The 62549-nt window shown below is 43.6% G+C and overlaps 1 protein-coding gene and 1 long non-coding RNA gene across 12 annotated transcripts; one reads left to right on the forward strand and one right to left on the reverse strand.

The window, feature by feature from the left end:
* Positions 1-16362: 16362 nt before the first annotated feature.
* MGAT1 (mannosyl (alpha-1,3-)-glycoprotein beta-1,2-N-acetylglucosaminyltransferase) lies at positions 16363-34677 on the reverse strand. Of its 5 annotated transcripts, XM_029941722.1 has the most exons (4): positions 34580-34677; positions 33333-33759; positions 17727-18974; positions 16363-16877 (listed from the first exon to the last, which is right to left on the reverse strand). In XM_029941722.1, the coding sequence occupies exons 3-4, from the start codon at positions 18846-18848 to the stop codon at positions 16863-16865; spliced, it is 1137 nt and encodes a 378-aa protein (XP_029797582.1). In that variant the 5' UTR covers positions 18849-18974; positions 33333-33759; positions 34580-34677; the 3' UTR covers positions 16363-16862. The 5 variants fall into 5 exon arrangements, with proteins under 5 accessions (XP_029797582.1, XP_029797578.1, XP_029797579.1 ...); XM_029941718.1 differs by having other exon boundaries at positions 16363-18974; XM_029941719.1 differs by having other exon boundaries at positions 16363-18974; positions 34532-34627.
* Positions 34678-34769: 92 nt separating this feature from the next.
* Positions 34770-44695, forward strand: LOC115294017. 7 transcript variants are annotated; one of them, XR_003909707.1, is made up of 4 exons: positions 34770-35048; positions 41361-41817; positions 43226-43283; positions 43894-44695. It is a non-coding gene; the product is annotated as an uncharacterized LOC115294017 (long non-coding RNA). The 7 variants fall into 7 exon arrangements; XR_003909703.1 differs by lacking the exon at positions 43894-44695 and adding an exon at positions 43582-43622; XR_003909704.1 differs by lacking the exon at positions 43894-44695 and adding an exon at positions 35381-35419 and having other exon boundaries at positions 43226-43445.
* Positions 44696-62549: the final 17854 nt, after the last annotated feature.

Genomic DNA, 62549 nt, shown 5'->3' on the forward strand with positions numbered 1-62549 from the left:
CACCTATTCTTCTCTCTGCCTCATCATTCCTTGAGGTGGCTGCCTCCAGTTTGTTATTCACCTCACCTATAGCCTTTTTTAACTCATTATATTGGCTAGTCATTGTCTCAGTTGATTCTTCTATGCTTTTCTCAACCCTAGCGATTAATTTTATGATAATTTTTTTTAAATTCTTGATCCGGTATGTTGTCTAGATCTGTCTTGAGCAGTTCTGTGGCTGTGACTTCCTCTTGGAGGTTCTTCAGGGGAGAGTTCCTTCGTTTTGTCATTTTTGCTAGTTTTCTGTCTCTTGTCACCTTTAGAAAGCTCATTGTGCACTGTGCACCTATTAATATTTCTCTGTTAAAGGAGGCTTATTCACTGTCCAGGGCCTGTCATTTCAGGAAATATTCTTTTAATGGTGTCTCTCAGTTTCTCTTGTTGTGCCTTTGAATATTTTATTTCCCTACTCAGCAATATTTGGCTTGTTTCTTGGTGTAGCCCTAAGAAGGAAAACAGACAGACACACACAGAGGGAACAGTAACACACAAACGCACAGACAAATCAAACAAACAAACACATAAACAGGGGGAAAGAAAATAAAGAGAATGGAGAGGAAAGAGATGAAAAGAGGAGAAGCAGAAAAGAAAAAAGAAAAAGAAAGAAAAAAAGGAAAAAAAAGAAATAAAGGGGATCAGAGACAACAAAGGACAGTGGACAGTCTAAAAGTGTATGACCAGTTGAGCGGAGAGGTAGGGATGAGATATAGGAGAATATATCTGGATTGCACGAAGGTAAAGGAGAAAAAAAGAAAAAAAACAGAGAAAAGAGAAAGGAAAATGAGGAGTAAAAATTTTAAAAAGTTTAAGTAAAAAAAAAGTAATAATAATAAAAAATTTGTACAGAAAAAGGCGAAAAGAAAATAAATGAAAAAAAATAAAAAAAGTTATAGAAAAAGCAAACAACAACAACAACAACAAAAACAACCAAAAAAACCCCAAAAAACCAGTAGCTCCCCCTCGTGGATAGGCATGGTTTGATGTGATAAGTCTAGGAGGCTGCTCTCAGCGGCTCCGCCTTGGTGTCTGCAGAGATTAGTTAGGTGGCAAGCCAAGCTCTGCTGAACTAGGAACTGTAGGCCACTCTAATGAGTCCAATCTCTTTTGCCGCGGTTGAGCGCTGTTGAGTTGTATTTTCCAGGCCCTCCTCGTTTCAAAGTTCCAGTCCATGCACTTTTTATGCTACCACAGATGAGATGTTTTTGTTTTGGTTGCTGGCTTCTTAGCGGGAGGAATCGGTTTGTCTTGGCTCAGGCTGGGATTTCGGCTGCCCCTGCCTCAGGCGAGATGTGCAGCAGAAGGTTAAGTAGGTGCGCACTGTCACAGACCCAACCCCCAGGGAGGACCCCGTTAGTGTTGGGGGAGGAGTGAAGGCGTAGCTGTTGCCAGAGGCAGTGTTGGGAGCTGCTGGAAATGAGCTGGGAGCTCCTGCAGCCTGTGCGTGCACCCACGTCTCCACCACCACCAACTCTCTGCCGGGATCACTCAGAGGTGGGGGCTATTTTTTCCCTGTTGGCACCCGGGATTCAGGGTTCATGTGGCCAATGCTGGGGGCAAGATGCACCGTGGAAATGAGGTGCGTGCTCCCACTCCCAAAACCGAGGTCGAAGTGAGCACCCCTGACACTGCCGCTGCAGCGGTCGCCGACTCCTTGCCAAGATGGCGCTGGGCTGGAAGATGTTCCTTCCCTTGCGCCACCTGGGTTCAGGATTTAGGCTACCCAGCAGCTATCTATGGAGAGAGCTTCTCTCTCCAAGCGTGGTTAAGTGTTCTTTACCTCTTCCCCAGAGACAGTACTATGATCGTGTTCAGTCTCTCTGTCTCTTCCCTTTGTCTCTCAGGCTCTGCACACTTGCCCTGCATTGGGCTGGGGCTGCCACCTCCCCTGCCCGTCTCGGGCTGGCCTGTTTTCCAATCTCCCCAGTTCACACTCACTCACTCATTCAGGTATCCTTCAGGTTCTCTTCTTTCTGGAGTCTGTATTTTCTCCTTCCGCTCTTGCAGATGAGAGTAATATCCTTCTCAGGTTGATCAAACTAAATTTAAAACATTAAAAAAAATCTTAAAAAAAATAGGCAGTCTTTTTTCCATCGGATACTCTTTACTGTGTTGTCAAAAATTAATTGGCAGTACATTTGTAGGCCCAGTTCTGGGTTCTCTATTCTATTCCATTGGTCTATGTGTCTGTGTTTGTGCCAATACCATACTGTCTTGATGATGACAGCTTTGTAGTAGAGGCTAAAGTCTGGGATTGTGATGCCTCCCGTTTTGGTTTTCTTCTTCAATATGACTTTGGCTATTCAGGGTCTTTTGTGGTTCCATATGAATTTTAAGATAGTTTGTTCTAGCTTTGAGAAGAATGCTGGTGCAACTTTGATGGAGATTGCATTGAACGTGTAAATTGCTTTAGGTAATAATGACATTTTCACAATGTTTAGTCTTCCAATCCATGAGCACGGAATTTTTCCATTTCTTTGTGTCTTCTTCAATTTCCTTCATAAGTCTTCTATAGTTTTCAGCATACAGGTCTTTTACGTCTTTGGTTGGGTTTATTCCTAGGTATTTTATGGTTTTTTTGTGCAATTGTGAATGGGATCTGTTTTTTGCTTTCTCTTGCAGTTGCTTCATTTTTGGTGTATAAGAATGAAACTGATTTCTGTACATTGACTTTGTACCCTGCACCATTACTGAATTCATGGATCAGTTCTAGAAGGCTTCTGGTGGAGTTGATTGGGTTTTTCATGTAGAGTATCATGTCATCTGCAAAAAGGGAAAGTTTGACTTCTTCTTTGCCAATTCTGATGCCTTTTATTTCCTTTTGTTGCCTTATTGCTGATGCTAGGACTTCCAACACTATGCTAAACAACAGTGGTGAGAGTGGGCATCTTTGTTGTCTCCCTGATTTCAGGGAGAAAGTTCTCAGTTTTTCCCCATTGAGGATAACATTAGCTGTGGGCTTTTCATAAATGGCTTTTATAATGTTTATGTAAATTCCTTATATCCCGACTTTCTCAAGGGTTTTTATTAAGAAGCAATGTTGTATTTTATCAAGTGCTTTTTCTGCATCTATCAACAGGATCATATGGTTTTTATCTTTTCTTTTGTTAATGTGATGTATCACATTGATGGATTTGTGAGTATTGAACCAGTCTTGTAACCCAGGAATGAATCCCACTTGATCCTAATGGGTAATTCTTTTAATATGCTGTTGGATTCGAATTGCTAGTATCTTGTTGAGTATTTTTGCATCCGTATTCATTAAAGATATTGGCCTGTGGTTCTGTTTTTTCGTTGGGTCTCTGTCTGGCTTTGGAATCAAAGTGATTTGTGCTTCGTTGAATGAGTCCGGAAGTCTTCCTTCCATTTCTATTTGTTGGAATAACTTGAGAAGAATCAGTGTTAACTCTGCTTTAACTGTGTTTAGAATTCCCCTGGGAATCCATGCGGCCCTGAGCTTTTATTTTTTGAGATATTTTTAATAACGGATTTTATTTCTTCACTGGTTATGGGTCTGTTCAGATTTTCTATCTCTTCCCATTTGAATTTTGGTAGTGCATGTGCATTTAGGAATTTGTCCATTTCTTCTAGACTGTCCAGTTTGTTGGCATATAATTTTTCACAGTAACCTCTGAATCTCCAAGGGATCTAATGTAATAGATCCATTTTCCTTCATGATTTTGTCTATTTGAGTGTTCTCTCTTTCCTTTCTGAGGAGCCTAGCTAGAGGTTTATCAAGTTTGTTCATTTTTTCAAAAAACCAACTCTTAGATTCATTGATGTCTTCAATTGTTTTTGTGGACTCTATCTTGTTTATTTCTTCCCTGATTTTTATTATTTCTCTTCTTTTGCTGGGTATAGGGTGCTCTTGCTACTCCCTTTCTAGTTTCCTTAGGTGCTCTGTTAGATTTTGAATTTGCGCTTTTTATAGTTTGTTGAAATAGGCCTGGATTGCAATGAACTTTCCTCTTAGGACTGCCTTTTCTGTGTCCCAGAGAGTTTGGATTATTGTACTTCCATTTTCATTTGTTTCCATATATTTTTTAATTTCCTCTCTAATTGCCTGATTCACCCAATCATTCTTCTGTAGGGTAGTTTCTAACCTCCACATTTTTGGTGGTTTTCCAGACTTCTTTCTGTGGTTGATTTCAAGTTTCATAGCATTGTGATCTGAATGTGTGTATTGTATGATCTCAATTCTTTTGCATTTATGGAGGGCTGTTTTAACACTCAGTATGTGATCAGTCTTGGAGAATGTGCCATGTGCACTCGAGAAGAACGTGAATTCCCTAGCTTCAGGATACAGATTAATATATCTATTAATTCCGTCTGTTTCAGTGTGCCATTCAGGTCCATTTTTTCTTTAGTGACTTTTTTGTCTGGTTGACCTATCCATTGCTGTAAGTGAGGTATTAAAGTCCCCTGCAATTAGCGCATTCTTATCAATAAGATTGCTTCTGTTTGTGATTAGTTGTTTTATGTATTTGGGAGCTCCCATATTCAGTGCATAGATGTTTATAATTGTTAGCTCTTTCTGATGGAGAAACCCTATAATTATTATATAATGTCCTTCTTCATCTTTTGTTACTGCCTTTACGTTAAAGTCCAGTTTGTCTGATATAAGTGTGGCTACTCCAGCTTTCCTTTGGTGTCCAGTCGCATGGTACATATTTCTCCATCCCCTTACTTTAAATCTGAAGGTGTCTTCAGGTCTCAGATGAGTCTCTTGTAGACAGCAAATAGATAGATTTTGGTTTTTGATCCATTTTGCTACCCTGTGTCATTTGATTGGAGCATTTAGCCCATTTACATTCAGTGTTAGTATTGAAAAATATGGGTTTAGACTCATGGTGTTCTCTATAGGGTTCATGTTTGTATTGATGTTTCTAGTGTCTTATATTCCTTGTTACCCTTCTCTCATAGAGTCTCTCTTAGGATTTCTTGTAGGGCTGGTTTGGTGGTGATGAATTCTCTCAACTTTTGTTTATTTGGGAAAACCTTTATCTCTCCTATTTTGAATGACAGGCTCGCTGGATAAAGAATTCTTGGTTGCATATTTTTCCTGTTCATGACATTGAAGATTTCCTGCCATTCCTTTCTGGCCTGCCACATTTCAGTAGATAGGTCTGTATCCAGTCTGATAGGTTTCCCTTTGAATGTTAAGGCCCTTTTATCCCTAGCTGCTCTCAGAAGTCTCTCTTTATCTTTATATTTTGCCAGTTTCACTATCATATGTTGTGCTGAAGGTCGGTTTATGTTACATCTTAGGGGAATCGGTGTGTCTCTTGAATTTTAATGTCTTTCTCTTTCCCCACATTGGGGAAATTTTCATGTATAATTTAGTCCAGCACCCCTTCAGGACCTTTCTCTTTTTATTCCTCTTTAGGAACTCGTATGATATGAATATTGTTTCATTTGATTATATCACTCAGGTCTCTGATTCTCCTTTCCTGCTCCTGTATCAATTTCTCTCTTTTTCTTGGCTTCATCCTTTGCTAGAACTGTGTCTTCTAATTCACCTATTCTCCTCTCTGCTACTTCAATCTGTGCATTGGCAGCCTCCATCTTATTATTCACCTCATTTATAGCCTTTCTTAACTCATCACAGCTATTTGGAAGGTTCCTAGTCTTTGTATCAATATCTTCTCTGACAGATTCTATGCTGTTTTCAAGCCCAGCATTAATTTTATGATAATCCTTCTAAATTCTTGTTCAGTTGTGTTGCTTGTGTCTGTTTTGAGCAGTTCTGTCACTGTGATTTCTTCCTGGAATTTCTTTAGAGGAGAGTTCCTTCGTCTCATCATTTTGGCTAGTTTTCTGTCTCTTGTCAGTTTTAAAAGCTCTTTCTGCTCTGTGCACTTGTTAGTATTGCTCTATTAAAGGAGGCTCTTTGTCCAAGTCCTGTCATTTTAGAAGATATTCTTTTAATGGTGTCTCTCAGTATCTCTTGGTGTGCTGTAATTAATATATTTTGTTACTCAGGCAATTTGAGACTTTCCACTATGTGTGCTTTGGCCTGTTTCTTGAGGTATCCCTGAAAAGGAAAACAGACAAACACACAGGGAACACAAACATGCAAACGCACTGACAGTTCCAGTAAACAAGCAAGCCAAATGGGAAAGGGAAAAAAAGGGAGCAGGAAAGAAAAGGGAGGACAAAAAAGGAGGGGGAAAAAAGCTGGGGGCACAGAGACAGCCAGAGATAAAGGACAGTCTGAGAGCCTAAAACCTGAGGAGGAGGGAGATAAGAATGAGAAGAGGGAAAAATATCTGGATGGTAAGGGTTGATCTAATCACATGAGTCTTAAATTTTGGTCTTTCCCAGACTCCAGGGGGAAAAGGGAGAAAAGGAGGAAATAGGAAAATAGAAAAGAGAAAACAGGGGGAAAAATTATAAAAAATTAAAAATAATTAGGAAAGAAAAAATTGGGAAAAAAGCAAGAAAAAATAGCAGGAAAAAGAATCCAGCTCTCCAGTGCAGATGGGCGTGGTTCAATGTAGGTAGGTCGGGTCTCAGGGCCTGGTCTCTAAGACCCAGCCTTAGTGGATGCAGGGAGAAGAATGGTGGCACCCCAAGCCCCCCTCAGACCATGCGTTGCCAGCCACTCTCCTGAGTACAACCTCCCCAGGCCATGGGCGGGTCAAATTGTTTCGGTTTTCTAAGGTCCCCTAGGCTTTTAAATCCTAGTCGACCCACTTTAATATTTCTGCCACCGCTAAAGTAACCTCTGACAGCCAGGCTGTTTTCTGGTCAGGAATGCACAGGGGAATTGGAGAGCCACCATCTGCGGGCTGCCGGGCCCACGCAATAACAAGCCTTTCTCTCCCTGCGCCCAGTGACTGCAAATGGAAAGTTTGTCTCTCTGCCACATCATGGGCTGAGGTCTTCTTTCAGTCTCTCCTCTTCCCCTTGGCTCTGTACCTCCCTGGAGGCCAGTTCGCGCCCAGCATCTTGCACTGCTGTCTCTTGCGCAGCAGGGCCGTCTCACGTGCAGTGCTGCCAGCTGGAGCGCAGCTCTCAAAATTCTGTGCCAACCTGCACGGGTGTCCTGCATGCTCCCGGCCCTGCACTGTGCTGTGCAGCCTCTGGACCCGCACTCCCTGCAGCCCAGGGCTAAGTCTCTGGGCACTCTCTTTCCCAGCTCCACTTTGAGCCAGTGTTCCCTCCCTCAGAGTGTCCTTTCCAGGTTCTCAATCACTCAGGCATCCGTGAGGCTGATATCAATAAGGGGTCAGTGTGCACACCTCTGCTCCTGGAGATCAGAAAGTTGTGGCTTTTAATTCCTTTCAGTTTGATGGTTGCGGAGGTAACAGTGTTCCCTCTTCTCCGCCATCTTGCCGCCTCCAAAACCTAACATTCACTATTGTTAAACTCAGCAAAGTTGATACCAATAACTGTGGGTAACTTCCTTTCATTGGTCTGCACCATATGGCTATAGCCATAATTTATGCTACCTGCTCTCACAAATTGGCATTTTAGTGTTTTCAATTTTTTTGTTACAATGAACAGTATTGACATGGACATTCCTGCACACACCTCCTGAGGCTCATGTGCAAGAATTTTCCAGTCTTTCTATTCCTAGTTGTTAAAGTATGCAAATATTCAACTATCCAAAATCATCTTAAATTATTTTCCAAGTAGTTACACTAAATCACATTCCATTGACTCTCAACAGTGGGTCAATCCACTTCTGTAATATTCGGTAATGTCAAATACCAATTTTTATCAATGAAATGTCTATCAAAATTATCTTAAAGTGGTTTTGGTTTTCATTTCCCTGATTAATAAAGAAATTAGGGATAACTTCATATATTTACAGGCTAAAAGCTTTTCTTCTTTTCAGAATTACATGTCATGTCTTTTGCCCTTTTTCTGCTGGAAAATATGCTTAAATACTTCTGAATCAGTAAAAGTTCTTTATCCGTTGTTTTAATCCCTGTCAATAATATATATTATTTTGCATATATCCCTGTCAATAATATATATTATAATGATTATTTTGCAGCTTGTGACTTGTTTTTTTTTTTCATTTCTTAAAGGCATATTCAGATGACTACATTTAATATTAATGAGGGATCTGAAACCTGTCTAGAAAGGGTTCATATTTTACTTCCACATGTTTGGAATTCAAAGCACTCTGTGTGGCCTAGGTCAGGGCAGTTGTTTGGGACCCACTGAAAACTGGTCTGACATTGTGGGCAGTGGCAGAGGTCAGATATTTAAGAGGGAAGGTATTTAGTGGAGGGAAGATGGCAGCAGGTCCTGGTCAGCTTAAATGGAGAGCACTGTGAGAGACATGTCTTCAAAAAATCACATCTTGGTTCTCTGGATGGCCAAGAGAGCAGAGGGTTCAGGACTGTTACATATTCCATAGCATGAGGTTCTGGAGCCCTTTGGGAAGGAGCTGTCTGAAGTAGAAAATATGAGGCAATGAAAAGACTATTGGCCAAAAAAATCTGAGAGTGATGTAGTCGTAGTCCTATCTCTTTGTTGGACTTCAGCCCAATCTGAATTGATGCTTCCAGTTTTTGAGATCTTCAAATGCCTCCCTCCCTCTTTCACTCCACTCATCACACTCTTATAAGCTACAAAGCCAAACTATCCCTTGATAATTTCCCTGCTAAAAAGAGTACGATAGTAAACCTTGAAATTTTTAAATTACTTTATTCATTTACCTGTAAAATCACTTCAGTTCCCGTCTAACATGAGATGGAGGCAGACAACAAGGTAATTAAATGTGAGCTCAATGTGATGACTATTTGAAACTTGAAAAGAAACAGGCTGAATACTGAGTTGGGAAGGAGATGGAGAGAAGTAATTTTTTTATATAAATCTTATAGAGACCATGTTATATAAATGTGAGTACTCAAATATGCTAATATTCCATGTGACATAAGTTAGTAGATAAAACAACAAAAAAGTGAAATGAATTTTTACCAGAGGCCCCAGGAGGTGTGAAGTGTAAACTAGACCTGATTGGAGACACCTGGATGGCTCAATCAGTTAAGTATCCAACTTCTGTGCAGAGTATGATCTTACAGTTCAGTTTGTGAGTTCAAGCCCCATATGGGGCTCTGCACTGACAGCTCAGAGCCTGGAGCCTGCTTTGGATTCTGTGTCTCCCTCTCTGCCCCTCCTCCACTTGTTCTCTCTCTCTCTCTCTCTCTCTCTCTCTCTCTCTCTCTCTCAAAAATAAATAGACCTTTTTAAAAAGGCATTAATGGAGAAAAAGAGATAAAAGGGATGAACCACAGAAACAGAAAAATCTAAGAAAAAGAATCTAAGAAAATTGTTAGTTTGGTCTGGGAAGACAGGTGTTCAGAACGACACATATGTATCATCCTGGGGTGGAAAACTGCCAGAGCCTGGATTGGAGCATGTGTCCATCATTTGGGGCCTCAAGTCAAGAGAGTAATATAGCCAGAACAGGCAAGTCAGACTAGGTTTTCAAGGTGAGGCCTCTCCCTAGATCTTGATAAAACTCTCAGGTATGGGGCCATGAGGCTCTGTTCTGCGGTTTCAGAAACTCAATTTTCTTGATTCACCCACAAGTAAGGAGTCTGAGTAGTCAACAACCCAACCCAGAAGAGACTATGTAAATGAAAACCCCACTACCTGACAATTCATCCAGCTGTCAGTAGAGGGAAACCCTGCCCAAGAGGACCAAATTCAGAGAAGAAACTTGTTCAACAAACCAAGAATCAAGTCAGTTGGGTTATGGGTATACTTTTATTTTTTTTCCCTTGTCTTGTCTTTTCTGATCTAGAAGTGTTAATTTTGGAGGAGTGTTTTATTTTCTATTTATTTTTCTATATTTTATATGATCAGAAAAAAAGGTTATTTGGAAATAAAAATCATTCATGAACTTTCTGTCAAATGGTACAGAAAATTATATGTACTTGTCATATGACAAAATATTAATTGTCCTATCATCTATATGAGTCTTTGTGGTACTCGTCTTTCAACTTCTCTATGGGTCTAAGAATTTTCATAATAAAACTTTGGGGAATATCTTGAATATAAAATTGAGAAAAGTTTTGGGAGGAAAAAAGATTCACATCTGTTCATTCAAAAACCACGTCTACCTAAATAGTAGAACCAGTCTCTTAGATAATGATACTCTCACTCTTAGATTGATGAGTAAATGCTTTAAAAATCTTATTCTCAAAGTATTTGTTTAAACATTCCCTTCTGGTTATATAAAATCTTCTGACATTTCAATGACAGAACATAGTACCTAAGAATACTGGGTAATACTGTCACTTAACAAATTACCCCAAAATTTAGTATCATGAAACAACCATTTGATTTTGCTATTTGTGGTCATAAATTCAGTAAGGGCTTGGCTGGGTAGTTGTCAATTTGGGTTTCCCATGCTGTTACACTCAGATGTTGGCCAGGGCTGCAAACATCTAAAGGCTTCAAGCCGGGTATGTAAGATAGTTCACTCACATGGCTATGCCTCTGCGGCAAGGCAGTTTCAGGGTCATTAGATTTCTTACATGGCAGATCTATATAGCTCAAGGCTCCAAGCTTGAACAGTCCAGCAAACCAGGCAGAAGCTGGGTCTTTTCTCATGATTTGACCTCACTCCTGCTGCATGGCTTCATGGACTGAGCTGACCGGTCCAACAGTGTGCTGCTCCTATTATTTCCCTTTGGGAAGGCATTGAGGGCTCGAGTGAGGCCTGCTCACCACTCATCTACTCTGTTTGGGCCTGAGGGTCTTCTCCTTTTTTCTAAATAGAAACTTTGAGAAATAAGCAAACATCATCTTCGAGGAGGGGTGTTTGACAAGCTTCACTGTATTGCTTGTACCCAGAGAAGGGTGGCCCATCTTACATGGTAAGACAAGTTTTAGGGGTGCCTGCATGGCTCAGCCAGGTAAGTGTCTGACTCTTGGTTTCAGCTCAGATCATGATCTCATAGTTCATGGGATCATGCCTTGCACTAGTGCATTGGGCTCTGTGCTGACAGCATGGAACTTGCTTGAGATTCTCTCTCTCTCTCTGTCTCTCTGTCTCCCCCACTCCTGTCCCTCTTCTACTTGCTCTATTAATTAATTAATAAGTTTTAGCTGAACATATGGTTGCCATTCTGTTTCCTTAGTCTCTCCTAACAAGTTCTTGTGAGTGGGAGACGAGGGAAGATCATATGCACAGATTTTGGGTTTCATTCTAAAAAAAAAAAAAAAAAAGGCTTGTCTTCTCTTTTCTTCCTCTCTGACTGGAGGCAGGCACCATCTTTGGGAGCTGGAATTCAATGTTGAAGATAGTAGGATGACACATGAAAGACTTGTCTCTGGTGGGTGTGAATATGCTGTAGTGCCCAGAAACACCACCCACTTGGATTTTTGAGCAAATTGAGAAATAGACCATCTTATTTAGGCCATGATCATGTTGGGTCTTTTTCCAGCTGCCAGACTGATACCCTATCACATAAAGGTCCTCTACTTTTAATACAGCTATACAGTATGTCTCTGGAGACACACAGATCCTCGGGTACATGGCTTAGGCAATGGTCACAAGAATGTAAATCCCTTTTCCTTCCCTTAGAAAGAAAAAGCAATAGGAATAATAACAAAGAATGGGGATCAGTCAGAAGGTGACAGGCCATGAGTTTTCCTGGAGAGTCTCCCACAACAGTGCAACCAACAGGCAGAGGGTCCAGGAAGGTTGTAAGGTATGCACTCTCAAAAACAGTATGGGAAAAATAATCTGCTCCCTTGTAAATAAGCATTTCTGGGGTTAAGTGGCCTTTAAGAATTTCAAATGTCATGTGTGACCCTGGGAAAGCCTAGTCCCCTTAAGCACACTGGCCATGCTTCTCACACAATCCACTAGGATTAGGGCCCTAGGAAGCTTAAACTCTTCTCCTCTCCAGGTCAAGACTCCTAATGCACTCCTCAAAATCTCCCCATCATCCTGCCCTCTCAAATCCTCTCTGTTACTCTCTGTCACAAGTTCAGTCTTCCAGGCCCAGGGTGTGCCAGAAGCCCTGAATTTTCCCACATGGTCACTGCCTTTATCCTTAGTAAGAGGAGTTATAATTTGATTCTGCTGAATAATTTTTCCAGTAGACTGGTATGTCTGTGTGATCCAGTTCTGGCCAGGGAGCTATAATCAGGCTGTTTGCTGGCTTCCAGGAACACCGCAACAAGAATTCATCTTTTGTCCTTCTTTCTTCCTCTTTCTTCTTGCCTAAAATGTAAGCATCATGCCCAGAGCTCCTGCAGCCAGAGTAACATCTAGGATGGAAGCATCATTCTAAGGAGTGAGACAGAGAGATATAAGACATGGGAAGTGCCATGCAGCCTTACACCACTTAGCTCTCACTTACATAAGGCACTATGATTAGACTTTTCTGCTGTAAGCAGCTAAATCAAATTCAAGATACTGTCTTTTCACTTTAGAATCAAGAGCCAGATTTCAAATAAGGTGAAGGGACAGTAAGAAAGAGTAACAGCCTCAGGACTGCCCAGGCTCCTTTGTCTCAACAGCTATGGCAATATCACTCTGCTTCCTCCAGATGAATACAGAGGGGGAGCGCATAAAGTAGGATCAAAGATGAAACTAGGTAAAAGAAAGCAGCAGAATGAACTGAGGGTTGGGGGGAGGGGGGAGGGGGGAAGACAGGTGGTGGTGATGGTGGAGGGCACTTGAGGGGAAGAGCACTGGGTGTTGTATGGAAAACAATTTGACAATAAAATATTATGGAAAAATAAATAAATAAATGTTAAAAAAATAAAAAATAAAAAATAAAATAAAATAAAAAAATTAAAAAACAAAAACAAAAACAAAAAAAAAGAAAGCAGCAGAGACAGAGATTTCTCTAGGATTTGGACGGCTGCTTTCACACATATTAATCTTCACAACGACCCCAAAGGGAGGCACTATTGTCCTCACAGGAAGAGGCCCTGGCAGGTCCAGAGTCAGATGTACAGCCAGTGAGCTAGAGCCGAGTCCAGCTTACATCCTTCACATCATAGGACCGAACCACCAGGCCTGGTCTTCCTGCCTCAGAACAAAAGATATGGCACTCCTCTCCTCACCTCTGCTCCAAGTGTAAATTTTCTGTGACTTGCTCAGGTTAAACAGAGGGTGGATAGGAGAATAGATGGAGGTTCAAGGGCCCCACTGGAAGCAAACAACTGATCTCTACAGAAATCCTGGCAGGAAGCCTGAAATCCAGCATTTGTAAAGATTATTAAATGGGAAATCATTAAAATTATGGTGAAGGCAAATATTTGACATGGCTATGAAATAATATATAGGATATTATTACATATATATAGGATGTATTTAACTTATATAAAACTCAATTATTATTTCTGTACTTCTATGGGTTTTATTCATCAATAAATGCTTTATTTATTTATTCATTTATTCATTCATTTATTTATGCAAGAAAGAAGCCTGGTACATATAAACAGAGGTGAGGGGGAATGTGAAAGTATGAATATTTTTATTACTATGTGCTTTCTGATTTTCTGAAATGAACATGTATTGCTTTTATAATTAGAAAAAAGTAAATTATACCTTTCATTTTAAAAGAGCATTGTATCTAACATTAAATACAGACCTTTCCAGACCACTCAGGGCCCCAGCCTCAGCCCCTGCTCCCACTGTTAGGTCCTCTACTGTGCCCTGGTCCCCAAGTCCCACTCCTAACCCTTGCCCCTCAGCTCTGGAGGATTCTGAAACACACCTGGGTGGGTCCATTGAAAGCTCAGGGAGAGCATGGTCAGAGACCACCCATTTATCCACACTGAAGGTGAATCACCTCACAAGTGAGATTCCACCAGGACGACCCAGAAAAGAGAGAAGGCTGTTAAAAGTAAACAATAGATCCAAAACGGAGTCACTTGTGCTAATCTCATGTCACCAAACACGGCTTAAACCAAATCTAACTGTCCTTTTAATCTTCCCCATGAATGTAATCTTAACCAGTTTGGAATTTCCTGATCAGCACTGATGAGATAATCCAAATAATAAGACCCTTTTGTTCCCCAAAGGGAGGTGACCTTGCCCAAAATATTAGTTTTGTTTTTGTTTATGATTTCTTTGTCTTGCCCTTAAAAACTTTCCCTTTCTGTAACCCTTTAAGAACTTTCTACTTGCTAGACAGGATGCTGCCTGATCATGAATCAGTCAATAAGGCCAATTAGATCTTTATAATTTTCTTGACTGAATATGTTATTTAACAATAGCAAAGTCCAAGAGACTGGTGGAAGGGAGATTCATGGAGAGAAGGCAGAAACAGTGGTTCTCTGGTACCAGGAGCATGAGGATGATATGAAGTGGAGGAAGGACTATGGGTCACAGGCAGAGGCAGAAATGCCAAGGCCAAGGCAGAGCAGTGGTGGCCTGGCCCAAGCAGCTGCTGGGCCTACACACACACCGCATGCCTATAAGGCCTTTGATAGGCAGCTGAAACCGATGCCACTTGGGCACACCTCCCACCTGCACAGCCTCCACTGGCCAGCAATCAGTTACTGGCTGTTTCAGTGAGGACCCACCTGGCAGTAAAGCTGCAATGAGCTGGGTTAACTCTTTGGAATTATCTTTAAATCTCTGAATTCAAGATTAATCCTGAAACATTTAATACATGGCACTTTTGTATCTGGTAACATCCCCAGGAAAATCATTGTTCTTTTTTTTAAAATTTATTTATTATGAGTAGTAGAGAAGCGCAGAGAGAGAGAGAGAGAGAGAGAGAGAGAAAATCCCAGGCAGGCTCCTCATGGTCAATGCAGAGCCCGATGTGGGGCTCAAACTCATAAACTGTGCCAAACTCAGACACTTAACCAACTGAGCCACCCAGGTACTCCGGGGGGATCATGGTTCTTAACAGATAGCAGCACTCCACACATGAATTACTCATGAAGCTGACCAGAAGAGGAACAGGACTAGGGACCCCTGAAAATTCTCCTTGCTTCAGGAGAAACCTGAGAAATCAGCCTGTATCTTCAAGAGTGGCATCATGTCTACAATCTCTCCCAGAGGACTCCACTGTTCATGCTACCAGCCCAGGCAGACTGTGCTGCTTGGCCAGGAAGTCCAGCCCCATCTACCACCGTGGGACCTGAGGGAGGAGACCAACATACAAAGGAGGCTGAGAAGACATCCTTGGAGGAAGGCAGTAAAGGAAAGAAAGGGAACAGTCTAGTTTCAGGTGATAGTTAATAGCACGGGCCCCAGTCAAATCCACCCACTCCACCCCGAACAGGTGGGTGACTTGGGGCAAGGGAATCTCTATGTGCCCATTTCATCACCTTTAAAACAGGAGTTCTTACCACCCACAATTGCTTTGAGGATTAAATGAGTTGATATTAATCAGAGCAATCAGAACAAGCTGATTGGTGAGTTACTGTTTAATACATTTAGTGCTAAGAACATGGATTTTGACAGCCAACATGCTGTGTCAGGCAGGATCCGGTGCTGCACTGACCTCTTTTCCTATCTGCAAATCATGAATAATGAGCATCTCCCTACCCGAGAACGGGGTTAAATAATCCATCTAGGAGCACATGGGAAGACAAAACTAGTTCTACAAACATCTGAAAGTTTAAAAGGAATGTCCAACCCTGGTTCCCATAGCACACTCCACATTCCTAAGACCAGACTGGAGCTGCTCCCTTTGTGCCCAGGTGACACACTCACTCCACAGCTCACACTTGTGAAGCTCCAGAATGGTATCTGTCAGCAAAGTCACCTACTCAAGATTTTCAACCCCACTAATGAATCATTAAAAAGAGAAAATCTACTAGAGAACAGAGACCCTCAGAATGCAAAAGTTTCAGGAAATGTTTACCAGTTATGTATGAGTGTTGTAGGTGACAGTAAAAGACATTCTCATTGGGATCATGGTAAGGACTCTGAGTGCCACTGCCAGAACTTACCTGGTATCAGCTCTGCAACCCAGAGCTCAGGGCCAGGAGGATGCCTAGGAAATGCATGCCACCAGAGGGGCACCCAGCACACAGCACCCACTCTGTCAGGGACTTCCAGAGTTCTTTCAAGCCAGACCTTCAGGCTGACACCAAGCTCAAACCCACCAAAGGTTCACAGCCCAACTCCAGAGATTAGCAGCAAGGGGACTGTAGCCTCAGATTTTCTCCACCTCCATGCCTGGCCTTTCTTTCACACCCAACCCTCCTACAGCTCTTGTCTTCCAGTCATCTGCTTTCCTTCCTTTAGCTGATCCAATTCCTCTTGCCCAACCAACCCTTCCCTCAGTCCCTGTTTTCCCTTCTTTTTCTTCCTTCCTCTAGCCTTCACCCCTCCACCCCTCCTCCTGTTCTAGGACACATAAACACACATACAGCTTTTTGGACAATTCAGCCTTTATTTTTGAAAATAATTCTGTGGCTTCAACTTTCTTCCATGAACTGAGGTCAGGCCAGAAGCAAAAACACACACATTGCTCTCCAACCTGCCATCCTCATCCTAATCTGACTAGACAAGGGAATGCTCTGGGGACAGGGGAGGGAGGCATGAGCCATCCTGTCTTGGCTGTTCTACCTCACCCTGAGAGGGCCACCAGAAGCCACAACCTTTAGAGAGGAGCCTGTGCACCAAACCCCAGGGGAAGAGGGACACAGGAGGTAATCTCTCTTTCACAAAGCCAGCATGAAACCTCCTAGAGCAGTAAGGAAGGAACCAATTTTTAGAAAGGCCAGGATCCAGGAGCAGAGTCTGTTTCTTTGAGGCAAGATGAGGGAGGTATGTTCCAGCACACCAAGTCTTTCTCCCTACCACCTTTCCCCCAACTTCTGCAGATGAACTGAGAAGTCTTGCTTACGCCTTTCAACTTCTCATCTTAGAATCACAAACTGTTAAGCTGCAAGGAAAGAAGAGCAGAGAGGAGGTCAGGGATAAGAAGAAGGGTAGAAGAGAACTAAGAGTAGGTGGCAGTAAACCCTGAAAGCCTAACAGCTCCACCCAGACTTTGACGATGAAACCCCTTTGGTTAGTCTCACTTTGGCCACAGATAAGTCCCCTTTACAAATAACCCAGCAACCCCTCAAACTGAGGGACAGTAAGGGTGGGGGAGCAGGTATAGGTGAGCTCATTCCCTGGCTGGAAGAGCTGGGATAGGGGAAAGAGACCTGGGCAAGAGAGCCAAAGTTGCTGACCTCTCTGCAGATGCTCTAGGAGAAAACCTAGAACATGGAAGTCTGTATCTCCACCATGCCCAAGTGTCTCCCTACCACACAGTGGTTTCTTGCTTAATACTGTCCAATATACCCCATGAAGTTTCCCCTGACTTGACCCCCTTGAGAATGGGAGAAAACCTTCATCTTATCCTCTGTGCTCTTGAATGCAATTCAAAAAAAGAAAAATAAGAAAAAAAAAGATAAATGTACCCAAAGAGATACACAGAGAGGGCAATAGAGCCCAACGACACAGTCCCATCTCAACACATGATATGGCAAGGAAGGAGCCCAGGAGGGACAGACAGGCACCACTAATTCCAGCTGGGATCATAGCCATCCCAGGTCTGCGGGGGGGCCAGGTGGACACGGCGGCCTCGAAACAGGAAGCTGACGATGCCCCGGTAACCGGCTCTAGGGACACCAGATTTGAGGTCATCCATGACGCCCAGGGCCTTGGCAAAGGCCTTGAAGCTGTCCCTGCCTGTGTACTGCACCCGCACCTCCCCAAGTTCATTCTGCTCACTGGTCCTCACTTTCTCCACCTGCAGTAGGGGAGCCCCATAGACACGTGCAAGGAAATCTCGGTCATAGGTCTCCTGCCGCAGATATGACAGGTCCAGCTGGGTGAAGGGCACAAAGTGCTGGTTCAGCTTGATGAACTTGAGGTGCTGGTCAAAGAACTGTCCATGGCTCACACCCTTGCGGCCAAAGGTCATCGTTCTGGAGATTTCAGGTCGCACGCAGGCCCGGCCCTGCCGCTGCTCAGGCCTGCGCATCCAGTCATCCCAGAAGGCCCTGGGCCACTTAGGCTCCAGCTCAGCCCAGAGTTCAGCCAACAGCAGCCAGCCCAGGCCAGGAAAGAAGTCTGTGCGGTAGAGTAGCTCTGGCTTGCTCGAGTCCACCATCTGTTCCTTCCCATTGTCATTCCAGGCAGACACACACCAGAGGGAGGGGTCAGCCTTCAGCAGCGGGTAGGTGGCCTGGAAGTACTCAAAGAAGTCCGGCGCCACCTCCAGGTCATCCTCCACCACCACAGCCGCTGGGAACTTGAACCTATGGAAGACCTGGCCCAGTGCCCAGCGGTAGTGCCGTGCAATCTTGTAGTAGCCCTGAAACTTGCGGTGGTCAGGGGGCACAGCAATGTTGCTCAGGTCAGGCTGCCGGATATGTGTGACAGCACTTCCATAGGAGGCAATGACCTGGGCTGTCTCCTCGTGCCCACAGTCCTGGCTGACGATTATGGGGAAGTGCTCAGCCGACGGCCGGTAATGCAGCAGCTTGTCCAGGCAGCGCCGGACAGTGCTACGGTCACAGGCAATGACTAAGATGGGGATCACGGCTGGCGGTGAGGACACAGGCACGCGTGGTGGGATGGGTGGGGCAGCAGTGGGCACCCTCCACCTCTGGCTCCACCGAACATGATGCTCCCTAATCTGCTGCAGCAGGCCCCTCTGTCGCTCCAACTCCACCTGGGCATCCTCAGCCAGGCGGATCACCTCACGGGTGAGGCTGGCAGGGTCATCATCCAGAGAACTGTCAGGGGGCAGCCTGCCAGGCGCAGGGCGTGTCCAGAAGAAAAGCAGCAGCAGGGCATTCCAGGCCACAAAGAGGATGGCGCCCCACAGCACAAGCCCTGCAGACTGCTTCTTCAGCATCCTGGCCCCCGAGGGGGTGGCAGGCAAGGGTGGGGCTCAAGGCTGCCCTTGGCTTGCCTAGTTCACTTCCACAGCTCAAGGGATGCTTTCCCCGGGCCTGGGGATTAGGAGGAAGCAGCCATGCACCTGAGAAAACAGAGAAAACCAATCTTCATCACAAAAGCATGGGGCAGTCCTAGGGGGAAGAATGGGGGACGGAGAGGAGGGAGGCCAGGAGGTGGACTCCTGAGCTTTCTTAGAAAAGAGCTGCCATCTCCTAATCTGGGATGATTGGGAAAAGACAACATACTCTCCTCACTCCAAAAGGAGTTCATGAGTCCTCAGAAAGCAATATGGTTTGAAGGGAAGTAGAGAGTGATGTTGTAAAGGTGGAAACAAGGGAACCCCACTCTCCCTTTGATACCTGACAGATTTCATTTCCATCTTCCAACCAGAGTTTTGAGGCAGGGGTGGAGGTGAGAACACCTGCCTCTCATTCCTCAAATCAAAGTGCTTAAAGATTACTGATTTAAAAACTCTAATATCACACCTCTGGACTAGAGTCAACATCCTACCTACAAAGGAAGCACTATAGGCATTCCCACAAATGTCAGTGGCAAACTGCGCTGCCCACCATGTATATGACTAACATTCTGCTAGAGGAATCAGCCAGTACAGAGCTACAGAAGAAAAAGGCAGAGGTGGAAAAAGATGCATGACTATCTCTATTTATTGATACTGTAGGAATATGCCTGGAAAACTGTAGGAGAATTAATGATAAAACCATCCCAAACAACTGAAGAACGAGCAAAGTAGCAGGATATAAAAATTAACATGCAAAAATCAAGACTTCAGATCCACAAATAATAACTTATTAGAAGAAACAATGGATGAGAAAATTCTATTTACAATAGCCATGAAAGTGATAAACTGATTAAGAATAAACTTAAATATTCAAAACCTACATGAACAAGACGATAGGTCCTGAAAGACACAAGAGGACTTAAATATCCCTTGTTCTAAGTTACGACACCTCGACATCATCAAAATTCTCAATAAAAATAAATTTTCTGGGAGCTAGACAAACTGACACTAAACTTTACATGAAAAAAAAAAACCATACAAGGTCATCTAGAAAAATAACGAAAATGAAGTGTGAAAGAGGGACTAGCCCTACCAGCCATTAAAATATTACACTTCTATAATTAAAACTATGTGATACTAGTAGGTAAATAGATTATCCAAAGGAATACAATTGAAACTACAGAAATAGACCCAAAAACATGTAGAAATCTAATATATGATGCAGGTGATATTTAAAATTACTAGGGCAAAAAAATGTCTTATTAAGAGTGTTATAACAACTCTATAGCTATCTGGAAAAAGAAAATTACATCTGTGCAAAAGAATAACTTCCAAATGGATTAGAGATCTAAATATAAAAAATATAACTATACAAGTGCTAGAAGAAAATAAGGGTCAATTCCTTTATAACCTGGGTACAGGGAAAGGCTTTCTAAGTATGATTCAAAATCCAGATGCATTAATAAATAAAACATTTCTGCATGATAAAAACACCATTAACCAAGTCAAAAGACAAACTGGGGAAGAATATTTGCAATATACATACAAATATACAAATAAAATGCCAATACCCTAAAGAGAAAAAGAACTTTTAAACTGAGGAGGTAAAAAGTCAAAACTTTGTCTTTAGATAAGGGCAACTCACAAAAAAATACTGAAGTGGTCCTTACACATATGAAAAGATGTTCAAGTTCACTTATAACAAGAAAAATGCAAATTAAACTATACTAAGAATTTCTCACCCATTAGACACAAAAATTCAAACCCTTGTCCTATTCTCTAGTGTCAGTTGAAAAAAGAAAGTTCTTAATTTTAATGATACTCAGTTATCAGGAGTTTTTATCTTTTATGGATCATGCTATTGACATTGTACCTAAGAAATCTTTGCACAAATCACAAATATCTTTCCCTATGTTTTCTTTTTTAGGTTTTATAGTTTTAGGTTTTACATTTAGGTTTATGGTTCATTTTGAGTTAATTGTTGTATAATGTGTGAGGCATGGAACTAAAGTCCTTTTATAGCAATCTGGCAATTTGCTAAACAGAAGAGTAACCATACTACCAAGTCCACTCTTAGATATATACTCAAGAGAAATAAAAACATATGTCCACAGGAAAATTATCTGGAATATTTATGTAGCTTTATTCATAATCACCAAAAACTGGGAAAAATCCAAAGGCACATTAACAGAGGAATATGGATAAACAAATTGTGGCTTGCCTGCAAAATTGAATAATATGCAATAATAAAAAGGAATAAACTACTAATACAAACACATGGATGAATCTCAAAATAACTATGGGATATGTGAATGACCAAAAAGAGCACATACACGGATTCCACTTAAATAAATCTCAAGAAAATATAAAGTGATCTATAGTGACAAAAAGCAGATCAGTGGTTGGCTAGGCATGGAGGCAGTGAGGGGAGGTATCACAAAGGAACAACAGGAAACTTTGGGGGCATGGATGTAGTTTACTCTATGTCATTTATACCTCAATAACACATTTTCTTTAAAGATTAAAATTTTTTTCTTTTAATTTTTATTTATTATTGACTGACAAAAAGAGACAGAGCATGAGCATGGGAGAAGCTGAGAGAAAGAGACATACAGAATCTGAAGCAGGCTCCAGGCTCTGAGCTGTCAGCACAGATCCCTAAGTGGAGCTCAAACTCACAAACTGCGAGATCATGACCTGAGCAGAGTCAGACATTTACCCGACTGAGCCACCCAGGCACCCCTTTCTTTAAAAAAAAAAAAAAAAAGATTAAATGACAAAATTGGAATATAGACAGTCAATTAAAGTATCAGTGTTGACTGAGTGATAGGCATACTATGGAAAATAACACCCCAATTCTTAGGGAATGAAGAGTGAAGTAATTAGGAGTAGAGAGCCAAGATAGATGCAACTTCTCAAATGGTTCAGAACAAAAATATCATGTATACAGACAGAGAGGGAGAGAGAGCGCTCAAGAGAGCAAGAGAATGTGCAAATGTATCAAAATGCTAATAGATGAATCTGAGTAAAGGAATTAAGAGTGGCCTTATACCATTTTAATTCTTGCACCTTTTTTTAAGTTTGAAATTATTTTCAAATGAAGTTCCTTAAAATCGTTATGGGGACATGGCCCACAGTTCTGCCTAGCTTTGCCCAATATAGCCCAAATTAGGCACATCAGTAGGGGCAACTGAAACAATCCCTTTGTCCTGAACTCCCTAATCATTCAATGACATGTATCACGCACCTGCTGTCTGCCAGGCTGTGGTAAGGGACTGGGACACACATCTTACATGAAAAAGCATGTTCCCACCAACCCTTTCACTCTACCAGAACCCACTATTTGAAAGAATCTACCACACCCTCCAGTTCCCAAACAGCTGCCATTACGGACCATGCAACTTCTGTTCTACACCCTTCACACCCTAAAGCTTCAGGTATATGTCCTCTTGTGCCCTGCTGCTCTGCCAGTTACCCTCTACCTCACAGCTATCAAAATCTTGGATTCCAGATCTCATCTCTGTACTTCTGGGCTCTTGAGCAGGCAGATCCACTGTTAAAGGACCAAAGTATTGATCCTGAAGGGTCTCTAAAGGAACCTAGCTTCTGTCTCCCTCCTGAGGGGACTACCCCAGCCCCTGCCAGCACCACCACCACATGTTGTCCTCTGAGAAAGCATCCACCCCCTCAACTCCATAGCACCAGTCTCCTCAGAAAACTCAGGTCCATTTCCATTTAACTGTATCATTAAATTCACATGTTGTCAGTGCTCATATACAAATCAGGGTTTCCCAGAAAGAGACAACAGATTTCCAGTTTCTTCCTCGCTGCCCCTCAATGCAGTCATGTTGGAACTTTCCCTCCAATCTCATGGCCAGGATTCCCTATCCCTCAAATTCCTGCCTCCTAACTGATTGGGCAGGGAAAGTCTTTAGCTAAAGGGATGGAGGAAGAAAAAGACTGAATTCCATCATCTGAAATGCTGCTTCAAGGCTGGAGGAGCAGACCCATCTCTGACTTATCCATGAGCCACCACAGACCAGCAAGCTCTCAGACTGGTGGCAAACCCCCAAGGGACACCATCCTCGAAACCCTGCAGATGACATGTAAAAGTCTTCACTCTTCTCCAGACATTAGGAACTGGATGGCCCACATCCACTTCCAGAGGCCTCCCCTCACCTGTCCTTCTAAGCCATGCAGATCAAAGCAGTTTTCTCAGTCTTTCAGAGAACTGGATTCTTAGCAAATCTGTAAACATTAAGAGTGGCTGGATAGCCCACAGAAAACAGCTGTCCCAGTCCAGTCCAGGGCTCTACCTTAGCCCTTAGGCCTTAGTTCACAGACCATGACCTTTTTTTAAAAATTGTGAAACAGAACTTGTTCCTCTTTCCATAAGACAATACAACACTCCTATACCCAGGCACCACTTCTCTACAGACTCATCCAGAGTCCCAGAGCAGTTCCCACTGCTTCACATACTCTCCAGGACAGGATTCTCTACTCTATAATGGAAGCTAATGAATGGTGTGTGCATACACAAGCACATGCACTCCCCAGCAGCTGGCTGTGCCCCAGGGGTGAAAAAGCCCCACAGGCCAGCCCAGCCTTTAGCCAGCAAGCCCACACACTCAGGCAGGAAGTGCTGCTCTCAGTCCAACCATCAGGAGTAACAAGCGCAAGCCACACAGCTCAGGGCAATGTGTGGCACCACCCCACGTTTGTTCACATCTCTAAAACTCAATCTTCTCAAATCTAAGATGGAAATAGTAATAATAAGATGGAACTCAATCACTGGGTTGCCATAAGGACTAGGTGAGATCATCTAATCTGCATCAGGTATTTAGAACAGTGCCCAACTGTGACATAAATGCTAGCCAGTTATTCCTTTGTTCCCTCTCTGGCTGGCTGGCTCTCTTTACACCACTCTACTACATCCCTCTGGGCTATAAACACCTAAGCCTGCCTCAGGGCCTTTGCAAGCGCCAGTATGACTAGTCTTATCTTCCCGCTTTCCTTCACTTGGTGTATTCTGACTCATGTCTCTGCCAGGGAAGGTTGGTCCGACAATATGAAGTCTACCACCCCTTCACAATCATTGACATCAGTGCAACCTCTTACTCAAGATCTGTCACGTTCCCTCAGCTACAAGCTATTCAAGGATGGGCCCAGCTCCCCCACTGCAGTCAGGCTGCTGTGCTAGGATCTCTGACCATCAAGAGATTTGCCAATGACCTAAAAAGTGACTTCTGTGTGGATGTCACTCACCTACAATTCCTTAACTGCTAGTCCCAAGCCTAAAAAGCACTGAAAAATTGAAGTTTTCTACACTCATTTGGCAGTAAAATTTTTGGTGAAATCTGATGTGATCTAATGTAAGACTATAGCATTTATTTATCCCATTTAGTGAGGCTATTTATACATTTTGCCACAGAAATCAAAATGTTGAATTATGGTGTGCTGTTCCACATTTTATACTACATCATAAACATACCATATCATCTTTTTTAAATAAAAAAAAAATCCTGAACTCTGAAACACATCCAGCCCAAGCATTTCAGAATTAAGAAAATGTAAGAGACAGTTACTCATTCACTGCCACAGTTCCATTTCAAGCCCACAGACCCTTTAGATTGAACCCTCTTTCCTTACGAAACACTGTTTTAAGTCCGAACTCTTGATATAGCTTCTCAGCTAATTGCTAACTAGCTAAGCTCACTTTCCTCTAAACAACCTTCCGAAAGGCAACAGAGCATATTTCTTAAAGGGCACACCTAGTCACAACACTAACTTGCCTTAAAAACTATCAGAAGCTTCCACTGCCCACAGAATAAAATTCAAATTCATTGAGACACGCAAGGTCTTCCCACAACTACACTCACACCACATTCTCTCCATATCTCCTGTTTCTCCCCTCCACACTGTAACAATCTGTGGCTGTGCTTACAGGTCTCTCACCATACTCCTTAGGAAAAAGTCTCTATGACCTGTAAGCCTATTACAATGCTTGGCACATGTATGAAGTTCAAGTGGCTAGATGGAGGACTGCTTGCATTATTAGCTAAACTGGGGAGAAAGAAGACCAAACCAGCAGCACAACAGTGAAGGATTACATTTTCCAAGATGATCACCACACATCTCATGCTCTTCTTACAAAGATATAATGCCATTCCTCCCACTAGAGGTGGGGGAGGTGGGGTCTGTGTTCCCTCTCTTTGATCTGACTATGGAGGAAGGACCATATATGATTTGCAAAACTAGTCCATGAAAGGCAATACAGTTTCCATCTTTGCTCTTGAGATGCCTGCTCTTTGAATGCAGCCACAATGGTTAGAGGAAGCCCAAGCCACATGGACAGGACACCTATAGATACTCCAGCTCACAACCCAAACTAAGGTTCTAGCTGACAGCAAGCATCAATTACTAAATATGGGAAGAAGCCTTTCAGATGATCCCAGCCCTGGCCACATCTGACTTCAACTCTATTAAAGACCATGAGCCAGAACCACATAGCTAAAATAGGAATAAAATGATTATTGTTTTAAGCCTTAAAATTTTGACATGATTTGTGATATAGCAAGAAGTACCTGAAATAATGAGTAAAAGAGAATCTAAGTAGCTTTGATAAGCATGGCCAAGTGTTCCTCCTGTCCTCTGTCTCATGCCGCAAGTCCAAAACCTAAGGGCCTGCCTCAACTCATATTCCTTTCCTTATTGGTAGCTGGTGTTGAATAAAAACATTTAACGGCTTAAAACAATAGCAATAATTTATTCTCTCACACAGTTTCAACAGGTCAGGAATTTGGACAGTGAAGCATAGAGAGATGACCTGTCTCTACACCAAGATGTCTGGGACCTCAGATGAAAGATTAAAAAACCTGGGGGCTAGACTCCCACTTAAAGGCTGTCACATGTCTGCAAATTGACGTTAGCATGGTTAGCTGAAGTGCTGGCTGCAACACCTCCACGTGGCCTCTTCACGTGGCCTGCATTTCCTCTGAACTTGACAGCTGGGTTCCAAAGATGAGTGCTCCAAGAAAGAGAGTAAATCAGGTGAGGCTGTATTCTTTTCATGATCCAGCCTTGGATTACTTCTGCCTTATTCACTGGTCAGAGGAATCATGAGTGCCTGCCCACACTCAATGGGAGAAAACCACAGATCCCACCATAGCTGGATGGAGAACAAGGTCCAATTGTAACAAGTGGAATGGGATATTTATGGAATGACCATTTCGGGAAAATATAATCTGCCACACCTTCCTTTTCTAAAATAGAATAGTCCTTAACCCTGACCCAAGTTCCTGAGGTTCTGTTATTAATGACATTTGCCTGCAAGGCACAGAATTCAAAACTAGTTTTGGTTTGCTAGAGTTTTTACACTCCTTTAACCAAATGACACAGCTGATCCATACTAGCAAGTACAAAGACATCTGCACTGTGGTGGAAGATGAGGAGTGAGCATTTTGGGTGTATAAAACCCTCAGCCAAAATCCTCAGGAGACTATGAGCAGGTCCCACCAACCCCTGTGGGTCTCAATTTCTTCCTCTGAAGAACTGTCTGGAAGCTGTGAGATCCCTTTCTAACACTCTGATTCCATGGTATTCTGCAGCCAGCCCCCCATCTCTGGCAAATATATTTCTTAAACAGCAGAACAGCAGATACTCAACTTCCTTTTGTGAGCAATAATTGGAAAAGTCATACTTAGATTTAAAAAGTATGGGAGTTGAAGGAATGTTGACAGGCTTTCCCTTCAATCTTTGTCTTAACATGTTAAAAAGGACTGCCTAAAAAACCCAAAGGATAAAACACCACAGATAATGGAGACCTAACTGAATTACTTTCTTGTTCATTATGAGGCCTCTGCTTGATTCCTGCATCATGTATAAGGTTCTATAATTTCACAAGAAATGAAAAGAAGTCAGAGAAGATACACTAAATAATTCAAGAGCTTAGAGAAGAAGACCTAGGAGGAAGGGATTATTCATCTTGAAAAAGAAAACGCTAAAAGGAAATATGATGTTGGTGCAGCAAAAAGCATGAATGAGGGCCTGGGAAACCATGTAACTAACCTTGGGCAAGTCACTTGACACACTTGTGTCTTGGTTCCCATAATTTGAAAAGGGATAGAGTTGATTTGGATCTTCTCCACGTTCCCTGGTTTCTAATGATGAAAAGTACAATGACAATTTCCTCAATATCCTAAACAGGAAATGGGTTTAACCTGTCAGATAGGCCATTAAGATTAAACATAACTACAATGCTTACTAACTCTGAAATAAGGATACAGAAGCAGGAATCCAGGAATCCAATCCCTGTCAGACAGGTGATTCACAATGAGAGGCAGACTCAGGAGATGTAAGCATCTAAGAGAAAAGGCTCCGCGGTCTGAAAACTATTATGAATGACAGAAAATAAAGCTGGATCTCTCATGCGGGGATGACCTAAAGCGAAGAGTAAACAGGCCACATGAGCAAGGGTTAACCAAGGTGGAGCCTCACCCTGGGGATCACTGCTCAGTACAAACACAGATCAGCTGGCCACACAGCCCCTCTGCTCCGCAGTTTATAAGATGGGGGCCCTGCATGTCTCAAGAGGCACCGACTCCACACACGTTAACAGGAGGAAAAAGTTTTCTTTCCAGTTTACGTAGTTTCACATTGTGTCAATTCTTCCTGGAGGCTGAGAAAGAACTCTAGTAACTAATGGAAAGGACGCTGGGTGGGTAATGGGGAAAGGCCACCTCCCACTGCCGCTCCCCAAACCCTCCGCAGCAATCCTACCCTCTCAGGCCGTGCAGCCACGAGTTTCACGACCGCCCCCCTCCCAGCGGAGCCCGGCCGCCCTCCCGCCCGCCGTCCCTCCAACAGCTGGAGGCCCGGGATTCCGAGAGTAGAACGCGGAGTTCGACTTCCCGGCTAGGGAGGGGTTCGCGGCCGGAACCCTAGACGGACCAGGCCAAGTCTCCTCTGGAGCTACCGGGCACCAGGGCTGTCGGGGGACACAAAGTGCTCAGAGAGGGGCAGCTTCTCAAGCCGGGACCTGAACCCCTGGAAACGCCCTCTCCGCTCCCGCGGGGCCTCCTTCAGTTGGACCTTCATGCCTTCCCTGGGACAATCCTCCGAGCGGACGGACGCCGACGTTTCAGGCCCCTACTCACCAGGTCCTCCCAACTTCCTGGCCCAGAACCTGGACCGCCCCGGGGCGCAGGGGACGAGCCCGATGCCCCGGCGCGTTCCAGGTGCTCCCGCGGAAGCCGGCGCCTTCCTCCCGGCGGGCCCTTCCTACTTGCGCCGGACCCGCCCGCCGGGCTAGCAACGTGGCCCTTCCCCGGGAAGGGCGGGACGGGGAGGGCCGAGGGGAGGGACCGGCCGCCCTCACTCTCCAGGGGCCCCTTCCGCCTCCTCCGCCCGGCTCTTAGCAATTATGCTGGGTTTCCTCTGAACTTGATGGCACAGCATCCCAAATTTTCTGAGGTTTCGAACTTCAGGAGGCGCTGTGTTGGCATCTGTTACCACAGGGCCCTTCCCTACTCCCAGTCGCAATCCCCCGGGTGTGATACCCGACCCCATCCACACCCTCAAACCCCTCCAGTGAAGACGTCTGGATCTTCCCCTTACCGGCCCCTGAGCCTGGAGCCTCAGGGAGTTGAAAGGGAAAACCCTGGCTGAGGTAGGCCGGGCAACCCGAGGGTGCGTTCACCAAATACAAGCCAGCTCTCAGCAACCTGCTCAACGCTAGCTTCCGGGAAGGAGGAGTTGGGGGCAACAGGCCACAGAGTGCAGGGCTGTGAGAACAAAACCCAGTGTGCCAAAAAAAAGGAAACCAGAGAGGAAACACCTGCTGCCAAAACAGCTGTTTTCTTTTCTTCCATTTTGTTTTTTTTCTTTTCGAGGTGGGGGAATGAGAGCTGTTAGTTCTGAGTACAAGAGCGGAAACAGACTTGCCCCTGGGGTAAGAACCATCAGACCTAAGGAGTAAAGGACTTAATCACAGGATTTTGTGGTAACCCTGTGAAAGGTGATGAGGGAGCACCCTGGAAGAGCCTTTATGTCTGTATCTGACCCTGGGAAGTGAGGGTGGGGAACTGAGAACTACTGGCTACTCAAGCACATGACTTTTCTGAAAAGGACTGAGTGCAGGGCAACCCTACCATGTGACCAGGACACACTGCAGGCAACAGGGCCTCCCCCCAACCACTTCCCTCCTATGTTCCAGAGTACACAGCAGGCAGGAACTGAGCAGTGTGTGTGGTTACTGACTGATATTGCTCACTAACTTGTTTCTACATGAAACCAGAAACTACCAGGGTTCTATAGAAACAAAGAGGCAGGGCATGCCCTAAAGACACCCCCTGCCTGGAGCTGAGGAAATAAACCAACTGCACAGAGGCCTCCACATGCAGGACCCTCACAGCAGCTCTGAAGCATGTACATTAATTATCCCATTCTACAGATCAGGAGTATGAATCTCAAGGGTAAGTGCCAACTGGCTAACAGTCACAAGACCTAGTGAGGGGCATGGCCAGGGTTTAGACCTAGGCATCCCTGCCTCCAAAGCTGGCATTCATTCCTTCCTCTCATGCTCCCTTGCTCTGAGAGGGCTGTGTGTCCAACATGACAAGTGCACAGTGGGGCAGGAGGGAAGTCCTGGTAGAAGCAGTTGGAGCCTAGCCTGAAGGAGCAAAGTGAGAAAAGAGCTGACACCTCAGAGGCTGGACATGCATGCATGTGTTTTCGCGCGCGCGCGCGCGCGCGTGTGTGTGTGTGTGTGTGTGTGTGTGTGTGTGTGTAAGGTTTCCAGGTGAGCTGATTTCATGGACCATGGTAGGAAATGCAAGCCCACACCCATGTGCCAGCCAGCAGCCACTGTCTCTGCACCTCTGCCCTCTCATTTTGCTTTCCTCATGAAGGGAGTTGGGGGATATGGAAGGCCTACACACACACAGTCCATGTCAAAGAAAGAAGGAAAAGGATAATTCCTAAAAGTGTAAAAAGTTGGGAAACACTGGTTGGCAGACACATGATATCAGAAGCTAAAATCACCCTCCAGGACAAAGGACATAGTGGGATGCTGAAAAATGGGGCAGACCAACCAGCCCATGAGATGTCACATTCCCACCTCTAACAATAATTCTTCTCTAAGGCAGTTCAATGGGGAAAAGAATGGGGAACTGTTTGTGCACCATAACTCACACCCAATGACTACTATCCTTTGTTAAAATTCCAAGGCTCACCGGAAGATCTTAGGATAGAAATTCCCCGACTACAAAAGGACTGTCCCAAGCAGAAAGAGATCTTTGGGATGGGCTGAATTCTTGGATGGAAGTAAGAGAAAACATTTGGTATGAGAGGCAAGAAGCCAAGGTGGTAAGTGCCAAGTTGACCTGGGAAATGAGGCCCAGGGCTTTTGATTGACATTTCATGAGGAAGTACTATGGGGGAGATAAAGGGCAGAAATACGGAGGTAGGTGCCTGGATTCTGGGAGTGAAACTGGGGCTCAAATATCTGAAAATGGAAGAAATCAGGTAAGAGAGAGTTAGAAGGGAAAATATTGTATCCTGCCCACCCCCACTACCTCTGAAAGAGGACTGGAGAAAGAGAAGGAAGTGAAATTTATTCCAACTTCCCTCCCAGAAACCATGCCTAAGATATCATGAAACTATTTACAATTTAGAAAGAATTCATGCTCTGAACTTAAGACAGATCTTTGCTGTAAACCATGAGAAGAAGAAAAATCAAAGTTATATATCAGTGTTGTGTCTATTTTTCCTTCTCCCATTCTCACAACATCCCTACTCCCCATGGAGACCTGGAAACACAGCTCATCAAGATCAATGACCAGTCAGCAAGGTCTGTGAAATGGAACTTTTGGTTAGCCACATGCAATTCCTTTTGGAAGACAGAATGATATAAATAAATGCAGTTAAAACACATACACAACCTTTAGTTAAGTCTACCACTGGTCCTGGCTAAGTGGCCCGAGTATCCTGGTAACCCTGTGAGAAGGCTGATGGCTGTCTTGAGAGGACTGTCTCAAGAAAAGATCAGGCAGAGCACAGGACTAGTACTTTCAGTGGAAAGGACAGGGGAGAGGCATTCTGGCAGGGAACTGAATTCCCCTGCCTGAAGGTTTGCAGCAGAATCCAGATGGCCCTTGTCAGGTCAGATGCTGTAAAAGTAGCACAGCACTGGACAGGCAATTACAGTGTCTGCCTTTCCACAATTAGGCAAGCCCTTTGTGCTCAGGACTTCTGCAGCTTCCCTTTATATATCAAACTGGGGAAATAATCCCTGTGCTCTCTTCCTCACAACAATGCAGTGATGGAAAATGGACACAATAGCCTGGACACTTCATATAACGTCACTACTATACAGCATGACTCTGTGTGGTACTTTAAGTGTTTTGAAGCACTCACAGGCCTTCCAGGTTATATGAGGGCTGCAGACGCATCCTGGGACCACATATCCCTTGCAAAGACTGGCACCAGGAATTTGCTGGGTCAAGCTGAAGTAGGTGACATGCCACCTGAAATCCAGACCTTCTAAAGTAGAAGGTTGGCCTGAAAGGGGCTGCCCCAGAGAAGGAAAAGCTTCACTACTCGGGGAAGGCAAGTGAGAAAGAAAGGACAGGAAAAAAGAAACTGACTCATAAATAGCAGAATTTTCAGCTTGCAAATGAACTGTTACTGCCTCCAGCCCCCAGTGAATGTAAAGGTCTAGGTGTTACACAGGCAGCAAGAGGCAAAGTGATGCTAGAAGCCAAGCTTTCTGCCCTGCACCCAGGCCATTATACATTATACCCCACTATCTATCAAAATTCCCAACACATCTCCTGTTTGCTGTCACTGTGAAAAACAGATATATTGGCATAGATAAACTGGAGTTCAAGGTAGGAGCAGGAAGGAGGTAAAAAGGTAATTATGAACAGGTTTGCTTTAATTGGGAGCAGAGCCAGCAAAAATATAAAGGGCTAAGAGATAAGAGTCTGAGTCATCTAAATGAGCAGTGGAGGGGCACCTGAGTGGCTCAGTCAGTTAAATGGCCACTCAGGTCATGATCTCACAGTTCACGGGACTGAGCCCCACATCGGGGTTCCATGCTGACAGTGCAGAGCCTGCTTGGAATTCTCTTTCTCCCTCTCTGTCCCTCCCCTGCGGATGCTGTATCTCTCTCCCTCTCTCTCTCTCTCTCTCTCTCTCTCTCTCTCTCTCTCACACACACACACACACACACACACACACACACACACACACAAATAATAATAACTTAAAAAATAATAATAAAGTGGGATGCGACACCTTCTTAAAAAAAAAAAAAAAAGAACAGAAAAAAAGAGAAAACCAGGATTGGCAAAGGAAGAAAAGGCCCAGTACTTACTCCAAGAAATGGAGTTCAGTCTCCTAAACACACACTTGGCCCTTGAGACTTATCTTTCTTTCACGCCTCTTTAATCTGCTACCTCAAAGAGGGACACTTGTCATAAGTGTGGAGAACCCTGAGGGCCAGAATCCCTTTTCCTGCCACTTGATGATCCCAAGTATTAAGAGCAACAGGTAAGAAAAATTCAGGGCAGGCTTATAATTGAGGAAATGCAAGGCTTTTACCAGTACATAATTCAATAAAACAGCAGAACTCCTAAGTCAGATGCTTTTTTGTATGTAACAATTACACAAGCATTATCAAGCAATGCCAATGGTGTTGTTTCATAAGTACATGGCCCTGGATACTTTCCAAAATCTATCATTTCATTTGCTCCCTGTAACAACCTGTGAGGGACCTGTAAAGTTACTTATCTCCATCTTGCAGGTGAACAGAACATTGGCAGAGCCTAAACCACTATATTTAGGGTTGCACACTAAGAAAGCAAGAGCTAGAACAAAAATCCAACTGATCTCAATCCTGTGTTCTGTCCCTCTGCTGTCTGCATGAGGTTTCATGATCTAAACTCCCTTATAGGGGGAGAAGGGAGAAAGACAACTTAAGAAGTTATCTGGACCATTTTCTACCCTCCCCCTCAAAGGCAATTCTATTCCATTAGTTCCCCCAAAACACAGCAGCCTGCCTCTGCCTGGGCAGAGTGTTATTTAGCCCAAAATGTGTTGACTCAGTGTTCGAAAGACCCTTATAGATAATCTAATCAAGCCTCTCTTCAGCCGCTGAAATTCTTTTCGTAATCTTCTGGGCCTAACTTCACAATTGCTACTGCCTACAACCCCTTATATGGTACTCCTGCCTGGGTAAAGAGAGGCTGGGAACAAGTCTGCACTCTAAGAGTGTGAAAGGTGAAGCTTCCTCTGTACCCATCAGGGTAAGGGTTCTCATCAGCCACTTCATAAATGGCAGCATCCCCAGACTTGTCCCACTCAACATTTTCTGGACAAAAGCAGTAAGACACCAAGTGGGAAGTGAGACAAGGACCTTACCTTTCTTCTCTCAGCTGCTCCCCTGGAGATCATCAAACCCCCTTCCAATACTCCATTTCAAAAACTTTGAATCCCAAATCAGATACACCAAACAAAGTACAGCTTCTCTTCTGTTATTCAGGTCCAAAGTCCACGGCTGAGTGGACTCTGAGGGGGCGGAGCCTGGGGGGGAAGGGCTACGTCCAGGCCCCTCCCCCCCCACTTCAGGGTTCAGGGTCCCTCCCAGGGGTTTGTTACATTCTTTCATTCAGCTGGTTTATTAAGCCCAGAGTCTGGTGTTGGGCAGATCCCAGGTTCTATCCCATCTCTGGCTCAGGGAAGAGAAGTCATCCACTGTGAGGACTGGCCTTTCTGTCTTCCTCTGGGATTCATCAGAAGAAACTGGCCATAGAACCAGCATGGCCAGAAGGCTGATTTCAGTGTTAACCTGTGGAATATTTAAACATTATGACACTCTCTACTCTATTATATGCCCAAATGGATTCCTAAGACCCCTCACCTAGATTAGATTGCTTTACTCTGCTCTGTCATCAAAATACCAAAATCACTATCAGTGCATGTAGACTTCTAAGATATATAGAAAAGAACATCCTCATCCCATCTCCTTCTTGTCTTATTACCACACACTAATCTCCTACATCTCCCAAGCTTCTTAGAGTGTTTAGTGTTTTCATCGTCTATTTCCCCTGAATGAACTAAATCCATTCCAGACCTAGATGCTGGCACATTCCACATGCATTCTTTGCTCCTTTCCCTTCACCCTCACCTCCCCTTCTGCTTCCAAAACTGTGCCAGGGATGGAATTCCCAATCTCAGTCAAACTCCTTCCCGAGGCCACTGAGAGCACTCTGCTGGAACAGAGGCCTGAGTCCTGCTAGCAATAGCTGCACAGTGTTCCAATTTCGCAGTCCGGAAGCCCACCCGCGTGGCCCCCTCTCTTCTAAGTTGATTCTAAACACACATACACACACACACCGGTCGCCCCCTCCCTTCTAAATTTATTACTAAACACACACGTATACACACACACACACACACACACACACACACACACACCCTTCCTTCCTGTAGGGGCGTGGCGTTCACAGGACCCCCCCCCCGCCCCCCATTTAACTCCTCCCACCCTTCTCCTCTGAACCTAGTGCTCCGCATTCAATGAGGGAGTTACACCGCGACCCTCTCTAGACTCTAACACCCACCTCTCTGCCGCCCGTAAGATCCTCGCCCTATCTGCGCCAAGTTGTTACCTGAATCCCTCCCGCCCGGTCTCAGCAGGAAGCCGCTGCCCTCCAGAGATCTGAGTCCAGGCCCCAGGCTGGGTCCCGAAAACCTCCCCACGCCCCACCCCCTCGACCCCCGGCGGCCGGGCCCTCCCCTCGCGCTCCTTTCCCCCCCCTCCCACCATCCGCCGCAGCCACTTCCGTCCGTCCCCCGGAAGTGAGCGGGAGGTAACTGCCACTTCCCCTCAACACGCCTTATTCTTCCACCACACCCCCCTTGCTCCCGCCCATCACCACCGCCACCACGGGAGCGCGGGATGTTGGTCTGAAAGGTTTCAAGCTGTTCAGCAGTCACTGTTCACCGGACTGAAGACGAGGTGTGAGCAGGTCCGAGTCTGGAAGAGAACCGAACTGGGGGCCAAAGTAGCGGCCCTGCAAGAAGGGGCGGGGCAAAGTACCGCGAAAAGCTGGAGCGCGCACGACTTCGAGCCGCGCGGTAAGAAGAGCGCATGCGTCACGACGCCTCGGCCTGTCGCGAGCGTTGAAGCCGGTGGGCCTAGCGGGGTGGGACTTGGGCAGGAAGGGGGTGGGGCAGCTTGGCCCCGGTGCCCTCCTAAGGTTGCCTAGCAACTTCCCGTTTGACCTGGGTTCTGGAAAAGGCCAAGGCAACTCCTCTCGCTTTCCGGTTGTTCGTCATCCCGGTGAGAAACAATTGAGGAAGCACCGAGGCCAGTATTAACCGTTCCAGTGCTGGCCGTTCTGTGGCAGTACCAAAGGGAAATTTTATTTGTTCATCGCTTACTTTTTCTCGCTACTTCTCTCGCCTAGGCAGGACCTTTCCTTGCGTGAGGAGAGAGAAAGAAAAGGGTAAGAATACTCTAAAATGAGTGGCCCACGCCTTCACTTCACCCTTTACACACACTGTGCGAAGTACTTTACATGGTTAACACCCCTTGCACAGCAGATAGGTCAGCCTGAGGTTGCATGACTTAGGAAGTGGTAGAGACTGGATTCCCAGGCTGTAACACTACCCAGTATTGTCACTATCACGTTCCACCGAAGACCTCTCTCCTTTCGACTCCTGCAATGGACTGCCAAGTTCCAAAATTGCTCGGGTAGCCTTTAAATATGTTCACCTCACTTGCTCTTGAGTTCAACTTAAATCCAAGAGGAGCTACTAATTTTTGGAGTTCATAAGTCATCCCCTTAATGACATGTTCTAGAATCTTGCCAGGACTATGAACGAATTAGCAGCCTGTTTTTCCCTCTTTTTTCAAAAAACCTAGACTTCAGTCTTTTGGCATATCTTATTAGATGCTATGTTTTATAAGAAGGAATATATATATTTGGTCTTCATTTCATTCCTGGTTCAAAGTTCCTAAAACCCTTGGGATTTCCTAAGTGGTAAGAGCACTAGGAGCATCTTTTGTTCTAATATTTGGTCACTGAGTGTGGTCCTGACACAGGGTTTGTGAAACGTGGAATTTCATGGGTGATGGGAAAGTCCTTTGTTCAAAAGAAGCAGCTCTGGGTGGGCTCCTGGACAGCTCCTGGATGAGGGCTGGTTACTAGAAAGTCCAAGACAGGATTCTCCGGAGATGGAAAAAGGGCTGAAAATGGAGTTAATGATTGATCACGAGTAAGTGAGGAAACTTCCATAGAACCCCCAATAGGCAGGTTCAGAGAGCTTCCAGGTTGGTGAACACACCCAGGTACTGGGAGGCTGATACACCCCCAACTCCACTGGAAAGAAGCTCCTGTACTCGTCACCCTCCCTATCCACCCTATATATGTCTTTATCTGGATGTTCATCTATATCTTTTGTTATATTGGTGAATGTAAATAAGTGTTTTCCTGACTTCTGTAAGCTGTTCTAGCAAGTAATTGAATCCAAACATTTTTTTCATGTCAAAAAATATACCTCTGTGGCATTTTTTAATGACTGCTTGGTATCCTATTATAAAAGTGTACCATAATTATAGTCCTTGTTTTTTGTACATTTGGGTTGTTTCCAACTTTTCACTTCTCTAAAATTACTTGTAGCTAACTCTCTGTGCACATCCCTAATAATTTCCTCAGTATAAAATCCTGGAACTGTTGTCAAAAGGTGCACTCATTCCTGAAGGTGTTTGATTCATGTAGTCAGCAGACCTACAGAAGGGTGGCACTGCTTTGACACCAGTGGGCAGCAGGGTCCTTTTCTCTGCACCTGCCAGCACTATCTTTTCATTCTTTGTCATCTTTGCCAATCTGATGGAAGAATGGTTTTGTATTGCTTTTAAGCTATGTTCTCCTCATTACTCGTAAAGTGGAACCTGCTTTTATACATCACTTTTGTGATTTGTCTACTTATATGTTTTGCCCATGGGGACTCATCTTTGTGTCAATCCTTTGCTAGAACTCTGACAGAATATAAAGTAAGATATTGTTATTTGTGTTGCAAATATTTTCCCAGTTTGTTAATTGCCTTTTAAGTCTATCTTTGTGCTCATTCGATATTGTAGAAGTCAACAGCAGTTAGGCCAGAGGTCTGGTCTTGCTGCCTATGCTCTGCCTTCAGAATAAATTAATTCTTAGGAGTAGACTAGAGAATTTTTACTGCTTTTGCCCATGTGCTATAAGGAGTGAATAGGGAACAGGACCACAATCTCCACACAGAAGGCCACAGAATCCTCAGGTGAAGAAGGAGGCGTTTGGGGATAATTTGTGTGTTCTGGAGAGCAGTGATACCCAATGCCATCCTAGATTTTTGGAAATCTCCATTTTAAATGATCTGTCATCCCTATTAGTTATCCCTATTTATACACACATAATTATCATACCATGATTCTTCTTTGGTAGAGATTAATCCTTACCATGGGCATGTTCTATCTTCTCTCTCTCTTTCTCTTTGACCTGATTGGTATTCTTTCCTAAAACATCCTCCTTAATGTCCTTTTTTAATGTCTGATTCATTAGTCACCATGCCATTTTCTAAACTCTACTCCCTTCATTAATTCCAGGAGGTGAAGGTGGACTTTTCTGGAACACTGAAGATGAATGTTTCCTATCCCCATTTTCATGTTCCTTGTGGCATAAGGAAAAGGCGGGGGTGGGTGGAGCAGGAGGGCCCGAGTTGCACTGCAAGTACAGGACTGATGAGGATGTGACAAGCTCAGACATCACTATTGCTGGACTTTTTATGGGCACTGTAAGGAATCCTACCAAAACCTAGAATATTAAGCAGAGACTTGAGATGAAGGTTAGGTGGCAAGTGAAGGACCCTGGAGATTTCATTTCAGTCATGGGATGAAAGCTATTTAAGTACACTTAAAACCATAGAACATCTTCATTTCACAAAGAAGGATGTACTCATCATCTTGTATCTGTATTATTATTTAAATTATTTTAATTTTGAGCATTTCTCCCCAGCTTAAGGACAGAGACCTGTTTACCTTTAAACACTCATATATTTCTGTGTTTGTTTAATTCAGTTAGCATTTACCTGCCAGCTCAGATCCTGACTTCTCTGATTTCTGTGGTGGATGATTTGGTTTCCTTTCCCAAGGTGCAGATAATGAAATCTATCCTTCACCCGTGGCAAGGTATTCAGGAGGATCAAATGAAAAACTCTTTTAAAACTGCAAAGAGAAATGTAAATATCTGTGGGGTTTAGAAAGTTTACAGATAGCAATCAGAAAGTGCTAGGATGCTGGTCACATTGAGTTTTCATGAGAGATCACTTAATGCCCTCTCCATCTGAGAACAGAGAAAGCCCTAAGCACCTTACCCTCCGCCTCCTTACTACTCAGGTTTCTCACCTGGCCTGTCTTTCTCAGGGCTCTCAAAGTGTGATTATGCCATAATGAAAGCTGGTCTGCTTTTGAGTACTTTTCTTTAACAATTACAAGTTCTGACTACCACTAGATTGATTTGTTTTTAAACCTGTGAATTTGCGTTTAAGCCAAGAGCATTTGCTCAGGTCAGTATTTTCTTAGACCAGCTCCATTAGTTAGGGTTGTCCAGTTACCTAGTGAGGATAAACAAAACCTTGGATCCTGATGCCAGGAAGCTGAGGTTTTCCTGTACTGAGCTCCATGGGTAGTAGAGGTAGCTGGGAGGGAAGAGAAGATGGAGAAGGGAGAAGTCAAGGGAACACAGTCCAAAATAGGAGTGCCTTTTGCCTCCAGGATCTATTAGTCAGGGAAAGAGGAGACTTATTTTCAAGAAAGAGCAAAGAAATTTACAAGTAAAAAACTGAAGACATTTCAGAAGTACTGAAGTAAAGTGTTTAGAGGAATGTAAAATTAATGAGGAATAGTTGCCTTTTAAGGTCACTTAAAGGGAAGGAGGAGTAGTTCCTAGTTTGGGGTCATAAATACTTCAAGCAGAATCAAGCTCCAATAGGAACATTCCTACTTTTTATAATCTAAATTGGTTTTGGTGTCCGGGTACCTGGATTCTAAAGGCCCTGACTGCAGTGACCAGCCGTCACATACCCCAACCAATTCTTTAAAGGTTCTCCTCATATAGGAGCAGTTGAAAATCCTTAGAAGAAAACAATTACAACTATTACCCTCAAACTATACTATAATTATAACTTTATCATAATTTCTTTATCTTTCTTGAAATGGGTTTTATTTTTTATTTCTATTGTTATTTATTTTGAAGGGGGAGAGAGAATGCGAGCATGCAAATGGGGGAGAGGGGCAGAGGGAGAGAGAGAACCTTAAGGAGGCTCAGTGCTCAGTGTGGAGTTTGACGTGGGACTGGATCCCACAGCCTGACCTGAGTCGAAATCAAGAGTCAGACACTTAACCAACTGAGCCAGCCAGGCAACACTGAAATGGGTTTTAAATCAGAATAGCCATTTCTGATAACTTTTCGTAAATAGCTTTTAGTAATAATCTTTATTAGTCATAAAAAAGAAAGGAAGTGCCTTTCAGAAGACTATCTCTGATCTTTTGCTAGGTATGTTTGCTTTCTTATATTTCCCCTGGCCCCGCTATAGGCTGCTTCAGAATAATGGAAGGATATAAGTTAAAGACAACGCAACATCCCAGTAAACACTTAGTAGGAATTGTCTGGAAACTGTTTAAGGGGTGAAAAAAGCCACAGGCTTCTGGGAGATAACAAGCCTTTTCTATGCCAACCACCTCCCAGTTGTCTCACTGCTGTGTGGCAATCACCTCTGTGCTGTGTCGCACACTGATTCATTCCTAATAGCTATTAAAGGAGAGACCTTTTTAGGTTATTGACCCTCCTAAATAATCAGACCTATTTGAGGTCATGTCTGTGGAAATATCAAGCTTGCATGCTTACATTCTAACATGCCTTCTTGAGGAATATGAGCAGAGAATTAGGTGTGGTATCTCAAATGGATCAGATGTATTCATCTACAACCTAGAGTGAGAAGAATATTCCAAGAAAAAAATTAATTTACTTTTTTTCTGGGTTTTGATAATACCTGGAATATCACAGGTGCTACATTCCAGAAAAGAGACCAAGGATCTTAGGTCTGAGGTGTACAGAGACTCCAGATTATCTCCTCTCCCTCAGCCTGGGCTCTACTTCTTCCTTCTCTTCCTCCCCAAAATCTTCAGAAGTCTGTTATCACCAGCTCAAATGCCGCTCCCTCCTTGAAACTTCAGCAGTTGTCAACACTGATTCTTCTTTACCTTGTATTAGAATTCACTGTGGTACAACTGTCTTACTCCTTTCCATATTCTTCAGTTCCACCCAACCCCTAGCAGTATCTTGAGAGACTCAGGTGGAGTGTGAACAGCTATAGGCCAGTCGTGAGCATCCAGACAGGAAACCCAAGTTTTAGTGACGCACTATATGGAAATCCTGCCTGGGAAGATGTGATATGAAACTTAAGAAAGGTTAGAAGAGAGATACAAAATGTTGAAAATTTAACCTGATCCATTTTGAGAAAAGGAGGAAAGAAACATGGCATAGTAAATGAGGCAGGACTTCGAGCTAAAATCTGAGTAAAATTTACAGATTCCAGTAAACCAAACCCCTGAAAAGATACAGCCAAGAAAACGTTAGAAACTAGGTTGTAAATTGTACAAGTTTGAACCCAGAGAGCCAAGTTTGTTGAGTAATGGAAAATGGTATGGGCATTCTGGGAACAGTATGGTGTTTCTCTATGAAAAATGTAAGGAAGTGCAACCTGAAAAATAAGTACTGGAAAGCATGAGTTTAGGCCTGCAGAGAGACACGATAGCACAGCTGTGTCATGTGCACTCATGAGCCTGTTGCCTTGGGTTCATATGCCAGCTTTACCATAGAGCTCTGTGGTGTGGGCAAATTCTTAATCTCAATGCCTAATTTCCATACCTGCCAAGTGGGAAATGAATAATGGCCACCTCATGGTATTCTTGTAAAGACTGGAGCAGTTGCCAGCAATAGTGCCTGACACATAGTGAATACAGTATCTTTTATTTTATTATATAAAATTTGAATAATCTAGGTAATTTATTTGGAACAAGTAAGGAAACTTTAGGGATAATCTGATCAGTCTCTCTGTTTCCACAAATGATGAGACAGTGTCATTATGTGACTTATAAGTCACTTGAAATGCATTTTATTATCTACTAGTTTCTTAAGTTCATCCCTAAATGGCTTTTTTATGTATTCAGATGTATGACTCTTGAATGCAGGAACTTGTGTCTTAACCTTATTGATCTTAACAGTGTTAGGCATACATAGCAGAACTTAATAAATATCTGTGAGGTTCTATTTTTTTGTAATATGGAATTTCAAATGTATCCCAGGGGCATTAACAATGATTAGTTTTGTTGTGTTGGGTTTTTTTTTTAAGCACTTGAGAAGACTCAGAAGGCCCTGGCAGAAAGATCTGACTAAGAAAGTGTTAACAAAGGGAAGGAAGAGCCCAGAAGAAATTTCCATACCTGCCAAGTGGGAAATGAATAATGGCCACCTCTTGTTAAAGACTGGAGCAGTTGCCAGTAATAGTGCCTGACACATGGCATGGGCAGCACGTCTTGAAGGATCTTGGCAATCAGAGGGAGGAAGATGTGTTTATTGAAAAGGTGTGATGAAAGCAAAAAGGGACAGCAAGGATCATGGCCCATACTTTTCAACTCTCTCTGTCCACCTGCAGATGACTCCACTCCATGTACTGATTCCACAAATGTGGAGCCCTTGTCCTCAGGCCAAAGAAACACAGAAACAGCTTACAACACAACCCAAGCCATGGAGAGAGGCTCTGTAAGGCCCCTAGGCTCAAAACTCAGAGTCCAAGCCTTGACCAGGAGGTAAAATTTCTTCTTGCCATTAACCAAATGTTATGAGAACAGCCAGAACAAGCTAAACAACAGGAGACAGAGAAGATCCCTAAACCATTCATTTGTGAGCAATTTCAGATAATGACCAGTTTTCCTGGGCAGAGGGGTAAATGAGAAGAAAAACGAAATCCAAAGGTCCTAATTCTAAGGGAATGAAGAGGCTTGGCCTGTGTGGACAGATAGTGTGCTTTCATGGAAAGGCAAGACTTTTCTTTGAGATTCACTGAATTGGAAGCAGGAAAGAGGCTGAGGATGTAGGCTGGGGAAGAGTGGAGTGAGAAGCAGTTCTCTTCCCTATAGGCCCTTCTTCATGGAAAAAATCACTTATAGAGACTGGAGTGGCTGCAGGAAGGAGAGACTGGGATTCTGTTAAAAACCCAGATAGGGCTGGCGACTCTCCCTTTGTCTCTGAGCTAGAGGTGGCAGTGGAACAACTTGCATCCCTGAGACTTGGATGTCAAGGTTCCAGGGGAACCTGAAGATCATGACACAGCAGGAGCAGGGTTTGTGCCACATTGCCTCCCCAGTGCCATGTGTAAGTGGGTGCCCACCAGATGAGAGAACACTGCAGGGGGCTGTGGGGTGTGTACCCAACAGTCAGAACTGAGGAGATCAGAAGGAAATAGCCAAAATGTGCACCCTCCCAAAAGCAGGGCCCACATGCAGTCCAGCCTAGAAGCCTTAAAATTTAGGATGTTCAAGGTAAAGGGAGACAGGGTGTGCAGCCAGCTGGATTGTCAGATACAATACAAAACACCCAGTTGCACTTGAACTTCAGATGAACAAGGACTTATTGCATGGAACATACACCAAAAATATTCATTGTTATTCTGAAATTCAAATGTAATGGGGCATCTTGGTTCTGTTTGTTCTGCTTTGCTAAATCTGGCGATCCTTAGTGACATGTCAACATGCTAAGTGAACCTGAACATTTTTGAAGATGGAATTAAAGCAGTAGAGGCAACTTCTATAAATAGCACTGAGTCCTCCAAGCTCCAGGGTTTGGTTACTGATTCTCAGGTGACATTACCCTCTCCAAGCACTGAGGCCTCTTCCTTCTGGGAGCTATGGGACAAAAAGAGAAAATAGACTACACAGGCCAATTTGATTGGCCAGCCAAAGCAATAGGCAATAATAACAGGGATTTCACACAGCCAGTCTTTTAGATTGTGAATGCAGGCATGTCAGCATTTGGGGAAAGATAGGGTATAGAATAGAATAGGTTGAGGGGAGAGGATCAGAGTGTTTTGCCTGTATTAAGTCTCATGAAACTTTGCATCTGTGAGTGAATGTGTATACATGGCTAACAATATTTCTTACTATAGTCAGGGTCCAAATGTTTGAAAATCACTGCTAATCAAGATGTTGATACTTGCAGGATATTATGAAAGCTGTTTTGGATCAACAGCCAGGAGGAGTTTGCTTCACACTCACAGGTGAGGGTGAGCTTTGTCTTGTTCTGGAAAAGTCACCTTCTGTAACTACCTTACCTTTTCATGGAATCTGCAGTCTCTTGCATATATGGATGGCCAGTGCTTCATTTAAAGTGGAGCTCCTTTTGCTGCAATTATTTATTAAAAACATACATTGGAACCCTGTATTGTTGTACCCAATCTTGGGCAATAAGTATATATAACTATATATAGATATACTATATAATTGTAATAAATAATATGAGACTAAAGGCACTGTCCAAATTGCCTTTAAGTTTTATTTTATTTCCTCCTCTAAAAGGAAAGTTTTTCAACTTTAAAATCCTTGAAGATGACGGGGCACCTGGCTGGCTCAATTGGTCTAGCATTGGACTTCCACTCAGGTCATGATCTCATGGTTCGTGGAATTGAGCCCCACATCAAGCTTTTTACCCCAACAACATGGAGCCTGCTTCAGATTCTCTGTCTCCCTCTCTCTCTGCCCCTCCCCTGCTCACATTCTCTCTCTTTCAAAAATAAGTAAACATTAAAAAAAATATTTGGAGATTACCTGGTGTAATTCTTCAGAGCCATCCCAAATGGTTTTGCAAAAGTCATTATTCCTTTCCTGCAGTGAACATCTTATGCTTTTACTTAGGAAGAGGAAGAAGAAATGTTTACAGTCTTACTTTGAACTTTAAAAAATTCCTGTAGCAATCATCTCTTGATTCAGAAATTATAAATAAAACTGTTTTATCATCCAGTGTTACTGAAAACATTGTGTCCTATGATGTTTTAGTCTCTGTTGTTCCAGGAATTTATTGTTTTGCATACTTGTAAGCAAAAAAGCTTGTAAATCCAAAGCCTAAATATTTATTGTCCTACACCAATTGTTCTGATCTCCAACTTCCCTTCAAATTTTGCATTTATCAATGGATGAGGTAGGCTTGCTGTGTTGTTTAAATGGACAATACCAAATACACCTGGATCTGAAACTGATCCTGACTATAATTTTAAAAGGCATATAAATGAAGCCTGCATGTCTTTAGTTGTAAGATGGACATTAAAAAAGTACCTAACTTGTAGGGCTGTTACAGGATTTATATGAGAGAATGAATGTAAAGGCTGGTGTAGCAGAGAATACTATATAATTCACCATTTCTGTTTCCTTTTCATGAACTTGAGACATATTTTCAGCCTTCCTTGTATCAGTTTGGGGCTGTGTGACTGGGCTCTGGCATGGACTGTTTCCAGGCCTGGCTACCATAGAGGACATGTCCCAAATCTTGTGGTTTTAATACACAGGAGAGTGCCCTAACCCACATAGGACACTATGTAAGCAAGAAACCAACATTTATTTGTAAAGATTTAGGGTTTCTGGCCTACCCTAATACACTTCATATTCATATATAAATAAATAGTAAATGGTCCACTTATACATGGATTTGTTTTTTATAAATACAGTACAGTAAATGTATTTTCCTTAAGATTTTCTCAACCTTTTCTCTAGCTTATTTTATTATAGGAATACAATATATAACACATAATATAGTAAGGTATTAATAGTTAAGTTTTGGAGGAGTCAAAAGTTGTATGTGGAATTTTTGACTAGATGGGGGGGGGTCCGTACCCCTAGCCCTCGTGTTGTTCAAGGGCCAACCATATCTGTGTATTTGCTGATTTTGGCAAAAAGAAATACCAGAAAGGAGAAGCCAGAAACTAATTAAAATGAAACAGAGTGGAAAGGATAATGCATGGGAGTAAGGCTTAAGGCTTCTCTGACTAAATGTGTTGATACAGTGTTGATCTTTGAAGCATGTATTTTGTATACTCTGAAACAAAAAGTACATCATAAAGGAAAATGCCTTAAGTCTGGGCCTTAAATGAAACTAATGACCTAACTCTATATAAAATTGGTTACTGAACCAAAAATAACTGAGAAAATTATTTTGGGTAACTTGAACACACTACTCTGACTGTAAATACATTAAGCTTATTGGGAACCAAAAATTTCCAATATGACAGGAAAAAGATAAGATATAAAAAGTATTTTAAGAAAAATACTGTTTAATAATGCCAATAACAGTATGAACTCATATATACTCCTAGTTGTGTTCCTGAAGAGCCCAGAAGCAACGGCACTGTAGTATAGTAGCAGTGGACACAACTAGCCCCCATATCTTGCAACTTCCAATTTAATAATTGGTTCAGGCAAGAATAATCAGTGGGTACTAAAACCATTACCTAAAAAATAATTGGGGGCTCCTGGGTGGCTCAGTGGTTAAACATCTGACTTCAGCTCAGGTCATGAGCTCACAGTTCGTGAGTTTGAGTCCCACATCAGGTAAGCACAAGCCCTGCTGGTTGAAACACGAGCCCCAGGTGAGCCTTCTTGCTCTCGCTCTCGCTCTCTCTGCCTCTTGCTCACTTGCACCATCTCTCTCTCTCAAAAATAAAAAATCAATTACAAAGAGTAACTTAAAAAAAAGTAATTGGGCAATAGGATATTCCTATAGAGGCAAAGTATGACTCCACATATCATTACTAATTTCAAAGAAAAAGATGTTCTTTTTGATATTTGATAAAATGTATGCCCATCCCCACAGATGCAGTTGGTCCTGCCTGCCTCTCTCAGGACCCACTTGCCCTCCTGGGTAAAGGTCCCAATGATGGTTGTAAAACTCCAGCCTCCATCTTGTCAGCTCACCTCCTACAATGACAGACATCTTTGCCTTTGGCAAGACTGTCGTTACACCTGCCAAGTACACAGAGGCTCCTGTACCCAAGTCCAACACAGTGGGACCCACAGAAGCCCTGGCCTCCCAGCGGTTGCCTGGAGGCATTGGCAATACAATTCAGAAGCACAGGGATATTAGTACACTGTAGGGCTTTGTGCCAGAGGACTCCACCCAGATGCAATGGTGCTACAGAGCACCTCCAAAGATGTCTCACGCAACCAAGTGAGGCTGCTTATGAAATTCTGGCCAGCTTGGCAACAAACTGCATTGTATTCATTTTCCCTCTCTTTCTGCTTTTTTCCCCTCTTTTTTTTAATGTTAATTTTAATTTTTTTATTCATAAGACTGCACCTCTCATAAAGCATTCGCCTGTGAACTTGCCTCAGTCTCTGTTTCCAGGCAGATAACTTTTCCATGGAGGTTTGGCAGTCACTGTCTCAGCCAACTAAGTCATCACTCTTAGCATCACCAGTAGTAGAAAAACCAAGTGTATGAACAGCCTCATGAGATGCCTCTGAAGTATTCCTGCAAAAAAAAAAAAAAAAAAGAAAAAAAATGTTTAAACCTAATCAAGTCTCCAGACCTAACTTCCATTTTAAGGACAATACCATCTTAAAAGTAAAAGTTAAAGAACCCCATCTGGAAACAATCAGACAAATGAATGTATGACCTTTTTTTTAATGTTTATTTATTTACTTTGAGAGGTGGGGGAGTGTGGGGTGGGGGGTGGGGGGCAGAGGAGGTCCATGCTGTCAGCACAGAACCCAGCAGGGGACTTGATCTCAAGAACCATGAGATCATGACCTGAGCCAAAATCAAGAATCAGACACTCAACTGACTGAGCCACTGACTCCACATATCATTACTAATTTCAAAGAAAAAGATGTTCTTTTTGATATTCGATAAAATGTATGCCAGGTAACCCAGGATGTATGACTTTATTTAAGTTACCTGGCCTGGACGCTTTTAAAAAATTTGTAATGCTTTTTTAATTTATTTTTGAGAGACAGAGCAGGGGAGGGTCAGAGAGAGAGGGAGATACAGAATCTGAAGCAGGCTCCAGGCTCTGAGCTGTCAGCACAGAGCCCGACGCAGGGCTCGAACCCAAAAACCATGAGATCATGACCTGATCTGAAGTTGAATGCTTAACCGACTGAGCCACCCAGGCCCCCCACCTAGACTCTTCTTGAAAAGTCAACATCATAAGTCAAAACCAAACAGAAGTTAAAGTGGGGGAAGAGTTTCCAGATTAACCTCCAGATGGAATCCACAAACCTTGATTATATCATGGGGCAATTGCACAGAAATATTTTGGAGATAATTGGGAAAATTTAAATATGCCTTTGATATTAGTTATGATTGTAGAATGATTAATTTTCTTAGGTGTGATAGTGGCATTGTGGTTATATAGGAGATCACCCTTGTTTTAGGAGATTCATGCTGAAGTATTTAGAGATCATAATGTCATATAAATAACTTATTTTCAAAACTGGTGTGTTTTGATATGTGGGGAGAGGGAGAGAGAAGGTGAAAAAACAAATATGGTAAGACATTAACAACCATTTTTTCTAGATGGAAGGCATTTATGGTTCTTTTAAGTGTTTTCAAATTTTCAGTATAAAAAGGAAGATCACTACCAAAAAACAAAAACAACAAACAAAAACAACCTAAGTAAAATTAGGATATATTTGTATTTGAAGAAATGTGTTTCTTTAAGTTTATTTTGAGAGAGAACACGGGCCAGGAAAAGGCAGAGAGAGAAGGAGAGAGAGAATCCTATGGAGTCTAAAAGAGGGCCGGATCTCATGACCTGAGCCAAAATCAAGAATCAAATCCTTAACCAGCTAAGCCACCCAGGTACCTCATTTGAAGCAATGTTTTAAACTGTTTTATTTTCCTCAGTTTCAAGTAAGCAGCCAATACTTTATCAGGGACTAATTCACCTACCTGAGAATGGATATTTACACCTAAATTGCTGTGCTTTTGAGAGCTTTTTAACTCTTGCATATTTCCAGCAGTTTCCCAAGCAGAAGAAACTCGATACCAATTCTGCACACCCAAATTCCTGGCAGATTAATCAGCAAGTAGTACAGAGAGCTTCTTTCTTTAAAAAGCTGCATTTATCACTCAAGGGAGTGTGAATGCTGAGATGCCGAGGCACTGGAGAAATGATCCTTTAGAGGTAAAGTTTGATTGATCTAGTAGATGTATCCATACTCTTTCCATGCATTCCAAATCTTGTATAGGATGCAGATTAGAATGGCAGCTTTTTCTACAGTTATATTGGCAACAAACACTGATTAGCTATTTAATATGGCAAAACGTTTATTTAAGGCTTCTATTATTAGCACCACCTCTTGACTCACAGAAAATTCTTTGCAAAGTTTTTTGGTTAATGTGACAATTTTACTTGTTAAGACACAGTTTCCTATTATCATCATTCTCCCCCACACACCCGCCATCCATTTCCAAGATGCTTCCAGACCAAGAGGTTCTGTAAGGATGCAGCAGGTCTGATTGAGGTTTCCCCTCTGACCTTGAAGGCCAGCTAACACCATTAACATTCCTGGGGGCGGGCCTAAAGATGGAGGTTAAGACTAGTCACACCCTACATGAGGGTCCCAGTCACGCCCTATGTGAGGGTTCTGGGTCCACTCTGTAATTGGTTAAAGTAACTGTCAATGATGTGATGCTATAATGATTGGACCCCTGTACCTGTGTCACAATCCTGTAACTCCCCCTTCCCAAACTCATAAAAGGCCCTGCCCCACCATGTTCGAGGCTCCCTCCACGTGGATCCAGTGTGTTGAAGTTGGTGAGCCCGAGTTTATGCTGGCCAGGCCTAAATTCGTAATAAAGCCCTTTGCATGTGTGATTCGGTCTCCCAGGTAATCTCTGGTTTTTGGGGCGATATTAAAATCTGGGTATAACAGTTCCCAGTCTGTTCTCACCATTCCAGTTGGCCCCAGGTCAGCCCATCTCCAGTACTTCCATCCACAATACAGTCCCAGGAAAGTGCTTCCCCTTAGATTATATTAATCTAAACTGGCTAGGCAATGCCCTGGACTCCTAAAGGAGTCCCCCACAGAATTGGATGTCTCTGCCCTGTCCAGGGAGGAACCTGTCTCATACACACAGAATTCTCGCAGTACACTAATGGATGTTCTTCCCTTTAACAGTAGAACTCCTCAGTTAAGGCTGAACTCATGGCCACTGCATTAAGTTTCTGCTGCATTAATGCTGCGTAACAAGCACCCTGAAAATCTCAGTGTCCCCCCCCCACACACACACACACAAAAGCCATTTATTTTTCTTGCAGTTCAGCAGAGACAGCTCTATTTCAGGCCATGAACAGATTTAGGGTTGGCTCCACTTGTCTCATCCTCTGGACCAATAGCTTTCTGGGGCAGGCTCTTCTCACGCAGGGTGGCAGCCATGCTAGTGGGGTGAGAAACCCAGAGGCCGCTTACGGCCTTGGCTCAGAACCAACACACTGTCACTTCTGCCCACATTTCCCTGTCCAACTCCAAACATCAGTAGGGTATGGAGACACTCTATTGTTGGGGCCCAGTCAGCCAAAAAACCTCCCGCATAGCAACCGTTGATGGCTAGGCCTCTGGGGCACAGGAGAATCTATAGAAGTGACCGTTGATGGCTCTGCCTCCGCCGGCGCAGGAGAACTATTTGGTAAGTTGTGGAACAAAGTCGAGAGACTGTGAAACAACATTTGGCTTCCTGGACCGCACATGTGGCTTCTATTCATCCTCTCTGATTTTCTCATTTCTTTATAAAGAGGCATATACTTTTAGGCCTGACGTGGGTCAGTTTGTGATGCCAGCCTTCCCCTTACTTTGCTTTCCTGCTCTTTGTCTGCTGTTGGGAGTAAATGCAATCCTCTGCCAAAAGATTTGCCTATTAAAGGATAAGCATCTTGCCCATGCATAACTGATGAGGGGCCTTAAGAAATGTAAATATCCTCATAGAATTCTTCAGGCTCATCTTCTGCTTGGAGCCAGACTATTATTAGGGAATCCGTCTCTTGCAATGACTTGATAATTCCTGATATTTACACCTGTCCTGTTAAGCATGACCCTTTCTGGAGCATGTCTTCACTTCAAAGACCTTGAACTATGTAACCATTAAAGAAATGATGTCATCACCCATGGTATATAAGACCCTGGCTATCTAAGTAAAACGTGGCTTTTCCACCATTCATGTTGTCTGTCTGGTCTGTCTTGTCTGTCTTCTTTCCTAGAGATATTGCGCGGACACCAACCCCCTACTCAGGACCTTTCGACTGGGGTGTGTGGGCTGGTCCCCCGCACTCTATACCATGGGGAACCTTGCCAAGTGCTGGGAGGGGAAGATCAAGGCAGGCAGATAATACAATCAACCTCATCCTCCCTTGTAGCTTGGTGTGTCCTTGCAACTAAATTCTGGTCTAAGGGATATGAGAGGAAGCAATGAGTGCAACTTCTAGGCCTTGTACTTGTAAGGCCTGGACACACCCTAACTTTCCCCTGCCCATCAGCTGAGGAAATGGTGGGGCTGCAGCATTCACCTGGCACAGAGGCAGGGCACAACTGTCCGTCCAATCCTAGCTCTGGATATATGTATGTATGTCATTTACATTGGTGGATTTTTGCATAGCACCCTGCTGGTACAGCATCGATTCATTCACTCTGTATTTACTGAGTGTCTTTGTTGTGGCAGGCACTGCTCTAGGCCTAGAAGGAAGCATTAGTGAGCAGAAACTGTAAGGATGCAGGTCTGATTTCAGGTTTCCCCTCTGACCTTGAAGGCTAGCTAATAACACCATTAACATTTCTGAGGACGGGCCTAAAGATGGAGGTTAAGACTAGTCACGCCCCTACCTGAGGGTCCTAGTCAAGCCCTACCTGAGGGTTCTGGGTCCACTCTGTAATTGGTTAAAGTAACTGTCAATGATGTGATGCTATAATGATTGGACCCCTGTACCTGTGTCACAATTTCCCGTAACTCCCCTTCCCAAACTCATAAAAGGCCCTGCCCCGCCATGTTTGGGGCTCGCTCCACCTGGATCCACTGTGTTGTTGAAGTCTCTGAGCCCGAATTTAGGCTGGCCGGGCCTAAATTCGTAATAAAGCCCTTTGCTTTTGCATGTGTGCTTCGGCCTCCCTAGTGGTCTCTGGTTTCTGGGGGCGATAAAGAAATCTTGGGTACAACAAAACAAAGTTGGCCTTTTCTGCATCTTCACTGTGGTGATGGTCACAAAAATCTGCACCTGTGATAAAATTGCATAGAACTAAATAAACACACATACAGGAGTACAAGTAGAACTGAGGAAATCTGTACAAGATCTTTGGCTTGCACCAATATTGACATCCTAGTTGTGATTTTACGTTACAGTTTTGCAAAAAGAAAAAAAAAACAACTAGGTAAATGATCTCTGTATTCTTTTTTTTTTAATGTTGATTTATTTATTTTGAGAGAGAGAGAGAGATAGTGCATGAGTAGGGGATGGACACAGAGGGAGAGAGAAGCCCAAGCAGGCTCCACACTTCCAGTGCAGAGCCCAACGTGGGGCTTGAACCCACAAACCATGAGATCATGACCTGAACCAAAGTCAAGAACTGGAACCTTAACCGGAATCCCATTAACGGAATTCCTGAGCCACCCAGGAATCCCATGGATCTCTGTATTCTTAACAGCTGCTTGTGAATCTAATGATCTCAAAATAAGAAGAAACAAAAAGACTAGTACTTTGGTCTCTTTGTGCTATAGTCTAGAATGGTGTCAAGAGAAAATCCAGAGAGACTAATTTGGTATATTTTATTGAGCCAGAAATAAACTATTTGCAAACAAGGATACTTCAAAACAAAAGTGGGTATAAGCTGGCTGCCAGCAGTTACAGCTCAATTTATAGAGCACAAGGAAATACATTTGTTTTCTATTGTGATTGGTTATTAGAAACTGATACTTTTTTTAGGGTAGAAGCACAATATAAGAGTACTTGAAGAGTACTTCTGCGTAGCTGACTAAGGAAGCTATAGGTTATGCTGATGTGAAGAAGGCTTAATTTGTTGAAGGTCAGAGTCAGCATTTTGGAAAAATCAGGACAGTTAATCTTTGTGAACTAAATCTTTGTTTATATGACTAAGTGTTTGGGCTAGAGGTATATTTGAACTGTGGCCTCCACTTTGGTCTTTCTTTAACCATGGGAATCAAAAGATTAAAAAATCAAAAAGTTACTGATGACAACCTCTGCATGGCAGCAGCCTCACTTCAACTATTCAGATGACAACAGTGTCCTGAAGTCTGCAGAGCACAATTGCAATAAAGGAACTCATGGCAGAGCTGCCAGGCAGGAGTGCTAACTTTGGGCTGTGAAGTGAGAGAGATATAAAGTCCTTTGTTCTTTAAGTAGGATGTCCATGCTGACAGTTATCATCCAAACCAAGACACCTGTGAAAATAATCACAGCGTGTGTAAACAGATCAGTTGGTTCCTCAATTTAAAATTTTTTAATGTTTATTTATTTTTGAGAGAGAGAAGGAGCATGAGTCGGAGAGGTGCAAAGAGAGAGGCAGACACAGAATATGAAACAAGTTCCAGGCTCGGAGCACAGGGCCCAATGGGACGCAGGGCTCAAACTCATAGCTCTGAGATCATGACCCGAGCGGAAGTCAGGACACGTAACTAACTGAGTCACCCACGCACCCCTGGTTGCTCTATTTTAAAAGCATTATATCATTGACTCTTTTAGTTATAGAATCCTGGTTTCTTCTAACCAATACAGAAACTGATGCTGCCTTTGTCAGCATCAAATAGCTTAAGAGAAGGGAACCAATAAACCCCAAATCTCAGTGAGTTAATTATGCTTAAGAGAATTTTTCTTGGGGCACCTGGGTGGCTCAGTTGGTTAAGTGTCTCACTTTGGCTCATGTCATAATCTCACAGTTTGAGAGTTTGAGCCCTGCGTCAGACTCTGTGCTGACAGAGTCAACCTGCTTTGGATTCTGAGTCTCCCTCACTATCTGCTCCTCCCCTGCTCACGCTCTGTCACTGTCTCTTTGTTTCTTTTTCTCCCAAAAATAAACATTTTTTTCTCCATAATATTTTATTGTCAAATTGTTTTCCAAACAACACCCAGTGCTCTTCCCCTTAAGTGCCCTCCACCATCACCACCACCTCTTTCCCCCCTCCCACTTCCCCTTCAACCCTCAGTTCATTCTCAGCATTCAATAGTCTCTCAAGTTTTGCATCCCTCTCTCTCCCCAACTCTCTCTCCCTCCTCCGCTCCCCCTGGTTCTCCATTAGGTCTCTCCTGTTCTCCTGTTAGACCTATGAGTGCAAACATATGGTTTCTGTCCTTCTCTGCCTGGCTTACTTCGCTCAGCATGACACCCTCAAGGTCCATCCACTTTCCTACAAAAGGCCATATGTCATTCTTTCTCATTGCCATGTAGTACTCCATCGTGAATATATACCACATCTTCTTGATCCATTCGTCAGGTGATGGACATTTAGGCTCCTTCCATGTTTTGGCTGTTGTTGACATTGCTGCTATGAACATTGGGGTGCATGTGCTCCTATGCATCAGCATTTCTGTCTCTCTTGGGTAAATCCCCAGCAATGCTATTGCTGGGTCATAAGGGAGTTCTATGAATATTTTTTAAAGGGCATTTCTTGTTCATACAAAATTTAATATGGTGCTGGTGATCCTCCTCTATCTTCTAGTCAACTCATTTTAAATATGAACTTTCCAGGTTGCTGGAACAGTAGATAAGAGAGCTAGAGGATTACAGAAATTTTTGTGGGCCAACCCACATCACACCACCCACATTTCATTGACCAGAACCCAGTCATGTCATCACCCCTAACTGCAAAGGAAACTGGGAAAAGTAGTCCTATAAGCCCAGGAAGAGAAATTCTGTCACGGGTGCATCACTGCAAGCTGGGTGAGGACACTAGTTTGGCCTCTGCATCTTTAGATTGACTCCTTACACCTTGGTGTGTGTGACTGTGCCATTCCCAGAGAAACCACTGAAGCGGCAGGAAAGCAGTTCAGAAGTCTATAGCAGTGAGTCAACTTATTTCACTTTCTCTCTGGTTATTTTGGTTTTTAATCTACCACCATTCATCTCATGGGACACTGTTTTCTTCCTCTATTTTATAATCCTCTCTCCTTCTGTATTAGATGGGTTCTTCTTTTTTTTAATTTAAAAAATGTTTATTCTTTTTTTTTGACAGAAAGAAAGCATGCATGTGAGCAGAGGAAGGGCAGAGAGAGGAGACAGAGGATCCAAAGCAGGGTCCATGCTGACAGCAGAAAGCCCCACGTGGGGTTGAACTCTCAGAACTGCACGATCATGACCTGAACCAAAGTCGGACACTTAACTGAGTCAGCCAGTCACCCATTAGATGGGGTTCTTAAGAGAAAAAGATAGATACAGATATAGATAGGAGATATATATATCATATATATGCCTTTATATATATATATATATATATATATATATATATAAAGGAGAGAGATTGATTTATTTTAAGAAAGTGGCTTATACAATTATAGAGTCTGGCATGTCCAAGATCTGCAGGGTGGGCCTGCAGGCTAGAGACCCAGGGAGCAGCACTGGTGTTGCAGTTCGAGTCTGAATATCCAATGCTGGCAGAATTCCTTTTGGCTCCAAGGAGGTCAATCTGTCTGGTCTATGCATGCCTTCACTTGATTGGATGAGGCCCACCCACATTATGGAGGGCAATCAATTTAGTCCATAAATTTAAATGTTAACCTCTCATCCAAAACCACCCTCAAAGAAACATCCAGAATGATATTTGGCCACATATCTGGGCACCATGGTAGCTAAGTTAACACATAAAACTAATCACATCCTCCAAGGCCAGTTTTTAACAGTTTATATTTCTTGTCAAAAGTGGAAGACAGGATGTTGTGTTATGGGAGGGGGGGGGATAAGGGTCAAAGCTGGGTTCAAATTCCTAATTTTACTCTGAATTGCAGTCTCATTTGTAAAATGTGAATAAGAATGTTTACCTTGAGTAATTATGGAAAGATTAGATATTGTGTATGTGAGACACCTAAACCCATTGCTGACTTATGAGGGCAATTATTAAGATTTCAGTTTGAAAAAAAATTCTTCTAAGCACTTTACATTTCTGCCTATAGTTGCTTTTTTATTTGTAGGTGACCCTTGACCTTTTTCATTTTCCCTCTGAGGTTTAGCAATATATCAACAGGAAACTTCCTGCCACAGTGTAACACAGTGTATAGCTCTCATGTGCTTTCACCATCTCCAGGTACTCAAGTTGCCAACACTCAGCTGTGTCCTACTTTTCCATGAGCCATCACTGACCACCCATGTAACGTCACATGTTTGAACAACTTATTTAGGCATATCAGAGAAAATCCAAGGGGAAAGAGGAGTCAGGGAGAATTGTAAAAATAAATAAAAGGCAGGAATTGGCAGGAAATGATGTAGGGAGAAAAGGAAATAGAAATCAGATTTGCTACTAATTTGTGTTCTTACACCATTTTAGAAATTAGCATCTACATTTATGCTGGTTGGATAAACCAACTCTTCTGATCCTCTCATTCAACAAACCTACAGATTTCTTTATTGGGGTGGAGTTGAGGAAGTTTTCAAAGTGGGCCAAAGCCACATGGGAACATGTGTCATAATAAGTGACATGATCTTCCATAAATTGAGCACAGCTGAGGGCTTAGAGTACGTAATGTAGAAGTTATCAAACTGCTCCTTTGAGCCTTGTTCTTTTGGTTAAACAGCTAGCTGAGCCACTTTCAAAAAAGAACCAAACACACTGGCTCTGACAATACTGGCCTCTCTTTCTCTTTCAGATAATAGTACAGTGGTGGGTAGGGGAGTGGTCCAGGACCAAGGCTGCTCTACTCCACAAGGTCACTGGGTAATGAGGCTGACATGGTGGCTTTACATCATCAATGCATGATATCTACTGTGGGTTCATTATATCACTCCAGCCGTTCCCTTTCCCAGCCAGATGGAAGAGGCAAAGTAAGCAGAAGACTAAGAGCTTCCTTTTTAGGGAATCACCTGAGAGCTGCCCTTTCACTTCTGCTCACATCCTATTAGCCAGAAGTTTAGAGGGAAGCTGGACATATGCCCTGCCCAAACTCTGCTGGGAGGGGTCTGATTAATAAATGGAACAAGGTGAGACTGGGTGCCTTGGAGTAATTAGTAATCTTTGCTTTCTTTGGAGGTGATTCAACTCCCTTGGAAGAATCTGTTAGACCCAGTGGGCAAATCCCCAATTCCCCACTCTATTAGAAAAGCTTTACTTTCATTTATTTGAGAGTACTATCCAAATTTCTATCTAAAATATGGGTTTCTACACACAAAAAAGTTTGCAGATTAGTGTGCCATGGTGGAAAGAGCAGCTCACATCAGTGAAATAACTTAGCCAGAGGACCTTGTTATACCTTGAAGCTGTACCTCCACTCCCTGGCCACCACCATTCTGACAAGCAGACCCTGAGGCAAAGGGGATAGGGAACTGTCAAGAGCCAGGCTGTACCTCCTCACATATGAGGCTCATTTGCATTCCCACCTGATCCCTCTTCCAGTGAGCACTAAACAGTCTCTCAATCCCAAGATTGAAAAGAGTGCAGTCACTGAGAGGAATGCAGTGGGGGTGGTGCTCAGAATCAGGGAAATGGAGTTACACACAAACAGGAATAGGCCATCTGGATTTGCTAACTGGTGTTTATGGAGGCAAGGGTCCCACCCTCCTACAGACAGGGAGACAGGGATCTTATCTGCAAGTATTGGCTACAATAAACTAAATTCTTCTGGCAGCTTTAAGCTTTCCCACTCAGGAACTTCAGGGGGCTGGAGTAGACATCCCAAGCACATGGCCTTGAACTGTTAGTGTAATGCCCAGAATTTGGGAGTCCCCCAGAAATGAACCACCAGAGTCCAGAGTCAAAGCCAAAAAGCAAGGATCATTTATTGCAGGTTCGAACCCGGGCCTCTGCTCACTCCAAGCTGGTGGAACGGAGAGAGCCAGAGAGCCCCGAACAAAGGTGGGGTCACAATCAAAATTACACTTAGGTGCACAGCAAACAGATAATTACACTTCGCCTTCGTCCTGGTGAGGACTCACACTTTGCCTCCTTCCCTCAGAGGACTTTAAACAGTTGCACAGCAAACAGATGCACAGAGAGGTATACACAAGAGTCTCAAACAGAAATGAAACCCTGCTGCTGCCACCAGAAGGATTCCTAACAGATGGACAGGGGGACCCAATCTTTTCCCATTCTCTGGGGTCCCTGCAAGCGCTGCGGGACTGGAACCCTCTCTCAAACCTTACACAAACACGAGTGCCCTACCTACACCTGTATCTCAAACAGATGCCACACTTGCCACTCATATCTCCACGAATGTGAACAGGTAACTGAACAGGTAACGATGCTTGCCCATGGAATTCAAACACTTTGCCTCCCTCCCAAGGACTTATACAAACAAAGCACACAGAGAAACATACCACACCATAAACAGATGCACAAAGAGACAGACACAAGTTGGCTCTATGGCTAAGCCAAGGGCACCCAGCTTTCCCTTGCACCGCCAGTGCACGACCTGTTCCAGAGAGCCACCAGAATCCTGGCAAGAGGGAACTTACCTACTCCAACCCCAGTTTCCCCCTGCCAGCAGGCCGTTTTGACACCAGAGCCATGGAACCTGTCCTCACCCGTGTATACTCTGGAGTCCGTCCGACAAGAGGAGACCTGCCCCCGTCTTCACCTGTACCTAAAGGGGTCAGATTGCTGCCACCAGTGGGGACCCCCTGGACCAAGGGAGTCAAATTCCAATTGCCTCCCTTGGCCCCCTGGGCTTCAACAAACGCTGGAGGCTGAATCCCTCTCCGGTCCTGTGGGTCCAAGATGTCTCCTGGCACCCATGGTCCCAAGCTTCCACGGCACGTCCGCCTTGCTCCTTTGGGACCTCACAAACCAAACTGATCAGTCAGACAACGATGGTCCCCAAGGACCCAGACGGTCCAAAGACACAGACAGACAGACGCACACAGAAGGACAAGAAATGAGTGCACTCACGAACCGGCAATTAGGCCCAACGTGTCGGGGTCCCAGGAGCTCTGAAGGGGGGGATTCCCAGCCAATGCACCATATGTAATACCCAAGATTCCTTTATCGTCCCCAAAAACCAGAAACCGCCAGGGAGACTGAGTCACGCATGCAAAAGCAAGGGCTTTAATACCGGTTTAGGCTCGCCGGGACCTAAACTCGGGCTCACAGACTTTACCGGCGTGGTGGATCCATGCTGAGAGCCCCGAACAAAGGTGGGGTAGGGCTTTTATGAGTTTGGGAAGGGGGAATTACAGGAAATTGTGACACAAGTACAGTGACCCAATTATTATTACACAATATTATTGACAGCAGGTTTATCCAATTACAACATTTAGAGTGTTAACCAATCACAGAGTAGGCCCAGGACCCAGGACCCTCAGGTAGGGTGTAACTAGCCTTAGGCAATAACTGATCTAGGCCTGCCCTTAGGAATGTTAAGGGTATTACAAGGGTGGTCCCTCTTGCCTTGGGCAATGTGTAACCGCCTAATAGTTCTGGAGAGACTGACCTTTAGACCTAGTTTAGAGGGGAAACTTAAAGCCTGTCATGGCGTCTACCAGGTTCAGACTCGTGTTCTTACATTAGAAACTATGCTAGTGTTTGTTCCAGTCTCTTAATACAGGGTTAGGACTGAGTGGTTATCTGCCAAAGTTCTACAGTGCTCACAGCCCACACCTCGTCCATAGCGGGGATCCTTGTGGGTCAGGCCCAGAACAGCACGGCTCTTAGAACAGGGAGAGTGAATCAGACCCAGGGCTTCCCCGGTCGCAGTGTCACACATCCCCGACTTCTCCTAAGCACCCCTGCTGGGTTGGAAATCTTTCCCTGCACAAGCTGGGACGAGAGGAGCCTTGGTTACCATCACCCAAATTCTTGGTTGTCCTCACGGTTTTTGTAATTTTATTGTCCTCACGTTTTTACAAATTAGAATAGCCTGTAGTCACAACTTGGGTCCCCGAGCCTCCTAGAGCGGCTAAGCAGGGAACAGGGCTCCAGGTCACAGGTCTGACAGCGCACAGAGCTTTGGCGCACAGAGCTTTTGGGTTGCGAGCACAGACCGCTGGACTTGGCCCTGGGGGCGGGGCCTGGCAGGCCAAGAAGCTTTGCATCGGTGACCTCCCAGGCTGTCTTTTGGAGTTCTAGGCCCCTACCTAGTACACCTTGCTCTTCAGCTCTTCTCCATACCCCACCTTCAACCCCTACCTTGTCCTCTGGAGCACTTTCCTTCTCTTTCACGCACGGCCTTGACCCATCCCACTTAACACTTGTATTTGCTGGTGCCTTTTAAGTTCAGCTTCTTCCTAGCACTGTGTCTACCTGTAACCTTCTTCTTCCTCCTCTGCTGGGTAATGCCTGCTCAGCCTCAGCCCCCTCAGCCCTTAGCCTCCAGCTACAACACGGGCTCTTCATTTTTGTCTTTCCCTGAGCCCCCAGACCAGGTCAATCTCTGCTCCACCTCGCCACCTCCAGACTTCTCCCAAAGTGAGGCCTCAGCTGTTATCTACTCTTAGGGAGTCTAGCAGTGAAAAGAGGCAAAGGAATAGAGAAGTAGTTCATTTGATGGCACAGCAGAGTGAAGGCAAGGCTGACTCAACACTAGGGTCAAGGACATCATCTTTTGAAAGCAGAAGCTAAGATGCTATTGAAGAGAAGAAAGGTGGTCAGGGCAATAGAATTGAAGAAGGAGACCTGGTTTAGAAAAATCAACAAGAAAGAAAGGCAAGTATGCCCATGGCGACAAAAGAAGCAGGCATCACAGGTATTAGTGGTGAACCTGCCCTGTACCTGTTGTTCAATAAATGTTTGAAGGGGGAGAGATTTAAAAAACTGTGGTTGTCTACTTCAGATGACCTCAGTCTTCTTAGGGAAGTATAGTTAAGTCTTATGCAATATGGACATTGAGCACCAAGGGCCTATGAAGAAATATTCTCATTTGTTGGTGTGTATTAGTCAGGCTTGACTAATAAACCAGATCAACTAATAAGTAGACTCAAAATGCAATGGCTTTGCAATGTAGTCTCTATAACTTAATAGTTTAAATTTAACTGAATTTAACAGTCCAGGATGGGCTTTCAGGTCAGTGATTACCCAGGCTCCACACATCCTCTAAGATCTTGAGAATGAAGAAAGAACAGAAGAAGCATGCATAGGAGGTTGTCGTAAGCCTGGTATGGAAGGAACACACAATTCTTCTCACATTCCTTTGGAAATACCTCAGTCATGTGGCCTCGCCCATCTGCAAAACAAACAAACAAACCAGAAAATGTAATCTAGCTGTGTGTCCAAAGAAGGGGAAACAAAGTTTGGTAGACAGCTGGTGGTTTTTACTATGGTAGGCAGAGTACTGGACTCCAAAGATGACCTAATCCTCAGAACCTGTGAATATACTGCCTTACATGGCAAAAGGGACTTGCAGATGTTTAGGTTCTTGAAATGACTATGTTACATTACAAAACAGTTATGTTATGCCTTGAGTTTAAAATGGTTGTGTCCTGAAAAGAAAAAAATGTTCCATATCTGGTCAGATTTTATCCCCTTAGGGCCCCTGGGCACCAAGGTGATCATCACTGTGATGTGCTTCTTCTCTGCCCAGATGCCAACTTGCTTCTGATAAAATTTTGAAGCTGGATAACTAAAGGAGGAGCTTATTCTAATCGTATAATGGGTGTATGTTTGTGGCACCTTTCCACAAGTCTACAGCCCACCAGAAATACTGCAGTTTGGAAATTGCTAAAAGAAAGGATGTCAGGAAGGTGGGAGAGGTAAGCTGGAATCCCAAGTGAAGGACCTACAGCAAGTGGCATGGGCCTACTGAGTCATCAAGGCTATGCTCTATGCAGAAGTTCTAGCATAGTGTTTGTCTACCATCCCCTACTCCTGACTGATTAGGCACTAAGGCACAGTTAGTCTTAAGATTCTTAGAGAGTTCACAGGCCATGACAAAGTCAGTTAACCTCAGAGACAGCTAAGGCTGGTGGATGAGGAAGGCCCTCAATGGTCAGCATATCCAGACAAAAGAAACTAGGTAACATCCAAGATTCTAGACATTGGGGTTAGCGAGAGAAGAATGGGGAAATGATGTAACTCTTCCCATAAAAGTGGCTAAAAACTTTTTTTATGGGGAGGAGGGTGATAAGATCACAGGAAAAAGAAGGTGTTAGTCATAGTGTTTGCTGGAGTCCAGCTCCAGCAGGTCCAGAGTTCCCTGAAGGATGGACAGGGTCAGCTAGAGACAGTGAGAGAGCCTCAAGTTTCTTTCTGATCACCAGGAAGGCATCTCTGTTCTGTCTGTTTTGATGTCTTTATTAATAGGTCAAGTGATAACATGACATCAGAAAATAGAATTTTTTACAGTGGCTAGTTTTTTGTGATAAGATGCTTTGATCATCACAAGTGTACAGAAACAGATTTTACAGAAGCATTCTTGTAGAATCATCCTTGGCATCAGTCCCCCAGAGTAAGAAAGTAACAAACTTATCTTATTTTGCATGGGTTGGTCTTTTGACATTATTTATGACTTTGTCTTTAATTAACAACTTACAACCAAGTCATGTAATGAAGTTACAGTCAAGGTTGAGTAAATTTTATAACCAAGAGAATAACAGGATGTTTTTAGTAAAAAAAACAGGATAACATTCACATTAAGTTAGTAACGCTAAAATTAAAACATAGGTTAAGTTGTACATAGATATGCTAGGAGTTATTTTATCTAGCTCATTAACCACAAGAGAAAGAATGCCTGTTAACAAGTTGCTTGAGCAAGCCCTTTCTTTAAAGTAAACACAATGGAGGCCCTATGTGTGTTAGCCTTGCACCTGGGTTTCTATTTTCTTATCCATCCTCATAACAGTACAAGAGTAGGGGCGCCTGGGTGGCTCAGTTGGTTAAGCGTCCAGCTTCCGGCTCAGGTCATGATCTCAAGGTTCGTGGTTCAAGCCTCGCATCAGTCTCTGTGCTGACTGCTAGCTCAGAGCCTGTAGCCTGCTTGGGATTCTGTGTCTCGCTCTCTCTCTGACCCTACACTGCTCATGCTATCTCTCTCTGTCTCTCAAAAATAAACAAACATTTAAAAAGATCTAAAAAAAAAAATCAGTACAAAGTGAACCTTGGGAAGGGACTATGTTCTGTCCTTGCCCGTTTCTTATCTCCAAGTTAGGCTTCTTTTCTCCAGGCCAGACTTAAATGCAACTCTTGTGTTTTTAAACCCCTCATAGTCTATGTTTCGATTCTACAAGGGCCTATGGCCCTTGGAAGAGTCTTTCTACAGTGCTTTGATCTAAAATCTCCTTTGTAAGGATAAAAACCATATGATCCTGTCGATAGATGCAGAAAAAGCATTTGACAAAATACAGCACCCTTTCCTAATAAAAACCCTTGAGAAAGTCGGAATAGAAGGAACTTACCTAAACATTATAAGAGCAGTCTATGA

This window comes from Suricata suricatta, chromosome 6, assembly GCF_006229205.1.
Source record: "Suricata suricatta isolate VVHF042 chromosome 6, meerkat_22Aug2017_6uvM2_HiC, whole genome shotgun sequence".
NCBI classification, from domain to species: domain Eukaryota; kingdom Metazoa; phylum Chordata; class Mammalia; order Carnivora; family Herpestidae; genus Suricata; species Suricata suricatta.

Bases quoted from the DNA above. Each gene is read 5' to 3' on its own strand.
- MGAT1 (XM_029941718.1), bottom strand. From the start codon at position 18,848: ATGCTGAAGAAGCAGTCTGCAGGGCTTGTGCTGTGGGGCGCCATCCTC.